The sequence below is a fragment of the Prionailurus bengalensis genome, chromosome A3 (assembly GCF_016509475.1).
Source record: "Prionailurus bengalensis isolate Pbe53 chromosome A3, Fcat_Pben_1.1_paternal_pri, whole genome shotgun sequence".
Taxonomy (NCBI): Eukaryota; Metazoa; Chordata; class Mammalia; order Carnivora; family Felidae; genus Prionailurus; species Prionailurus bengalensis.
In genome coordinates, this window is record NC_057354.1 from 126,403,613 (window position 1) to 126,475,701 (window position 72,089).

Below are 72,089 nucleotides of genomic sequence, written 5' to 3' on the forward strand. Positions count from 1 at the left end.
TGACAAATAGTGTATTAGCCAGCTTGGGCTTCCATAACAAAATACTACAGACTGGATGGCTTGACCAATAGAAATTTATTTTCTCACAGTTCTGCTGGCAGGAAGTCTAAGATCAAAGAAGCAGCGGGCTTAGTTTCTGGTGAGGGCTCCCTCCTTGGTTTGTGGATGATTGCCTTCCCCCTGTGTCCTCACATGACCTTTCCTCTGTGCAGGTGAAGGCTGCCCCTCCCTCTTCTTATAAAATATACCAGTCCTATCAGATTAGGGCCCCACTCTTATTACCTCATCTAATCTTAATGATCTCTTCAAAGGCCCTGTCTCCAGTGACATAAAGTCACATGAATTTGGGGGGACGCAGTCCAGTCCATAATGAAGAGGTAATACAGATGGATGGCAGAGGCACAAGTGAGTGGCAGTGGAAAAGGAGGAAACAGGATGCAGCCTGGAAAAGATATAAAGGAATAAGGGCCTGATGCTTACTTCCATGTTGAAGATAAAGGAGCAACCCACACCAAAGCAAAGTTTTCTGTCTTGGAAAGATCCACCAAAAGGGATATAACTGGCATAAAGGAAATCATCATCCCTTTGAGGACTGTTGTTCTTTGTTTTTCTGTTGGAGAGAATAATCAGGAAAAGAGGGGCAGAAACAGGGCAAGAACTTTTGTTGAAATTAAGGAATCGGCAAGTCGTACAGTTGTGTCTACTAGACAACGAGGAATACCGGCTAAAAAGTGTAAATAAAAAATTCACATTTTAGCCAAAAAAAAAAATGATGATGTGTAAATAGTTAGAGAAAATCTTCATTGAAATTAATGAAAAACTTATGGATTTTTTCTATTTTTTTTAAATGTAATTCTATTTGTTTGATTTCCCAATAAAGAATCAACCTATTTTATGCTGTTCAATCCAGTTACATGTTAAAAAATGATCAAATATAAGTTTATCAAAACTGAAAATATTTCTTTTTTTTTAAATGTTTATTTTTGAGAGAAAGAGAGAGAGAGATAGCAGGAGCAAGCGGGGTGGGGGAGGGGAGAGCGTGCATGCACAAGCAGAGGAGGGGCAGAGAGGGAGACACAGAATCTGAAGCAGGCTTCAGGCTCTTAGCTGTCAACACAAAGCCCAACACAGAGCTCAAACCCACGAACTGTGAGATCATGACCTGAGCCAAAGTTGGATGCTTAACCCACTGAGCTACACAGGTGCCCTGAAACTGAAGATGATTCACACAGCAGTTCTAAAACATGTTTTATAAAATATAAACCTCATGAGGCAATCTATTATAGAGTTTTGTGGTAATAAAAAGATGTACATCTAAGCCTCTACCCAAGAGCCACAATGCTCATTATCGTACAAAAGATTCTGAAATCAACAAGGATAGTCTAGATCAATGGTTCCCAAGTTTGGTTGCATATTAGCATCATCAGGGAGATTTATGAAAACACACATAAACAGGGTTCTTCCTAGGTTAACTGAATCACATCATGGTACTGGGCCTAGATGCTACTAAATTTAAATTATCCTCACATAAATCTGACGCATGGCTACAGTATTGGTCTGGAACAGGTTAGTAAGACATTTCTGTTAATCTGTTCTGTTAATTAATCCCATGCTTTGTCCTTCTGTCATCATAAACAATTAACTAATTCCTATTAGACATTGTTATTAGCCTCATTAGACAAAGGAGGAAAATAAGATTTTAAAAAGTTTAGAAGACAGGGGTAGGGTCTTACATATTTGAAGGAGGGAGAAGATAAGGAATGGTTTCAGGGAGAAAGGGAAAAGGTGTTTGACCTGATTCTTACAGTCAAACCCACCCCTATTATTTACAGAACGAGAACAGTACAGAGTGCCCTCTCTTCATCTTCCAAGGATGTGCCCTCCAGCTGCATGGCCCATGCTCTGAAGGACTGACCTAGGAAGGCTCCCCAAAGAGGTTATGGAAAAATGCTTGGAACATTTTAGATAGAGAATTCTGGAGTCCCAGTTACTTGGACCATGGTGTAGAAAACAGAAAGGGTTAATGTGCGGGCTCAGAAAGGACATGTGCCTTTTGGCCTTATTGATTTTGCACCTTGTAGGGTGAAACATGGCTAAGGAAGGACAAAGTGGGGGCTCCCTAAAGCCCGGGATGTCCAGAAAGTAGTACCTCCTCAAGTCACAATCAGATAGGATTCAACAGACACTGCTAGAGAAGGAAGGAAGAGATAGGGAGAAATTGCCAGAGGAAATTAACCAAATACTAAAAGAGAATGGTCATGGAGTGAATATTCAAACTATATTAGAAGCAGAAGATATCCATTGTTCTTGCTTCCAAGAAGATATTCCCTCTTATTCTCTTCCTATAACCTCTGCCTCCTGAAAACCTTAACTACTAAGGGTTGTATTGTGTCCCCACAACATTTGTATATTGAAGTTCTAACATCTAGCACCTCAGAGAGTGACATATTTGGAAACAGGGTCATTGCAGATGTAATTAGTTAAGATGAGGTCATACTGGAGTAGAGTGAGCCCCTAATCCAACATGACTGGCATTCTTTGGACACAGAGACATATGCACAGAGGGAACACAATGTGAAGATGAAGGCAGAGGTCGGACAGATGCTTTTACAAGCCTAGGAAGGTCAGAGAGTGTCGGCAAACCACCAGAAGCTCCCTCACAGCTCTGAGAAGCAACCAACCCTGCCAACACCTTGATCTCAGGCTTTTAGTCTCCAGAATTGTGAGACAATACATTTCTGCTGGTTAAGCCACTCAGTTTGTGGTATTTTGTTACAGCAGCCCCAGCAGACTAATCTCATGCACCTACATGGATGTCACCTTCTCCTGGAAGCTTTTCTGTTGCAGCCCCTCTTAAATCTCATTCTTATCTTCTCATCTTTGGCCCGTGGGAACATGGTCCTCAGAAAAGTCACCATACTCACTTGTGTTACAGTCATGTACGCACCTGTCTTCTCCCTCTGACGGGCTGGAAGCTCTGGTCCAATCCATCATTTTCTTCCTGCAACTTAACACAGTACTTGGTGCAGGACAGGCACCCAACACATTTGTTGGATAGAACAAAGTAAAGGAAAACCTTATAAAGAGCAAAGCCTATAGGAAAATATTTTTGGTCAGTGATGCATAAAAATCATTTTTCTCGCAGATGAAGAGCTACCTCGAGTCTCAATTATTTGGCACCTACTTTCTGACAAGCATGGGACAGCCCCCAGTGACGCAAAGATCAATCAGATACAGCCCACAGTTAAAAGAATTCACAGGCAAATTAAAGGAGATATTCAAGTAAATATTCATACTGTAATGTGGTAAATAGTAGGTAAGAATGCAGCACAGGGTTCTTTCTATGGGAATTCCAAAGAAGTGTCTACCCCATCTGGGGATCAGGATGAGGGGAATAGGAAAGCAGTGGATGGTCAAGGAGAGTGACAGCTGAGCTGGAACCAGGACTGGGCCTCCCCACTCTTCTGGAGGTGACTGCGAACACACAGGCCTAGATAGTTGATCTTAGTCCTCCCAGAAATGTGTATTTGAACAATTCAGTGTTTCACTGAATAGGAGGTGATTGAGCATGGATTTACAGAGAAGGGATCAGTAGGTGGCACAGTTAGAAAATAGCCACCTCCTGTAGTCAGTGGTTACCCCTACCAGGAAGAGATCTGAAAAGCCAGCAGGAGGGATAGTTACAAGGAGTTTGTGACATACTGGAATGCCAGTCAAGAGAGTGCAAGGTGAAAGACAAGCAGCAGCCACGGAGAACAGTTCACAAGGAACTATCCTAGTTCTTCAGAAAGTGCTCCTCAGAACACATTGCTCTGCAGGCTCCTGACACTCAAGATTGCCTATTCCTCCCTCACACTCGAAATCTTGGAAGCTACTCCATTTAGCAGGCAATCACACTGTGAAGCAACGGCCCCTCCTTTTGCTTCTGTCCCACTGCATCAGTTTGTTAAGGCAGCTACAACAAAGTACCACAGACCAGGGGGCTTAAACACCAGAAATTTATTTTCTCACAGTTCCAAAGGCTGGAAGTCTGAGATCAAGGTGTGGCAGTCTTGGCTCCTTTTGAGGCCTCTATCCTTGGCTTATAGATGGCCTTCTTCTTGTGTCTTCTCATTATCTTCCCTCAATGTCTGTGTCTGTCCAAATCTGTTCTTCTTAGGACACTGGTCATATTGGGTTAAGAGCCCACCTGCAAGACCTCATTTTATATTAATTATCCCTCTAAAGGCCCTACTCCCAAATATAGCCCCTGCCTCACCTTCTGAGATGCTAGAGGGTTAGGAATTCAATGTATGAATGGAAAAGTAGACATGATTCAGCTTATAACACCCACCAAAATAGACAGTTTTGTTCTGTGTTAGACTAAGTTTTCTGTTCATGAGGAATTTCAGAATTCTGAGGGTGGAAATTTCTCTTCCTGAGGTGTTAGCATTCGTTTAGAAAACATAAATACCCTCTCAGATAACTAATGGAGACTGGAAGGACAAGGCCTGAAGAAGGCAGAGATAGAGAGATGATGATAGACAGATAGATGAAGCTTAATAAAGTTTTAGCATCACGCTGCCATTATGAGTCCTGGGAGCCAAAGACTATTCTAGCAGGAGAGAAAAAGTAAGGCCTCCATCAAGAAGCATTTCGAGATAAGCATTTTCAATTTATGGAACTTATTTCCAATAAATTTGGCAAAGAGATTTTTAAAAAAGAAATCCAAATATCCAGTTTTCCAATAATGCATTGTGATTACATTTCATGCTCTAAATAAACATTTACTTTTATATCTAATTTTGTATTCTTTCTCTCAACATGTAGACTCCCCCTCCAAACTAGATCTGCCTCATAGAAGAAGATGAAACAGAAGAAATTCTTTCTCATAGCATGGACACTGAAATGTCCACAAATCTAGACTGGGGCTCCAGGGGTGGGGTGTAAGCTATGTCATCTACTAAGAAGAGGCAGCAGAGGGCTCTGAAGAGAAAGGAGCCTGCAGGAAGACAGGCAAAATGTGTTTTGTCTCTGCAAATCAACAACATTAAGGCAGAGTGGAGAGAACATACACACTGGTGCTGCCGACCCTTCATGGAACTTATCGATCTTTGAAGTATTCAGTCCTGGACTGATATTCATGCTAAAAATGTTCACTGTGGAGATAGGGAAAAAAAAAGAGCTTTCACTGGAAAATAGTTAAAAAAGACTACATATTGGCTCTAAAATTATCTTTAACAAGAACTAAGAGATTCCTTTCCCCAGCAACTGAATGCCCAAGTCACCTAAACCATACCTTTGTAAATCAGGCCAAGGTGACACACAGAGGACCATGTGACTCACGTTTACCAGAGCTGGCATGGCCCATACAAATGAATCATCCCAGCTGCTCATTCACCATGCCACCTGCCAGGCTTAGAGGCTCCACACTGCAAGGCCTTTGCAAAGGAAACCATAGCACCTTACGTTAAGACTGCTGGGACACACAATCTCACTCTCCTCATGTTGTTTTGGGTTCTAAATGCCAGTCCCTCTATGCCTCCATTTTTCCTGGATAATGAGTTTATATTTGGAGTTTCAACTTGTGATAATTCATCACAGCTCTGTCCTCAATTTCAGTTTGGGACTAGTTGAGAGTCAGACATGGCTGTCAGTCAGATGAAGACCAAACCTCGGATGTATTACTTAAAATAACTAGATAGGAGGAGGTGAATTAGATGGATAGTCACAGTGAACTATCTAAAATTTCCTCTAAACTTCAATCTACCCATAAGCAGAGTGGACAACTGTAGGCATGCCCAGTCAGTCAAAGTTGCCCCGGTAATCTAACCACAGCAAAGAGAGGACTTCAGAGATACTCTCTTTGCGCGCAGTCACATCTGAAAGAAATTGAATCTAGGAGAGCTGAACCAAACTGCCTGCTTCCAAACTCACCCGTTAGAGGAGCCACGTCTATCCCTATGGAAAGAAGTGAGTAGAGGCAGGAAAGCAAAAAGCCCAGGAGGGTGCCTCTGGCCAGAACACCAAACACAGGGCGTGGCGGCTTCCACTGTACAGCATGCACAACAAAATGTTTTGATCTTTAAATCAAGTACTTGCACTTTCAAAAACAGATCCAAAGAAAATAATCAGTGATGCAAACAGTTATGTATCAATATCCTCGTTTTAACATTTAACATTGCAGACCTCTCCCCGTCCCCATTCCTGTTGCACAGTCCCAGATAAAACAAGAGCAGCAGGGAATCCAAGTGCCCTCATTTCCCAACTAATCCTAAATGGAAAATACAGGAGCCAGAAACCCTTCCCTCACTCTGAGAGCCACCCATTAAGGGCAGGAAAAAAGCTTAAACAATAAGGAAAAATAATAGTAATATCGCAGAGTGTCTGGGTGGCTCAGTCGGTTAAGCTTCTGACTTTGGCTCGGGTTATGATCTCGTGGTTCATGAGTTCAAGGTTCATGAGTTCATGAGTCAGGCTCTTTGCTCTTTGCTGCTAGTTTGGAGCCTGGAGCCTACTTCAGATTCTGCGTCTTCCTCTCTCTCTCTCTCTCTCTCTCTCTCTCTCTCACTGCCCTTCCCCCACTCATGTGCATGTACACACATGTGCATTCTCTCTCTCCCTCTCTCTCAAAAATAAAAATTAAAAAAAAAGAATAGTATCCATTAAAAGGTTTTCTAAATGTAATAAAATGAAAGATATTCGGGGCGCCTGGGTGGCGCAGTCGGTTAAGCGTCCGACTTCAGCCAGTTAAGCGTCCGACTTCAGCCAGGTCACGATCTCTCGGTCCGTGAGTTCGAGCCCCGAGTCGGGCTCTGGGCTGATGGCTCAGAGCCTGGAGCCTGTTTCCGATTCTGTGTCTCCCTCTCTCTCTGCCCCTCCCCCGTTCATGCTCTGTCTCTCTCTGTCCCAAAAATAAATAAACGTTGAAAAAAAATTTAAAATGAAAGACATTCATGCTGTAATGGTGAAATTTTTAAAAGGCAACAAAATTGTACTGCAACATAATACAAACACACATTTTTTAAGTGTTTCCACAAAAAATATAAAATAGATAAAAACATCACAGGTGTATTTTTCTTATGTTATTACACATTTCTCTAACATTCCACAAAGAGCATAGATTATTAATATAATCAGAGTAAGATTATTTTTTCAACTTGCCCAGTGTATCCAGCCCATGATACTCACCGTGTATATACTACCCTCATAAAATAAAAAAGGAATTAAATATTTATTTTTTCATTTTATTTTTATTTTAGAGAGTGAATGCAAGAGGGGATAAGGGGCAGAGGAAGAGAGAGAGAGAGAGAGAGAGAGAGAGAATCTCAAGCACGCTCCATGCTTAGTGTGGCACCCAATTCAGGGCTCAATCCCAAGACCCTGGGATCATGATCTCAGCCAAAATAAAGTGTCTGACACTCAAATGACTGAACCACCCAGGTGCCCCAAGGAATTTAATTTTTAATTATCACTCTTTGATCATGGGTTAAACAACAAGAAACCTAAATCTCCATTGCACATTATCATATAGACAACAAATAAATATCTACATCTATGTAGACATCCCCGTATTTCTACAATATAAAAGAGAAAACATATATTTTATCCTACTGTTGTAATCTACCTAAAAAGATGAGGATAAATATCTAATATAAATATTGATTCTAACAAAACTAATCAATAATCAAATAAATTATTGTCTGTGATCAAAGGCAGTATCAACATTTAATTATACATGATTAAGGTGCCAGATAAACTACGGTGTGTTCAATCAAACCTGAATTTCAGATAAATAACTTTTTTATTATAAGTATGTTTTCTGCAATATTTGAGAGAGCCCATGCAATATTTGGAACATACTAAGAAATTATTCATTATTTATCTGAAATATCAATTTAATTGGCCACCCTGAATTTCTATTTGCTCAATCTGGCAGTGCTGTTCATGAAGTCATTTCAAAAAGCCACATTCTCTCCCCTAAATATCTATTACTTGAGTTCCAGCAGGGCCCAGAACAATTGAATTAACCACAAAGCAGTCATCAAATGAAAACTAGAGCTTTCTAATTCAGAGGAAACACTCCTAGGAAGGACACTGGAATAGATTTCATGCTTGTAAAACTTGCTGTGTACACACAACAACTGCCTTTGCAGACCTCTCCCCGTCCCCATTCCTGTTGCACAGTCCCAGATAAAACAAGAGCAGCAGGGAATCCAATGCCCTCATTTCCCAACTAATCCTAAATGGAATATATAGGAGCCAGCCATCTTTCCCCCACTCTGAGAGCCACCCAGCTGCACCACTCCATCATGCGACAGCTGCAGGAAAATGACTTGAACTGGCTGTGGTTCCTCCATAAAGCACAGAAGGCAGAGAAGCCAGGATTGCCAGAGCAATACCTGTCACTGGAAGAAGAAAGGAAGAAGTTGTCTGGCTTCCTTCTTATTCTGGAGATGGTTACCATATATTGTGATTGCAGTAAAATAGAGGCTGAAGAAGGACAGGAAGGGCGCTTGGACAATTGGTATTTTATTATCCTATGGTTGTTATTCCATTGTATGAACAATAAAATATGGAGCAAAAGATGCGGTCTTTTAAACCGTCTCTATCTCACATATAGATAAGAATTCAATCTCCAAGAAGACTTGGTAGCCAGGTGGTTCTCTGGGTCCTTTATTAAGTGCTGATTCCAAACCCTGAAAGATATCTACCTATCGTTTGATGCAATACTTCCAGGAAAGTTGTTTTAGAGGAAGAGCAGTAACAAAACTGAATTCTGAGAACCACATCAGCAGGAATAGGAAGGAATCCAGCAGAGGGTCTCCAAAGAAGGCACGTTCCAACTACCTGAGCTTTGAACCAGATGGCCCACCATGCCAAAAAGGACTCGCTCACAAGGGCTGCTGCAGTTTCCTCCCTGGGTGATCTGCCCTCTCCTCAATTCTCTGAGACCTGTCCCATCCCAACAAGGAGGTTTTATAGCCTAGTGGTGAAAGTGAGAGGTAGACAAGTAGATAGCAACGTGGTTAACTCCTGCTGTTCAATGACAACAATGGCCCGAAGACTCAAGCTGATAAATTATACATTTATCACCTTGCAATTACACATTTATTCACCCTGCAACTGTCCTGTTCACATACAATTGTGAGGGTAAATACCAATGTCCAACAGTTTGAAATCTATGTTATTAGCCCAATGTAGATTGGATGCAAACTAAGATATAAAAATCATGCTTTCTGTATTCTAATTTTTGTAACTTAAATATCATTTGCTTCCAAAACTAACTGTGTATATGAATTTCACATTTTGTTGCAAATCGATGTTATGCTCGTGTGTGTGCCTAGCATATTTTCTTTTAGCTCCAACCTCTGCAATACCATATACTTTAGTTATATGTCATTTGCTTTAAGACATTGTGAAAGCCCTGTTTCCATTCCTTTTCACCAAGTCTGGCTTCTCCGTTGAAATTTTATTACCTATCTAGGCTGATTGTCTCCAAATGTCCTTTGGCCAGAAGCTTCCATTCAGCCAGAAGATTGCATTCTTATCTATATGTGATATAGAGAGGGTTTGAATGACCACATCTTTTGCTCCAAGGAAGCAGAGAGCTGAAAGAAATCACTCCTAGTCATTAAGAATAAGTTCTATTCCCATCTTTCCAATCTTTTTTCACTGATACTAGAAAAAGGAGGCATTTTCCCATAAAAGACAACAACCAGCTGGCTTTGAAAATCCTTAAGACAGGGGCGCCTGGGTGGCTCAGTCAGTTAAGCATCCGACTTTGGCTCAGGTCATGATCTCACGGTTTGTGAGTTCAAGCCCTGCATCGGGCTCTGTGCTGACAGCTCAGAGCTTGGAGCCTGTTTCAGATTCTGTGTCTCCCTCTCCCTCTCTCTGCCCCTCCCCCACTCATACTCAGTCTTTCTCTGTCCCTCTCAAAAATAAATAAACATTAAAAAAATTAAAAAAAACAAAGAAAATCCTTAAGACATTGAAAGGTACTGTCTACGTCAACAGAATGCTTCTAATAACCATTTATAAATCAAGCCTGCTCTTGGAAAACCTAAAGGCTCTGGCTCTCCATTGACATAGGCAACCACCAGTTTGCTTCTTCCTCCCTGAATTTATGTGAGTGTGAGGTGGGAAAGAATATTTAATTGATTTTGGTTATTGCTCTGTAATGTGAATGGACAGCATCTAAAGTAAGATGACTCTATCAGGCTGCTTTCCCTTCACAGAAATGAAAGTGGGGTTAATCTACTATATATCTATATCAGGAGCATAAACATCAATGTGTATCATGAAAGGACCTACTCCCTCCTCAGCACGGTGTCGGGGCAGGGAGTGGTCAAGAGGCATAAGGCCTGGTTGAGTCCCTGGGCTTCTACTTGTTAGAAGGACCGAAAGGGACTTTGCATGAGGCCTAGTGTGAGTTAAGTTTCTTCATCTGTAAGACAGGAACGAAACCTTGCCTTCCTCCTAGGCTATTCTAGGATATGAGTAGGAGAGTGTGAGCAAAAATATTCTACAAACTGTAATGACCCCCAATAATAGCAAGTTCACAGTATGTGAGCTCTAGCTACAAAGGAGAGTCAGTCTCTAAGGATTCCCCTCAAATGAGGGCAGAAATGGTGACTTGAAAATAATGCTTTTAATTTAAATCTGTTTTAAACACTGTATATCTCCACCAAACAGATATGTTACTCTGGGGGAAAAAAACAGCATGCTGGTATTTTCAATTTGTTTATTTTATGCCACTCCTACAGAATAACCCAGGCCCTCTCTCCATAAAAGCCTTTCCTGATCAATACTGTGTTTAACCTCAACGTTAAAGAGGTATTTAAATTAGCACATGATTCTCAAGTTCCTTCTCTCAGAGAAGTTCCACGGAGTAACTTTCTAAATATTGCTTTTGTCTGGGCCAAATCAACTTGAGATGCCAGACGTACATTACTACAAAGCTGCATTATAAGACAGTGCCATCATAACAAAATGGTGAAAACCAGAGCAGTTTTTATTAATAACAGCAGAACCTAATTTCATGGGTTTTAATTTACCATTTTTACATTTTGCTATGACATTATCCAGATATAAATTGTTATGATGAGAAGCTATTCACTTGGGACAAAAAAAATTACAACTCTGCTTTTAAAAAAAGACTCTGCATATATCAGTGAAGGACACGCTAATAAAGATTGGTCTGGAACATTTCTCTTTATGACGATTGACTTATCAGCAATAGTTACTGCAGCAGAGTTGGAAATTACATAATTGCCAGAAACTGTAGATATTTGACTTGGCAAGAAACCTGGGTTTATCTGATTTATTTTTGTAAGAATTGGGCCCCATGGATATTTAGAAATGTTTAATGAAAGAACAGTAGAATATAAATGAAACAAGCAAAAATCCTCTTTTCAAAGGCTTCATTTAACTCCATCCTCACTGTTGTGATAACACAAATAAACCAAAGACAAACCTTTAGTGATGGCATTGGGCAAATGAAAACATTATGAGCTACTAACATCTGGACAGTTTCTCCCTCTTCATAATCATGCTCGTCCATTCTCTGCCTACTATTTATCAGTAGGCACTGCAATAACGCAACACTGAGCTTTGGAACACATGCGTGGTCGTGAGCACAACACACGAAGGGCTATATTCATGTGCAGGCATGTTCTGCCCTCTGCACTTGAGAAAGAGGTCACCCATTGTAGAGAGAGAGAGACAGACACACAGAGAGACAGAGGCAAGTTTTTGCGAAGACTGTTCTCCTGCCTTTGGGTCCCCAGTGCCTGGCCAATGTTCATTACAGAGCTAATTCTCATCAAGTGCTTTGTTGTGGAATTGAAGCAAATGAGTCAGATGGACTGACTAGCTGGACATGGTAAGAGGAGACAGAATACAAAGACCCGAGTTTTGGCTCTTTGGTTGCATCATCAACACTGTGTGACTATACACAAGCCCTTTCTTCTTTCTAGGCCTTGGTTTCCTCATCTGTAAAATGAGTTCGTTTTGATTGATTGTATCTGAAATATCTCAAATATCACCTGCTCTATTAACCCCCCAAATTTTTAAGGCCTATTGTCCCACCAGAAATGTCACACTTCCTCCCCTGTAAAACAAACTGTATATTCACCACTATATTTATTCAGTAAGTTCGCTTATTTTGGCAATACCCCCCCCCCCGCCCCCCAGAACGCCATCATCGGTAGCTAAATTTTCTATTAAGTTCCTCTTGATGTTCCCACCTAGCATAGTTCTGATAGCATCCAAGGTGTGGTGAGCAGAGCCACATAGCAAAAAAAGTTCAAGCTTTGGAGTCAGACCAACCAGAGTTTAGATTTTGGTTCCTTCGTTTTCTAAGAAAGTTACTTAGCTCCCATGAAACTTGAACCACCTACAAAGTAAGATTCCTATTTCCTTCATCTCAGAGTTGTTGGAAGGCTGTTAAGACAAATGCTTTAAGCAGTCATTTGGCACCTAGCCAGTTTCTCAACATTACATCGTTGCTTATAATCCACCTGCTACCTTGCAGATTCACTTAAGAAACATAATGTATGCCCCTTCTTTCTCATCCCATAGCTTCACATTCTGAGATCAGGCCCAGAAGTGAATGGGCTAAACAGACCCCAAAGGAAGGGAAAGCTACCCATTTCAGAAGTCAGTCACCTTCATCCCTTTGGAAACATTTATTGAGGACTGTGACGACACAGGACAATACCATGCACTTGAGTACAAAATATAATCAAAGTGTTGCAGGACAGACAACATATAAATGACAAAGTGTCATATAGTATGTTTGATAATAGGGGGGTGTACACGGTGTTATAGGAGGATCAGGGAGCATCCAAATCTAAGATGTTATAGGAGGATCAAGGAACATCCAAATCTAAGAGGTGATGCTAGCTTGGTAGTTTCAAAACTCCCTCATCTCTATTAGTGAAAGAGGAATAGAGTGCTAGGGAAATACCCTCTCCCTTGAGGCGATTTTTTTTAAAGCAGGGGAAAAAATTAATAAAGAATTGACTTCCTCCATAGAAATATAAGTAATGGGATTTTAGTCAAATATTTATTTCACAGATACCTACGTGTATAAAAGGATTATTGTAATTATCTATGCATTAAAACTTATCAAGCTTGTAGTCTTCTCATCACTATAAAAATTTTCAGGCACACAAATAATTCAAATGTCCACAAGATCTTTATATACTAAAAGTCATCAGGGTAGCAAAGTTTCTCACATGAGAAAATTATTCAGATTTAATAATGAATAACCATCATATAAAACAAGTCTCTTCAATGATCCAGTTGCTAACTGACTGGGAAAATGAGCAGAATTCTAATATAATACTTATATTAACATAGTTAAGTGTGGACTCTGTTTTAAAATAGTTTTCTCAATAAAATGACCTAAGTTCTTTTTAGATCTTTTGTATTTTCTCTTTCATTTTGTCTTGAGTAGTAAAATAACAGTTGTAGTATTGAGTTAGTATTATAGTATTGGTGTCAGACCAACCAAAGTTTAGATTTTGGTTCCTTCCTTTTCTCAGAAAGTTACTTAGCTCCCATGATACTTGAACCTACAAAGTAAGATTCCTATTTCAAAATGTGGTCTGGAAGCTATGTGCAGGTAAGAAATTGGGGCAAGAAACACTAAAGGCAGGAAGATAAGGACAAAGGCTCTTAATTTATTTCACAAAACTATATTTTCACAGTGTAATGAGTTAGCAATTATAAAAGTATTTTATGTATACTCTAAAGTTGAGGAATGAATATGCTGGGGGGAAGCCAGAAGGAGGAAGTTATAAATATAGAAAGAAAGATTGGAATGAACACTGTAGATCTGGATTGTGATTGGAGATATTGGTATCAATTCATGGTTTTTAAGATCATAGACAAGTAAATAGTTAAATAGACATGTAAATAAACCCAGGTATGTGCATGTGATGTATGTGTGTTTTAGTTCCATCTGTTGGAAGGGCCTAGCAGCAATGACATATGAGAAGCAACAAACCACTTAATGCCCACATACTCATTTCTTTTTTTTTAAGGTTCATTTACTTATTTTTGAGAGAGGCACAGACAGTGTGATTGGGGAGGGGCAGAAAGAGGGAGAGAGAGGATCTCAAGCAGGCTCTAAACTGTCAGCACAGAGTTCAATGCAGGGCTCGAACTCATGAACCCGTGAGATCACGTCCTGGGCCAAAACCATGAGTTGGATGCTTAACCGACTGAGCCACCCAGGTGGCCCCATACTGGTTTCTATATACTATTGTCCAGTAAAAGGAAATAGACTTCTAGAGAAATACCCGATTCCAGAGATGGAAGAGAAAAAGTACAAGATGAGTCTAGAGAATTCTGTCATTTCTGAAAGTAAGAAAGTACCGAATAATCTTGAGGACGTTTCAGAGATACATAGGAAGCTTGAAAGAGTTCCAAGTGGCCAAATCTGGAACAATATGAATATCTAAAAAATATGGTAACAATTGAATTACACACAATGAATAAAATAAAAATCTATGAGTCCAGGGGCGCCTGGGTGGCGCAGTCGGTTGAGCGTCCGACTTCAGCCAGGTCACGATCTCGCGGTCCGTGAGTTTGAGCCCCGTGTCGGGCTCTGTGCTGACAGCTTGGAGCCTGGAGCCTGTTTCCGATTCTGTGTCTCCCTCTCTCTCTGTCCCTCACCCGTTCATGCTCTGTCTCTCTCTGTCCCAAAAATAAATAAACGTTGAAAAAAAAAATTAAAAAAAAAAAAAATCTATGAGTCCATAATTACAGAAATGAGTAAATGTGTGAGAAGAGAATGTACTTCATTAAAGTAGAATGCCACCTGAGTACAGAAGGAATGGAGCTAGAAAATCATCAATGAAGCTAAAACTAGCGGTGAAAGTTTGAAGGATGGGGTAAGTGCAGAGGCTCTCAATACACCTCTTCACAATTACACATTACATACAAAGGGACAATTAGGAATTTCACTATGGGGAAACCTGAAAGACACAGATTCAACCAAATCTTCCAACTAAAATCACCAATACTTGGACAAACTGACATTGTGGTCCTCTTAATGAGATGCACCGAGAAGGACACAATATTGTTTCAGTGACACTATCCCAAAAATAAGTAATCTGAATCTAATGATAAGGAACTGTCACAAAGACCCAAATTGAGGGGCATTTTAGAGAATATTTTACTAGTAATTTTCAAAAAGGCCCAAGTCAAAACAAACAAACAAAACAAAACAAAAACGAAAGAGAAGGGCTAAAGAATTGTACCCGAGATAGAAGACTGAAGAGAAATAAAAACTAATGTAGTGTGTGGTCCTGGATTAGATCCTGAACAAGAAAAACAATAACTATAAGAAACAGTATATTGTAACAGCTGCCAAATGTGAATAGAGGCCCAGGATTAGATAATAATATTATATCAATGTTAACCTTCCTGATTTTAATAATGGCATTATACTTATGCAAGAGAACACCCTATCTTAGCAAATGCACACTGAAATACTTAGGGGTATAAGGGGCACAATGTCACCAACTCTCAAAGTGTCAAAAAAATTATCTATCTATCCATCCATCCATCCATCCATCCAGGAAGAGGAATAAAGGGAGAGAGAATTAAATGGGATAAAATATAAACAATCAGTGAATCTGAATAAAAGAAATCCAAGAGCTCCTTTTACTATTTATTTGTCTATAAGTTTTAAATTACATTTAAATCAACTATAACATGCATTTATTCAGTGAACATAATTCTTGCTCTCAATCAGTTCACAGTAGAGCAGGGAGAATTTAAACAACTACATGAAACACCTTGTTCTGGCAGAAAGATATACCGGCAAAGAGGTGACTCAGAATAGGAAGTGGCCACCTCTGCTTGGGGAAATCAATGAACCTAGTCCAGAAGTTCCTATCAGAAGTGATGAGGGCTGGAACTAGACAATGACAGAGGAGACAGATTCAAGAGATGTTATGGAAGCTGAATCAATAGAATTCAGTGATCAAATGAATGGCAGGATGGTGAAGCTAGGAGAAGCTTGGCATGACTCTTGCGTCCCTGCTCAGGTAACAGAGATCACTGGGATAAGAAACACAGGATGAAGAAAAGATATTAGAGGGAGAGAATAAATCCAAATTTGAACATGACAAGTTGTAGATATCCACGCATCATCAGGCAGCAATGATAACTTTATTTACTTAGAATAGTCTCTCAAGGTATCAAGTAGACTAATCACTGAGGGCATTTGGCTGAAATTAGAAAACCACAAATGGGTATAATGTCATTCAAGCCTAGGTTTGGTGGAAATAGGATTGGGATCTGATTAAATTTAGAGTCATAGAAAGCACCTCCTCAAACCCTCGCCTGACCTCTGACACAGATAGTCTTTCCAGGGGACACATTGTCTTTATACTTATCTTTTTATTCATCCAGGAAATATTTACTTCAAACACTGTACAAGGCACTGGAGATACAGAGATGATTAATTCATTGGCCTTGCCCCCAAGGTTTTCACGGATTAGTGGAAAAGAAAAATAATTATAAATCAGTGTGCTTAGGGTAGAGGCTGCACAGGATTATGTAGAAGGGACAAGAGTATGACAGTGAACATGCAATCAGGGGTGTGGCTGGTTTTGAAAGATATTAAGGAAATCAAGCTAAAGAATGCTAAGAAGTGCCTGAATGTGATAGGGAAGCGGATACAGGGGTCTAGGATAAATTCAGGATGGATTTTACCTGAGCTACCAGGAAGGTGTTGGTGCCATTCACAGGGATGAGAACACAAGAGTAGAAGGCAAGCTTTTTTTTTTGTTTTAATGGGGAGGAGGAAGAGGCTAGCAGCAGTGACTAACTGGAAAAGAAAGGAGAGGCCATCAATCTCAAAGCCAAACTCCAAAAAAAAACCCCGAAAAATGTCACCAACGCCAATTTCATCCACAAAAATACCGAATGCATGCTGGACTGGACTTGGCACTCCGCGCTGCACTGAGGGACATGCATCGCTGACCCATATTTTGCAACAGTATCGAGGGGGAGCACCTCCAGAAACAAGCTGCTTGCTCCTTAAATAGCAAACACACATATGTTCTCACCACCAGCGGGGCTATTGCCAGGAAATCACACAGACCCCAAATAAAAAACAAGCCAAAGGAAAACAAAGAGACAAGCCTCCTAGTCTCCTGTTCATGGGGCACTGAAGTTCAGGGCAAGGCCCTCTCTAGGTGGTCACGGGGTCCAGATAAAATCCTTCCCAGAGCCTCTGAAATTTGTTTGTGCAGGTGAATCAGAAGGCAGGGGACCTGGGAAGAGGATGGTTACGGCGTGCCTGTTCCGTGCCAGGCACTGTGCTTCGTCCCTCACATTCCTTGTTTCCTGTCTATGAAGTCAGTGTTATTATCATTCCTATTTCACAAATGAGGAAACAGGCTGTGAGGGTAAGTGACTCTCAGAGGCCGCTGGGCAGTGGCCGCGCTAATGTTCAGAGCCAAGCCTGCAGATGCCAAAGCTGTTTCTTTTCTCAGCAATGCATCGCCTGTCTCGAGGAAGTAAGCGTGCTTCCCAGGAGCTTGTCAGGGCCGGAGGTGAGGCGCCTATCGCTGCCATGTCCACACAGAAAACAACCTGGTAACAATGCAGACCCAGTGTGCTGAACGTGTGTACGTGTAGATGTCTCAACACTCCTTTTTTTGTTGTTATTCTTTTTTGGTTTTTGTTTTTAAAGCTACCTAATAAGGGGAGAGCCCCTTAGTCTCCACAGATCCACTCAGATTATGGGTTCTCTGAGCAAGTTGATAAAGTCCTGAAAGTCTCAGGCCAGGAGTTGTTTCCCTGCTTTGTTCTACTCGAGACTTGACTCTGGGAATCAGAAGCATCAGAATGTCATACAGAACCAGACAGCTTAGATGGCCTCTGGGAGCCCCAGGACACGTCCTCCTTAACACACTGGAGTTCCAGGTGCAGAAGCTTCCATGCCATGAACATGGGGAGGGCACACATTTAAGTCCTATTTAGCACTTGGTTCATCTGACCGGCATGCAGCAGGAAACTGGATAATTTTTTTTTTCCCCGCGGATGAGGCATAGCAAGCTGATTAATGATGTGAGGGAGAGTGGGCTAAGGAGGGGAGTTCTACAAAAGTTTCCTTTCGGAGAGCCACAGCCGGCACAGGGAAAGAAAGGTGTGCTTTGTAAGGGGGTGGCAGGCAGTGTTTAGCTAATTAGGGTTTGGTTAATGCTGGTGAGTGTCGAACATTCCCGCTAATGGCTGTTACTAATGGGAGAAATGGGATCATTTGTTAACTTTACTTAGGAAAGTGAGTGTTGAAGGCAGAATGGAGAAAAAAAAAGGTGAACATGGCCCATTTTGGCTAAGCCAAATGAAAAGTGGAAAAAATGCCTCATGAGTTTCTTTAAAAAAGCAAGACCCCAATTTCACACGTGCACCACGCTCCCTTGCCTTTAGAAGACAGTGGTCACCCATTCCTACTTAGTCTGCCGGCTTTTCAGGCCCTTTGTTGACCTTCCAATTGACCTTTCCTCCCAGTGCAACATGCATAACTTCTTAAATGGAAGTTGTCTTGGGAGGCATGTGTTATTAAGAACTTACCATGAACTATGCTCTGTGCTTTGACTTGTATGATTTCATTCAAGTTTGACAACACAATTGTGAGATATGTATATGCATCTAATTCCCATTTTACAGATGAAAAAATCGAAGCTCAAAGCCCTAATCTACACAACTAAGTGGCACTTTTATTTTCCAGGGCCTTATGTTTTATAGAGCATCTTTACCTTTAAGACTCCCCCAGGATAACCTTTAAAACTTATTTTCTAAAGTACAAATGTTTTCCTTTTCTTTTAATTCTTTCCCAATCCATCAGATACATTCCATTCCAGTGTCCCACAGAAAGAGCTCTCTGGCCGTTTGACTTCATGGTAACCCCTGAGTCATGTGGGTAATCAAGATGGACTGACCCAAGAAATATGAACTGCCAAAACAGCATATTCTCCACTAGTGAATTCTGAATGGCTTACTCTCCTCTCTGGATAGTCTTCCCAGAACTTGTTCGTTGCAGCCATGACCTATGCAAGTGGAAGGCTGATATAAAAGTCATCTGGACAGAGCCTAGTCCATATGTACATTGGCCTCTAGTCACTCCTTTGAACAAGGAATTTCCACTTATCAACTTTCGGCAAGAGTACTCTGCATATGCACTATGAACAGGGTCGATATGAGAAGCTGCTCTGTAATCATGCTCTCAGGCTGGTAAAGACATGGTCTCATCCAATAGGGTTTATATTTGGAAATATGAAGACTTGTTCTTTGGACTATTCAATTACCTGCATAGAATTTCAGATCGGCCCGTTGTTAATCCGGGTATAGAAGAATGGGCCATTGGAGAGGCTCCTTCAAAAGGAAGTCGAATTGAGTAGCCACTGAAGCTTTAGAGGCAGGTAGGACTGATAATCTTGATTTTACTAATTATCAATTTTTTGACTTTGGACAGGTTGCTTCACTCTGCTTGGTAGTTGAAATGTAATAAATAATATAAAATGTGTGAACTGTTTAATTCATAAAGATTTCAAATCCTCCCTATGGCAGCAGCATCCCAAAAGAGAAAGAAAAAAAAAAGTAGTCACTGCAAACCTTTGAAGACCTGCTTGGTTTTGGCATTTACACAATGTTACTTCCCAGCATTATATTAGATAAAGCAAGTCACAGGCAGACCTGAATTCAAGGGGTAGGAAACAGACTTCACTTCCTGATGGGAATGGCTACAAAATATTGTGCATGGCTTAGTTGGCCACAGAACCCAGTACTCTGAGTTAAACATACAACATGCATTACTCATGTATTTCTTCCTAAAAAAGAAACCCTCAAACTAGGTGTTATACACCCATTTTATAGACATGAAAAACAGGCTCACAAACATTAAGAATTTATCTGAGATTAACGAAGTAGTTAATAAAGAGCAGGTCTGCTCTTTAAATTCAGTTTTTATTCCAAAACCAACACTGATAACTCAAATATATACTTTAAAGGCCAAGCATGAGCAATGCTTACATTTCTATAGAAAGGAGCTAAGAAAAATATACTACTTTATCCTCACATTTATGTTTTTAGGACTATTCCAAAGAAAACTTCTTTTTTTTTTTTTAATTTTGTCAATGTTTATTTTAGAGAGAGATTGAGAGACAGAGTGTGAGTGGGAGGGGCAGAGAGAGGAGGACACAGAATCTGAAGCAGCCTCCAGGCTCTGAGCTGTCAGCACAGAGCTCGATGCAAGGCTCAAACTCATGAACCATGAGATTATGACTTGAGCTGAAGTTGGATGCTTAATTGACTTAGCCACCCTGGCACCCCAAGAAAACTTAAGTACATAAACTCTCCTTTTAGATGTCAAGATGCTTCCAAGTCTGTTCCATGCCAGCCTCGACAATCTACAGGGAAGGGTCTACTACTCCTCCAAAAATGTCCAAACACATGAATCCAAGGGACTTAGAACAGGCTCAAACAATTCATCACATATTACTTTTCCCAGCCCATATTCTCAAAAAACAGGAAATGTTTTTAAATCAAGTGCCAAGAGCAGCCCTACCTAGTTAGCCCATATTCCCAGAGATAGATAATGGTGATCATCAATTTGCAAGCCTAGGTTTTATTCATCTAACTCCCTGTTTTGAAAGATGGCTAACATCAAGTCAGTTAAATGAATGTTGTAGGCAATATTCTAAGATGACCCCTCCAAAAAAATCCCTCACCCTTGAATAATTTCCTCCCCTGTGAATACAATGGAACATCACTCCCATGATTATGTTATTGTACCTGACAAAAGGGATTTTGTAATTATAATTAAGGTCACTCATCAGTTGACTCTGAGTTCATTGAAAAGGAGATTATCCAGGTAGGGGTAACCTAATTTTGTGACTTCTTTAAAAACAGAGTTTTCTCTGTCTGGCAACAGAAGAGAAAGGCAGAGAGATTTAAAAGGAAAGGAATTTGGGGTGCCTGCATGGCTCAGTCGGTTAAGCATCCAACTATTGATTTTGGCTCAGGTCATGATCTCACCAGGTTTGTGAGATCGAGCCCTGCATAGGGCTCTGCGCTGACAGCAATGAGCCTGTTTGGGATTCTCTTTTTTCCACTCCCTCTGCCCCGCCCCTGCTCATGCACGCTCTCTCTCTCTCTCTCTCTCCCTCTCCCCATCTCTCCTTCTCTCTCTCAAGATAAATAAATAAACATCATCAAACAAACAAACAAACGAAAGAAATTCATCCAAGGCAAGTTCTCCAATAATGAGATGGAGAATGTGGGGCAATTCTGAGAATGGCCCCTAGGAGCTGAAGGTAATCCTTGGCCAAGGATTGGCCAATCCAACAACTTGCACTTCAGTCCTGTAGTCACAAGATACTAGATTTTATAACAACATGAATGGGCTTAGAAGCAGATTTTTTCCCAGAGTTTCCAGATAAGAGCCCAGCCTGGCTGATACCTTGATTCCAGCCTTAGGAGACCTTGAGCAGAGAATCCAAATGGTTGTACAACTCTGTGAATACACTAAAAACAACTGAATTATACACTTTAAATGGATTAATTGTTTGGCATGTTAATTATATCTCAATAAAAGAGGTTTTTTAAGATTTATTTTAAAGATCTTATTTTTCAGAGAAAGAGTGCAAGCGGGGAAGGGGCAGAGAGAGAAGGGGACAGGATATCCAAAGCCAGTTCTGCACTGACAGCAGTGAGCCCGATGCAGGACTTGAACTCATTGGATGCTCAACTGACTGAGACACCCAGGTGCCCATCAATAAAGCTGTTTTCTAAAAAGAAAAGTGAGAAAAGTTTTGTAGGAGAAAGTGAGGTATATAAGCCTAGGGAAGCAGGTGAGGAAGGAGGGCGAGGCTAAGTCATGGAAAGCCTTGCATATCAAGCTAATCTGACTGGAATGTGTTCCTCAAAAAATAATGGTTCCCTACAAAGGGTTTTAAATAAGGGAGTGAAAAGTCCTATTATTGTTTTAGAAAGACATCTCTAGTGGCTCTATAAGGATGAATTTGAGAAGAGAGACATATACTGCAGACTAGGAGGTTGGTAAAGAGACTAACTCACTGAAAAGATAGACTTGGCCTAAGGCAAAAGGACTGGAAGAAGGCCTAATGTTTGAGAAACAATGGAGACAGAAAAAAAGATGTAACTTTTTAAGATAAGGAAGAAGCTCAAGACCACTGGGGTTTCTAGTTTGAGAGTCCAGCTTTGTAAGGATGATGGTGCCTGCCTGGCCTTTTTTAGAGTCTGGGGAACTGGACCCAAGGCAATTGTGGGAGGTGGTGGGTGGGGATGTGCATTAGGTACCTAGAAATTTCTACTTAGATCCTTGGGCTCTGCCCTCTAGCCAAACACAAATGATACAGATTAAGTCTTCTTGTGATTGTGGTCTGGGCAGTGAAATTTTTAAGAGATCCTAAGTCATTCTAACACACAGCCAAGCCTGTGAACCTCTGGCTTGGATCGCTCCTTTCCAGGTGAGGCTGGCAGAAGAGGGCCCACCCGTTGCTTACCAATGCTTACAGCCTAGCCTACAAGACTTGGCCCTACTGAACAGAGATTGTTACAGAAACTGGTCTGGATCACCCGGCAGAAGAACCAAGTGGCACTTGCAGATCTTGGAAGGCAGGAGGTTTATTTTACACTGGTGGGTTCCGAGGAGTTCATTCCCCAGAGGTCTGAGCCCAGAACATCAACAGAGGGGACAATTTGTAGTCTGTTACTTCTGCATTCCTCATTAGTAGAAATTTGGTGCCAGGGGCAAGCAGTTCTTCCGGGAAGAACCCGGAAGGGGAGTCTTCAGGCAGGGACTGGAATTCCCCTATCAGTCCTGTTGGCCATCTTATAACAGATTTTTCCCTATCAAGATAAAGCCCCATCATGAGTAATGGGGTTTCTTGGGCCGATCCAAGAAGCAGTTTCACTGATGGTGGATTTTACCACAACAGATAAAATTTAAGGTAAGAAGACTATTTGAAGTGGTTAAATGTGGGCTAGCTAGAGCTCTACTGTGAGTGGTAAGAATTCCTAATTACTCTTGTTCAGTGATTATCAAAGTGTAGTTCTAGACAAGCAACACCAACTTCATCTGGGTACTCATTACAAATTCAGTTTCTTGGGCTTTAATCCCAACCTAATGATCACAAACCTTGGAAAGGAGGCCCAACAATCAATGTATATTTTTTTAAATAAAGTAAACCTTTACAAATTTTGAAATAATAATAGATTCATAGGAAATTATAAGAAATAATACAGAACCATCCCATTAATGAGAGAGTGTGGGCCAGCTGAGGGTCAAGTTCAGGCTAACAGCACCACTACCCAACCCCCACACCTCAGCCTCCCCCATGCACCCCACCCCTGCCAGGTGGGACCTGTATGATATTCTTTGGACACCCCCACTACCCAAAAACAAAATAAATAAGTCTCCACCAGTTGACAAGAAAAAGGCAACCCCATCAATGGCCTAAAGTCCAGGAACTCCCTACTGTCTTAATGTTAATTGTTTGCTAGAGGGAAAAACAACCTTAGCTTTGACAATAGTTAGGTTTCCAGCAAGTCTTTAGCATGTGAAAGTCTCTTTGGAAACTTCCCTTTTGATTTTACCTACTCCAAGTCCTTGGTATATAACCAGCCATTCCACACAACCCCAGTCCAGCTCTTCCTGCCCACGGGTCGTGTCCCTGTGCTTTAATAAAATCATCCTTTTACACCAAAAACGTCTTCAAGAATTCTTTCTTAGCCATCAGCTCTGAACCCCCCAAGCCCCACCATCACCCCAAAACTTCATCACCATCACCCTTTGCCCAATATATGCCAATGGCAACATCTGGCAAAACTATAGTACAATATCACAGTCAGTATATCGAGACTGATACAATTAAGTTAAAAATATAGAATATTTACACCATCATAAGGATCTCTCATGTTGCCCTTTTTCGTTTAAAAATTTTTTTTTAATTTTTTTTTAACGTTTATTTATTTTTGAGACAGAGAGAGACAGAGCATGAATGGGGGAGGGTCAGAGAGAGGGAGACACAGAATCTGAAATGGGCTCCAGGCTCTGAGCTGTCAGCACAGAGCCCGACGCGGGGCTCGAACTCACGGACCGCGAGATCATGACCTGAGCCGAAGTCGGCCGCTTAACTGACTGAGCCACCCAGGCGCCCCTCGTTTAAAATTTTTTAATGCTTATTTATTTTTGAGAGAGACAGACAGACAGACAGAGAATAAGCAGGGGAAGGGCAGAGAAAGAGGAGATACAGAATCTGAAGCTGGCTCCATAGTCCAAGCTGTCAGTACAGAGCCCCACACAGGGCTTGAACCATAAACCGCGAGATCATCACCTGAGCCAAAATCAGACACTTGAGCCATCCAGGCACCCCTCATGTTGCCCTTTTATAGCCACATTCACTTCCATCTTGGCCTCATGTACTTCTTAAACCTTGGCCACTACTGTCCCCATTTCTATAATTTTGTCATTCAATAATGTTATATAAATAGAATCAAACAAAATATAGCTTTGGGGGACTGGCTTTTTTTACTCAGTATAATTCTCTGGAGAGTCACCTAGTTGTTGTGAGAATCAATGTTTTCTTTGTACTGTTGAAGGCGTTCCATGGTATGGACGTTTGTGTAACCATTCACCTACTACAGTCTTGTTTCAATAAGCCATCCAGGTCATTCTGATGCATGTTTGTTTTTGAGAACCACTGATATCTAGAAAAAGAACTTAAAAAGACAGGGAAAAAATAAGGTGTTTTTGTACTTCTCCTTCCTACTCACTGACCTTGTGGGTCTCCTCTCATCTTCACCACTACTGTTATCACAGCACTCTGTATCCTGCTTATTACTGCTATGCATTTCTTAAGGGAATGATGTATTTATTTAAGAAATATTTATTGTGGTACCTCCTAGTAACTGTTCTAGGCACCAGGAAAACAGCAGTGGACAAGGTATACAGGTCTCTGCTCATGAAAAATTTTCAGGACAGTGAGGCCAAAGGAGACAATAAACAAAGTCAGGTCAAAATAAATGCCATCTGCTTAAATCCCAACCAACCCAATGTGGCCCTCTTGAACACAAGTAACACTCCATCAAGAGCACTTGGATTCTGATGGGCCCATCCAACACATGTCTGAATGTACTAGTCACTATGGAAAGAAAGATTTTGTACTAAGAACTTTATGTTAGCTGAGAAAGAAGATACTCAGGAAAATATTATTCATAATAGCAAAATACTGGAGATACTCCAAATATTCAATAATAGGGAAATACTTATGCAAATTGTAGCAGACCCACTGTAGAGCATATGGAGTCATTAAATTAATGATTACTCAGACCAAGTAATATCATGAAAATAGATGTGTTTAATATTATATAGAAAAAAATCAAGATACTGAACTGTATATACTATATAATTCTAATAATATTTTACAAAGGAAGAAAAATTAAATGTCAGACAAATGGGTGAAAAAATTTTGGAAGAATATAATTATGACTATCTTAGGATACTGAGTTCACAGGCGCCTTTTTTTGAACTCTCTAATTTTCACTAAATTTCATTATCTTTGGACTTATTTATATGCATACGTACAAACAGTTTAAAATATTAATAAATGTTGTTGACATTCTGACATGCTAGTTACTTGTGTATCTTTAGACTCAGAGAAGAAAAGCTATGAGAGCAATAGAGCCACTTTCCACCATATTTATTTCAATATACCTGGATGGACATAGTGGAAAAAAAAGATTCTTTGGAGTCTTCCCAGTGCACTAGTGCCTAGTTGTATTAAGCAATATGCCTCCTACATTACGAAAATCTCCTGGCGAAAGCAGAGTCTCCTGGTGTCCCCAGAAATTTTGCACAATATCACAGCTTCACAAGAAAATAAGAAATAGCAGAAGGATGACCCAGTAGGAGTCACGTCCCACAAATGATTATGCAAAATCCTCTTAGCTCTGTCAAGGGAATGGGTATATTCCTGTCGATAACCATGGCAAGAATCAAAATTCATTAGCCAAAAATAGGAATGGGAAAGGCCTAGTTATACACATTTGTGGTATTCTAAAATGTCTTTTAGAGTCCTTTTATGGAACTCTTTTAAATAAAAAAATTTCATCCACAACTAGAATCAAACTTTCACTATAGAAAATGATTTTGGTTGATCTGGAAAGTGTACATGACAGTGTCATAACTTTGTAGTATCTTGGCTTTATTACCAAGGTTGAACTCATGGGGAAATGAACCCAAGACAAACAAGAGATATGCTGCTGTGATGGTTAATTTTATGTGACAACTGGACTAGGCTAAGGAATGCCCAGATATCAGGTTAAACATGATTTTGGGTGTATATATGAGGATGTTTCTGGAAGAGATTAGCATGTGAATCAGTAGACTAGGCAAAGAAGATCCACCCTCATCAATGTGGGCAAGCATCATCCAACCCATTAAGGCTTCAAAGGGAACAAAAAAGGTGGAGGAAGGGTGAATTCTCTCTCTTCTTGAGCCATAACATCTACCTTTTTCTCCTGCCCTTGGACATCAGAGCTCCTGATACTGAGACCTTCAGACCCTAGAGCTTAAACCAGGGGTCTTTCAAGCTCTCTGGCCTTTGCCCTTGGTTTGGGAGTTCACCATTGGCTACCCTACTTTCCAGGCCTTCAGATTGATACTGACTCATACCACTGGTTTTCCTCATTCTCCAGCTTGCAGATGGCAATCAGAAGAACCTTCACAGTCACATGAATTGGTTCCCACAATAAATGTCTTCCTACATATCTATATATCTCCTATTGGTTCTGTTTCTCTAGAGAATCCTGACTACCACAACTGCCTACATGTATGCGTAGTTTTCAGTGTTCAATAACAAAGTTAATCAGCAGATAATAAAGAAAGACAAATGAGGAAATCTGAAAAAATACGAATAATTCTTTAACATCATCCTCAGCACTCAAAACAAAATGACATATTTAAATCTTGGTACACAAAAAAATTCAAAACACTCATGAAGCTCATAGTCTATCTGAGGCTGTGTGCTACGGGAAAGGAGCAATAATCAAGGAACTTATTGAATGCTGATTTACATGGAAGAGTCATGGAAAGGACAAGAAGCAAAGGCTGATCCTGGCTACAAGAACCAGTCAGAAACCAGACTCTTCAATCCTTCATCTCTGCAAAATCTTCCTCCTGTGTGTTATAGAAAGCAAGTCTCGGGGCGCCTGGGTGGCGCAGTCGGTTAAGCGTCCGACTTCAGCCAGGTCACGATCTCGCGGTCCGTGAGTTAGAGCCCTGCGTCAGGCTCTGGGCTGATGGCTCGGAGCCTGGAGCCTGTTTCCGTTTCTGTGTCTCCCTCTCTCTCTGCCCCTCGCCCGTTCATGCTCTGTCTCTCTCTGTCCCAAAAATAAATAAACGTTGAAAAAAAAAATTAAAAAAAAAAAAAAAGAAAAGAAAGCAAGTCTCAGAGCGCTCCAGCTTTTGCTCCTGCTACTTTAACAACTGCTCCCTTCCAGCCTGCCCTCCTTGCTCTGTCTCACCAGTGGGGCTAGAGAGTCTAGGATACGGGAAGAACCACCAAACTGATATTTGATTGATTATACATGTATATGAACAATAGGTATTTTTAAACTTCTGTTCCTACAACCAGATTGCATTGGAGATGAGAGAGTTTCTGTTTGAACTCTCTAGTATAGCAATAGCATAATTATGAGTAACACAGTAAGAGCTAACATTTATTAATCACTTATAAATGCCAAGAACTGTCTTAAGTACTTCACACTATTTCAACTATCACAATTACTATCATTGTGTGCATTTTGATGTTGATACCATCATTTTCTCCATTTTACAAATAAGGAAGTTGAGATTTAGGAAGATTAAACCACTTGTTCAGAATCTCAGAGAGATACTGGGTGGGGGTGAGGTACAGGGTGACAGTGGGGAAAGAATTCAAACCGAGGGCCTCTAAACTTGAGCCAATGTGTTTTACTATCTAGAAGACTCCTTGGAGAGCTTTGATTAAAGCTTTCAAAAACTTCCTCTGATATTCAAATTAAATTATTAACTCCATTTAAGAGAGGAGGAAATCTGCCTTAGTCCTTGCTGGTTTGACCAACTCAGGCTGGTGTGTGAGTCTCTTTCCTAGAGCCTGGGTGAAGATAAAACCAGAACCATTAAATGCATTACATTAGCAGACCCTGTAAACCAGAGCTGGGGGCTGGATTGTATATTTTCTGTGTGCACACAAGAGGGACAAATATGCGCTTAAAGTTTCGAGGATGGGGCAAATAGCAAAACGACAGTGCAGGTATCATTCTCCTACAGTCTGGTCCAAGGGAAGGTGCTTTGACTTTGTAAAATGGAAATGACCTTGCCATTGTGAAAGAAACACCCAACATGAAACTAAAAACAGGTCTAAACTCCATTGTTCTCCATGAGAACAAAACCTCAGCTGTCAAAAATCATCTCCAGATTGCACAAAGTTCTCCAAAATCTTTTGGGGTAAACAATAATAAATGATCGGGGCCGCAAATGAGTTTGCCATTCAATTTTGCAGTACCAGAAAATGTACATCCACAGTGGGTTTTACCTGATCAGTAATATAGTAATGTTTAAAAAGAAGGAAGGAGTAATATTGATATTGCTACGTATAAAACATTTTAACATTGTTTAGACATCACTTCCTAAAAACTCTAAGAATGGTTATGAGTAGATGTACTCAAATTTGAAGAAATACTATTGCTTTTTTTATAGTCATATATAGAGAGTCAGTTTGTTACTATGGAATCACATATGATGTCATAAATTTGACATTCTAAGTGCAAACCTAGGCAGAGCAACAGAAACAACAGGAAATGGAGCTGGGGAGAGGAAAACCTGCGTAACAACAAAAGAAATTCCAGTTAAAAGAAATGAGTCAAACATCTCTGAAGCAGAAAAAGAAGGTGAGTGAGTTGAATGTCCTAGAATCTTGCCAAAGAGCTAAGGAAATGTAGATATCAACAAATGTAGATAGCATTACCTCTGGGAATGTTCGGCAACAATTAAATCATTTCAGATAATGACTGCATGTGGAGAAAAGGGAAGGAAAATAAAGGAAATGAAGAATGGAGAAGAATGAGATTAGAGCATACAGTAGCAATCAATTGAATTATTTAGCCTTTATTGGGCTGAGGCCCTATGTCAGTGGCAAGAGGTGGAAACACTGTTGCTATCTGTGAAGAATGCACAGCCTAGTAGGAAAGAGAATATATAAACAAAATACAATTCAGTGCTCAGTGAAAATATGTATAAAAGACACAGGCAACATAAAAGAATGTTTAACTCTGGGAACTTCTCCCAGGTCATGCTGAGCTGGGTTTTGAAGAACATTAAAGAGAAGAGGAGGTTACAAGGAAATAGGGTGATATGGAGGCAAATGCAAGTCATTTAGCACAAGCAAACACAGAGATAAAAGTGTACGGTGGAGGGCGAGTTGGAGGCGGACAGGATGCACCATGAGGCTCCTGGTCTGTAAAACCAAGCAAATGAAGGGTGTACCTGGAAATGAAGCATAATTAGATTTATGTTTGATAAAGGTCACTTTAAATTGATGGGGTAGATCTAGAAGTTGGGAGGATTTAAAGTTATGAAACCTGACCAAAAGTCTATAATTCTGAGAATGCAGTCCTATCCCGATCTGAGATCTGGAACCAGGCAATGATACTAGGGATAGAGACGAAGGATTGGGTTTAAAATATCTTTTGACGGGATTTTAGGGTGGTGGTGTGGAGAATGGCTAGGAGGATTTTAAGATCAGTTCTAGGACCACACAGCTCTGCCATTCTCTGCAGTCACAGTCTCCATCATTCAACTAACACAGATGCACAAAGAGCTTTATGCCTAGACTGCGCCTGAGCACCGTGGTCTAAGCTAGAAGATGAGCTCTTAAAACAGAAATAATGCTAATCTTGATTGCATTACAGCTGCCGAATTAGTATGAAACAATACAAACACACACAATGGTATGTTCCGCAATTGAAAATGGAAATATTTGACTAGCTGTCCATGACATGAATTATCTGCCTGTGCTCTCCTACACAGACTTCCCTACAAGTTTGTTAATTAAGAAATGTCCATCCTTTCACTGTAGCTGGTATGAGTAATTAGAAAATATGTACTGAAGACAGGTCGGTCATTAGATCTGCATGGGATTAAGAACCTTGATTTTAAAAATTAAGCTAACATTGGTGAGGCTTAGATGCACAGAAGATTGGAGTTCTGGTTTGTTAAGAAAACAAACAAGAGAAGTTTTAATTCTACGTGGCAAAAGGAAAAGTTCCTCATGCAGCAATCTTCAGAGGAATGGAGAGAAAAAAAATTATTCTGTGTGAGCAATTTCACATTAAATTTAAGTCTGGCTGGGCCCTAGAAAATTCTGCCATAGCATTTCCCTTGTTATCATTTTTTAAATGATAAATACCTCGTGCCTCAATATATAAGCCAACAAATTTCTAAATTAAAAAATTGTTTATATAGTTCTCTGATAGGTGTTATTTTTACCCATGCCTGTTATAACAGAGAGAAAATGTCTAAAATTTATATATACTTTTAAATTGGGAAAGAGACAAATTCTAATTTTTATTTATCCTCCCATTCCTAAACCCAAGGTTTCTAATGCCCCTAGGATTAAAAAATTAATAAATACACTTTGTTTTCATATTAAGAATGATACTGGATCGAAGAACTCAAAAGACAGCATAGACACAGAGAAAAGAAAGGATTCTGAGAAATCAGGAGTTCGTCTGAGCACGCAGGTGAGCTGACCTCTTTAGATATGACGAGTGAATTATAGAGTAGAAAGCATAACAGAAAATGTAAGGCAGCAGGGGAGTTCTGGGAGAGAAGACTGAGCTGCCGAGATTTCTACTAAGGGAAACCTAATGTTCTCATGAGAGATTAAGGACAGACTAGGAGAAGCTGGTCCCTGCCTTCCCCACCAGTACACATCCCCATGTTCATATAGAATATATGGTGTAGAAACCACAGCCATATTCTCTGCTCAGCCTATGGGAGGAGACTGGTCATTGTTCAAATCAGGGAGGGAAGGGGAGTCTGGCCATCGCATTGACCATTTTCTGCACAATCTTTCAGATGAGGCGTGCAGTCAATCCGAATCACTTGCTGAGATGTTGCCCCATGCGAGGTCACTCGTCGTGTAGACGCTGCCTTTGTGCAGCGGAGGGAACAGTACTTCTTGGCCCCTGCCGCACAATACGTGTTTATATTCACATGTGCCTCTTGTGGGAGCAGGGCCGGCAGATCACCATGATCAGGGTGAGCAGAGATCAAACAACTGATTTTGGAGGGGAGCCACAGGCAGTCTGGGTGAGGGGCAGGATATGGGGAATAAAAACTCTTCCGCTTGCCTCTCCATGGTGTCCTCCATTCTTACTCCTCCCAAAGGAAATGCCAGAGTGCTCTATTCCCTCTTCGGTAGCTGCTTTGGAGCCATGCTGCAGCCCCATTTAGGAGGCACCTGCCCTCATCTTTGTAGTAGGGTCAAAAATGGTGAATCACATCTTCTTAGTTTCAGCTAACAGGCTTACCCTTAAGGGAACAAGTGGGGAAAAGTGAGGAAAAATGGTCAACTCTACTATGTTCCATATAAGAGGAGTCACAGGTGAAAAAAATAGGAGACATCAGATTTCTTAGTTTTGGATTCTCCTCCAGGTGGATCCCCACTATTTGTCCCTCACAGAGTTTAGGATTGGGCCAGAGCTAGAATAGTACATAAGGGTCAAGGTTGAATTAATCATATAGGCCAGGGACCTTCTCACTGGACTCTGCTATATTTAGCTTGACATGGCTGTTCTGTAGGTACATGCATGGCAGGAGTGGGTGATGGGGCATCATACTCCTGGGTCTCTTCTCTCCTCCAAAGGAATCACAAGAATCACCATTGCTGAAGACTGATTCTCGGGGGTACGTTGTGCGAAGTCAGTGGTCACGAACTTCACGGAGCCCATCCACCAGAGCTCCATCAGTAGACGAAACCAGAAGCAAGAGTGCCAGTCTTAAGGTAGAGATGGAGATGAAATGAAGGGAACATGATATAATAATGATAATGGCGATGATGATGATGATGATGATGATGATGAAGATGAAGATGATGATGACGATAATTTTTTATTGATGCTTTCTATGTGCCAGGCCCTATTCTATTCATTTTACATGTTTTAGCTAATTCAGTCATCATTAAAAAAAACAAACAAACAAACAAACAAACCTATAAGCCCTATTTTATGGTGGAGAAAATTGAAACACAGAGTAACTTGCCTAAGATCTCACATTAATAACACTAATAGAGCTAGATTAAAACCCAGGGTTACCAGGTCTATAAACTGTACACTTAATGATTATGCTCTTTGACTTCTCCTTCCATCTTTCCTTCCTTCAATAACTGAGTACCGAAGCCTTAGAAGATGGGGTGGAAAAATCAACAAAGGAAATAAGTTGTTGAAAAGTGTTAGATTGGGTGGTGCTTTGGGCCCTTATGGAAGCCTTGTCCCATGAGAAGAAAACATTAGTTTTGAGATTGAGTTTTTGAGTACAGAGAGAGTGACACAGACCTAGATGGAGAATATGTATCCCTACAATCCATCTATTCCTGTTTGAAAAGTGGCTCAATAATCTAACCAAGAATGTCTTTTGAAACACGTGAAACAATCATCAAAATTGAAATAAGATATAAGTGCTTAATAACTTACTGCACAGGTATACTTCCTTTCTAATTAGATGATTCTCTCCAAATGAGCTCCACTGGCACAAAGTTCTGAAGGCAACAGGGAGACCCTTGGTTCTCTAGACTACCAACCCTCCCAGCAATTGCTGCATTAATCACAGGGCAAATAGAGAGAGAGATGCCTCCAGATGTTTTGTAGAGTCTGCTGGTGGGAGCATCTGGTCTAGTCGCTCATAGTTAACTGGAGGTCACAGATGAAGGCAGTGGTGAGCAAGGTCCCTTACTCAAGCCCTCCATCCTACCTGGAGGTCTCTGAATGAGCAGTTAAAATGAAAGCAAGGCATAGAACTTTGGAACTATGTGCCAGCTGCCTAAGGGCAAGAAGACCTGTAATATCTACTCCAAACTAAAACAAAACAAAAACAAACAAAAAAAAACAGTGTGAGGTGCTGATGGGATGGGGGGGGGGGGCGAGGAAGGAGGGGAAAATACAAGCAGTCTGTCTCTGTGTCTGTTTAACAGAAATACCTAATAACTGGGTTCTTGAAACATGTGAGCCCCTCCAAGCCCTACTTAAAGGAGCTGGGATGACCGGGATCCAACTGAGGGCTAAAAATGTAACAAAGGGAAGGGCAAGGGTCCTTTACTCCTGCTAGGCAGAGATAGGGGGAAAGGCGAGCATCTAATTCAGACTTCCACTTTCTCGCTCCAGCTCCCCGCTAGCTCCACAACCTCCCGGACTTCATCCACCTCCCCCAGCCAGCAAGACTCCCAAAAAGAGCTGTCGGCGCAGCCCTCGCCGCCCACGCCACCCATGCCTCTCGACTCGAGCCCTCCCACTCCCCCGGAGTCCTATTCCCAGTCCCGGCGCAGCAGCAAGATGCAGGAGAATCCAGAAGCCTGGGCTCATGGCATCGCTCGGGACTCCATGCAGCTACGGGAATACCCTCCTCGCACGCCCCCCACTGAATGGAAGTCCTATGCCCAGCGCAAGACGACCTACTCCACCCAGCTGGACCGCGACTGCCTGTCAGAACTGCCCCGGCAGCAGCAGCTGGAGGAAGAGGAGGAAGAGGATGAGGCCTATTGGGCATCCGTGAGAACTCTGTATGAGAAGACCCCTAGCTGCTCTCGCCCCCGACCGGTGAGCGTGGCCCACCGACCTGGAACCCGGGACTCCCCCTCTCTGCAACCCTACAGCCTGAATCTCCCCCAACCTTCCTCCTCTCCAATGTGTAGGGAAGTCCTGCCCAGCCTCCTGCTTCTCCTCCCCCTAAACCCCCACCCCTGTAGGTTCAGGAGTTGGAGGGTGGGGCGGGTGTTGGATTGTGGAATCTCAGCCCTTTGCTGTCTCCAGCATCTCAGTGCTCCAAGCGGACGCCTAGGTGTTTTCTTTCCACCTTTCCACCTTGCCCTGGCATGAGCCCCTTTGCTGATCCCTTCCTTCTGTGTGACTGTCCTCGCATTGGCACCTCTTTTATGCAGCCCAAACCCAAGCATGCCATCACCATCGCTGTGTCATCCCGGGCACTTTTCAACATGGTGGACGGCAGGAAAATCTTCGAGGAAGAGGGTCTAGAAAAGTACATGGAATATCAGCTCACCAATGAGAATGTCATCCTGACCCCAGGGCCTGCATTCCGCTTTGTCAAGGTACTCTCCAAAGCTGTGCTCCTCCTGTCAGAACCCTGGATGGAGACGGAAGGACCCAGGCAGGTCCTTGGGAACTCATCAAGGTTTCTTTATAATTACTGTTCTACCTTTGTAATTCTTGCCCTTTTCAAGTTGACCTCAGGTCAACTTATGCTTTCACAGAGGCTCCTAGACTGGTGAGAAAGGGTCTCCAGTTCTAGATTTGGGATGCTGAGATGGCCCTCAGCCGAGTTCTAATGATGACATGTGTAAGAGACACCTTTGTTCCCTTCCTAGAAGGAGTGGTAACTGGAAACGATAATGAGTTACAATCCCAGCATTAGAAACAAAATGAAATTCACTTTAGCTGCCCCAAACATAATATTGAGATGATCTTGGTTGGTGCTTAGAGGCATGATTTTAATAGAGAAAGTAAAGTTGTCTGAACTCACACTGAAACGTATAGCACTTGTGATCCCCTATATAACTTATAAAATTTTACACCATAACATTATAACCAGACAGAAATAAATGACATCTCCACAAGTTGTGAGTAGAAGGTATTTGTGGGGCGTGGTAGATGCATCGGAGGAAACCACTAACCTATTTTAAAGACTCATGTTTGAAAAATAGACAAAGTGCTTTGGTAGCACATATCCTAAAATTCGAACAATACAGAACCCATTAACATGGCTCTTGTGCAAGGGTAACCTGCAAATTCATGAAGCATTCTATATTTTCACAATAAAAAATAATCACCAGATGATCCAGAAAAGCAGATTTTATGAATCCAAAAAAAAAAAAAAAGACAAAGCATAAAAGGGTTAACCTGATCCTTCCCTCTACCTACCCCACAGAGATAATTCTAAGAAGTCAAATGTAACAGTCTTCAACAAACTTTCCCTATCTACTCAGCAAACATTAACTGATGTCCTGTGTAGCAGAGGCTGGAAATACAGGAATGAATGACATAACCCTGCCTTAACGGAGCCATAATCTCTCAGTGAAGAGTCTTCAGAGTTTGAATTTGACACTGATGCTATCCTTTCTCTCCAGACTCCAGACTCCAATGCCCACCTTGCCTGGCCCTCTTTACATGCATTCATGTTTGTAACCTGCAGGCACTGCAGCATGTCAATGCTAGACTCCGTGAGCTGTATCCTAATGAACAGGACTTATTTGATATTGTACTGATGACTAATAACCATGCCCAAGTGGGAGTGCGGCTTATAAACAGCGTCAATCACTATGGTAAGTAAAATAAACAACATGTGGAAGAACAGCTAGCTGCTCTGGAAGGGAGAAGCCATGTCATTTTGCTAACTGTGGCCTAACCAACGCAACGTCTTTGATACTGACACCCCCTTCTGCGTGAGGAATGTTTATTTGCCTATGTCAGAAAAAGAGAGGCCATGTTCATTTTTAACTTCAGCAGAGTTGGGCCCAAAGCTCCGGACTTAACTTGTCAAGTGTGAATTTCAAAGACTTAATCCCAGCTCCTGCGATATATTTCTCTGTTTTATGTTTTTCACTTCTGAACTTGACTTCAAGGAGCCATCAACCCAGAGGCTTTCTCTGGGTGATCACACTTCTTGTTCACCACACATCCATGTCTAAGGTTTACAGGTTTTCCCCTTTCCTTTTGACTCTTAACAATTTGATTCTCTTTGACTGCTTTCCCTGCACATCAGATCCATGCCAGCAAAAATGTCTTTGTTCCTTTACATGGAAAATTGGATTGACTCTAGTCTTCTCATAGCATTTCCATCAATGTGTTGGATACTTTAAGAGAAAAATCCTCATTTTCCTGTTATGGAATTACCTGACTTGTTATCTGAGGACCTTTAGCCTATCTTTAAGTGACATATCCAGTCTTATGGGTATGTGAAGTCAGAGTAAGGTTGAACTTTGGTATATTCAAGGTTTAAAGTGGGTTTAAAGTGGGCATACTTATAAATAATCAAGATGTATTTTACAAATTATGAGTTTTACATTATCCTAATTATAAGGCTGATGTCTGAGACGTACTTTAAAAAATGTTTGCCTTTCAAAAAAGGAGCTTTCATAGTGTTATGACATGAAAAGAGAACGTATATAAAAGGTTTGGTATAGATGAGCAGCATAATCACTCAGTTATGGCAGCTATTAACTTTACAGCAATCTTATTTGATTTAGTAGGTGATTTAGGTCTCTTGACCCTTGCCAAACTGGGTCCATCATGGCTAGTAGCATAAGGAATCATGGTTATTGACCTAACAGTTCTGCTAATGAACTGACTGAGCTCCATCTCTTCACACAGCCTTACTCATGAAATAACAACCTTTCACCTGGAAGCATCATTTCTCTTCTCTGAGTATTGAATGCAATCTGTGTCTCCTTCTGCTACGTATGGCCTGTTAGATTACAATTATCTGTTTTACGTGTCTGGCTGCTCAGGGAACTATGATTTACTTGCGAATTGGGATGGTGTTTTAATCATTTCTGAAGTCCCCCATGCCACCAAATAATTTCTGACCTTTAAATTAATATTATTTAAGGGATTGTAGAGTATACTTCGGTGCCACTTATGCCCAATGTTGGCTTAAGTGAAAAACAAGAGTATTTTGTTCATACAGTAGCAAACACTTCCACCTCAACTGTCAATGGACTCTATCTACTCTGTTGGTCCATACAGATGAAACACAACGACTAGACTCAAAATTCTGCTTTGTATCACATGCAGGTACCCATTCATCATGTACCTAAAAATACTTTGAATGGGTATGTACTATCTCATATGCATAATGTTATACTTTATTCAGCTATTCTCATATCATTAAACGGTGTTCTGCTTTTATAAATAATCCTGAGCTGAGACCTTTCCACATAAATCTTTATCAGAGCCTCAGATTATTCCCTTAGAATAAACTATGAAAAGGTCAAAAGCTATAAACTAATAAAAGCTCTTGAGACATATTGTCAGGTTACTTTCTAGATAACTTATAGCAGTTTATACCCTCATCTAAAGTGAATATGGGTACCTGTTTTACAAAACTTTCACCAACATCTAGCGTTTGCTTTTCAATTGTTGTTGATTTGAAAGACATTTAGTGGTATTTTAATATTTAGTCTGCTAAATAATTACATTTAAAATTCCAAGTGAAGAAGGAGACACTTTCAGACCTTTTGTTGTTGTTTTTAGAAAACAGTTTAAATCCTGGCACTGCTTGTCATTACTATTGTACTGTTACTGAAGAAATACAGAAATGGTACTTAAAACAGAGCCACACATTAACTATCTCTTTCAACAAGTGAAGAGCCTGTGGTTGAAGGAAAAGAACTATGCTCTAGTCTAGACAAGAGTCCTCATGAACCAATGGGCTTAGACAAGTCTTTATGTCTTGGTTTCCTTTTGTGTCACAATGAGAATAATGCCTGTCATACAGTTGTTGTGAGGGTAAATTGGCATGGTCTACGTAGACATACTTAACGAATTATCATGTACCAAACCCATCCACTATTATATAAAATAGCTTTTTAAATGTAATATAGCAGTTTTTCAATATTAGTGCTATGAATTTTAAAACTTCAATAGACACTCAATTATTCCTATGATAACTTTGATTTACATTTATAGTAGGTAGATTGTCTTTAGTCTCTGACATAACAAAGTCTTTCTTGCCCAATAATAGGCTTACTAATTGACCGCTTCTGTCTGACTGGTGGAAAAAGCCCCATTGGCTATTTGAAGGCATATCTTACCAACTTATATCTTTCGGCAGATTCTGAAAAAGTACAAGAAGCCATACAAGAAGGTATTCATTTGGTTTTATCGAAGGTTTGCGCTAGTGTTGACTTTCATTGGGCTTCATATATGATTATGTGGCTTGTTAAATTTTCTGGTAAGCCGTTTCCAACGAGTGGCAGCCCCTAAGGCTGTCTTTTAGAGCTCTGACCTTCTAGAGGTGGACATCCTCAGTGATTGTCTTACAACTGCTTTTACACTTTCCCATCCCTTATAGAAATGGAGGCAGTGTGTAAACAATAGTTGGGGGATGCGTGGTTATAAAGAGCAGTTGAGTCATCAGGTAATAGCTTGAAAAAAAATACTGCAAAGATTTTTTTCTTTTTTTAATCATTAAAATGGTAGAAGAAACTGACGCTTCTGGGAAGACTATTAATAAATCTCCATGGTCTGCCAGGGATCGCCTCTGCAACTATGTTTGATGGAGCCAAAGACATGGCTTACTGTGACACACAGCTCCGCGTGGCCTTTGATGGGGATGCCGTCCTCTTCTCAGATGAATCTGAACATATTACCAAGGAGCACGGGCTGGACAAGTTCTTTCAACATGAAGCACTATTTGAGAATAAGCCTCTTGCTCAGGTAGGTTCAGTGATTTCTAATTAATTTTGATCTACTTATTTTCCAACATATAAATGTTTTGAATTATTTTAGGCAGGCTATTCCTCACTTCGTATCCTTCACACTTTGCTCCCTTTCTTTCATGAACTCCTCATTTTGAAACATCTGCTGCCGAGTTGGGTACTTTTTGTTTTTGGTTTGTTTTGTTTTTAGTTTTGTTTTGTTTTAGCGTTCTTTTATCTATCCTGTTTTGGAAATGTTTCTATGATCTTCTCATGATAATGAGTTCACCTCCAAATTACAAGTAATAGAGGTAATATGGCTTACCAGTAGACCATTTCTACATAGTAAGTTCTCAGAATAGTAAAGTGATTTCCAATAGGTTCAGTAAACATTTATGGACCTCTTTGACCATAGACCTCAAACTCAATAAAGGCATTATTTGAGAAAATCTGCACAAGTGTGAGCTCAGATTGAATCAAACAATGAGCCTCAAGTAAGTGCAAGCTATGAACACTGAGTCAAAATGAAACTGAATATTTAAGTTTTTTGAATCAACCCATGAACTGAAATGTTAAAGTCACAGTCTGAAATAAACAAAACTTACAACTCCTGAACCAAAGGAAATCTGAAACATCAAGCTATTCTCTAAACTGAATCTAAACTGATGGACCATTTAGTTTTAATCTAAGAATTTTACCAAAGAATTTAATTATTTAATTGGTCTTTTTTTCAGCTTTTCTTGAACTTAAAATAAACAAATATTGTTATTTTTATTATACTTGTAAAAGTATAAATAGACTAACAGAAAGCTGAAAAGTTTCACTAATTTGCCTTGTGATAGCAAGCGATATTTAAACTGTGTGTGTGTGTGTGTGTGTGTGTGTGTGTGTGTACGTGTGCACACATGTGCACAAAACTTCATGGTCCCTGCCTTAACAGCTTCTTTGGAAAACTTGATCTTATGTTATGAAGTTGTTCATTGTTAAGAAATTGAGAGGAAAATCCTTTGTTACATTTTAGTAACTCTGCTGAAATTCAGAGTCCATTGTATAGTAGTCTATTACTGAAATTTGGAAATTTCCAAAAAAAGAACACTTAAAATATTCAAAATCATAATTATTTCAAGATAATCTTAAAATACCATTTTCTCATCTCAGGTAAATCAAATTTATTTTAAATTTTGCATTAATCACTTCCCTTTTCCGTGTTAAAGAACTTGTTCTTCCCATTAAACATTGAAATTGTGAAGCCCAATGCTAGTTATTGCTGGAATACCCAACAAATTTCAACTGAAGATACTTGTTTTCATTATGCAGTCCTTCTGGAAGTGGATAAAGATGCTATTTTACCTACTTACTTACTTATTTTTGATGTTTATTTTTGAGAAATAGAGCACAAGCAGGGGAGGGGCAGGGAGAGAGGGAGACACATAATCGGAAACAGGCTCCAGGCTCTGAGCTGTTAGCACAGAGCCTGATGCGGAGCTGGAACCCACAAATCTTGAGATCATACCGAAGTTCGACACTTAACCAACTGAGCCACCCAAGCACCCCATAAAGATGCTATTTTTTACATAGTAAACGTAGCTTTTCTATAAATATCAGGTATTGCCAATGTGTTCCACTGATGAGAAAGAAGTACAACTGAGGTACAATTCCTACCCAAGCCTTTCAAGTATGTTGGTCATGGGACTTGCAGCTTGGTCATGACAATGTCCCACTTGTCTCAAATAGAGGAGAGCTGAGAGTCCCCAGAAAATGAAACACCTAGAGAAGATTAACTTGGCCACTCTCTGGTGGCTTATAAGCTTCCAGTGTGGCACTATAACAATGAACAGACATTTCCTGATTTGATCCCTACTTAGTCTCACCATTCTCAAACAGTGGTCTCCAACTCTGTGTGTATGTATGTGTCTGTGTCTCTGTGTGTTTTAATCATAACATTTGATGTATAATTTATATACAGTAAAATTCTTAATTTTTATTGGATGCTTCTGAGTTTTGACAAATGTATACCGTTGTGAAACCATGACCAAATTCAAAATACTCAATATACTCACAAAATTCCCTCATACCTCTGTGTAGTCATCCTACCCTGCTATCTACAGGATCTGCAACTACTAATATAATTTCTGTCCCTATAGTTTTGCCATTTCCAGATGTCACATAAATGGAACCACACAGTATACAATCTTTTGAATCTGACTTCTTTCATTTAGCATAATGCATTTGAAATACATCCATGCCATTCCATGTATCAGTAGCGTCTGTTCCTTTTTATTGCTGAGTCATATTCTCTTCTATGGATGTACCACATTTTCTTTATCCATTTACCTGTTGGAGGAGATTTAGACTGTTTCCATTTTTTGGCATTTATAAATAAAGCCACTTTAAGCATTTGCATACAGCATTCTGTGCAAACATAAGATTGCATTTCTCTTGGGTACACATCTATGAGTAGGATTTCTAGGTCACATGTTAAGTATATGTTTAATTTTATAAGATACTGTGAAACTATTTTCCTAAGTGACCATACACTTTGCATTCCCAATAGCACTATATACGAGATTTTGTTGCAGTACATACTTACCAGTATTTTGTACTGGTAATTGTTTTTTTTTGTTTGCTTCTTTTAAGTTGTTCCGGATCTCACTGTAGTTTTAATTTGCATTTCTCTAACAATAAATCATATTGAACATATGCCATCATATATGCTCTTTAGCAAAAATATCTGCTCAAATCTCTTGCTCATTTGTATTGGGTTTATTATTTAAGTTTGAGAGTTCTTAACATATTCGAGATACAAATCCTCTATTAGATATGTTTTGCAAATATTTTCGCTCAGTCTCAAGACAAACATGTCTTTCTATTCTCTTTATACCATTCATTGTCTTTCAATGATCAAAATTTTACAATTTTGATGAAGTTTAAATTATCAGTTAGTTCTTTTATGAATCATGCTTTTAATGTCATATGTAAAAACTGTTTGCCAAAGTCACATAAATTCCCTATGTTTTTGCACATAATTTTATAATTTTAGGGTTTTTTCTTTTAGGATTATGACCTACTTCTAATCAACTTTTGTATTTGTGCAAAGTATTGGTTAAGTTCACTTTTACTGCCTATGGATATCCTAATTGTTCCAGCACTATTTGTGAAAAAGACTGGCTTTTTGTTCCTTTAATGTAGGTGTCCATGCTTTTACCAATATCACACTGTCTTGATAAGTGCAGTTTTATAGTAAGTCTTGAGATCAGGTAGTGTGAATTCTTCAAATTTGTTATTTTTTAAAATTCTTTTGGATATTCTGAATTTTTTTTTTGCATTCTTATATAGATTTAACAACTAGGTTGTCCATTCCTGAAAAAAAAAATTCTGCTGGAATTTTTATTATGATTATGTTGAATTTATAGCTTAAACTTGGGGGAGGCAGGGGGATGTCCTAATATCAAGTCTTTCAGTCCATGGGTATAGTACATCTCTCCATTCATTTAGGTCATCTTTGATTTCTTTCAGTGTTTCAAATGTTTTTGTATATAGATATTGTACATACTTTGTTAGATTTATACCTAAGTATTTCATAATTTTGGTGCTATTGGGATTGGTACTTTAAAATTTTGATTTCCAATCTGTTATCACAGATTTTGCATATTGACTTCGTATGTTGCAACTTTGTTAAATTCACTAGTTAGTATAGTAAAATTTTCATAGATGACTTGAGATTTTCTACATAGACAATATTGACTGAATAAAAACACTTTTATTTCTATGTTTCCATTTTGTATGTCTTTTAATTATCTTTCTTGCCTTATTACCCTTGCTTGTGAATTCAGTGGAATGTTCAATAAGAGTGATAAGAGGGGACATCCTTGCCTTATCCCTGATCTTAGGAACAGATCATTCAGTCTTTGACTCCTAAGTATATTATCTATTGTTTTCTTCAAGATGCCCTTTGCCAAGTAAGGGAATTACTTTCTAGTCCTATTTTTTGAGAGTTTTTATGAGAAATGCATGTTGAATTTTGTCAAATTTCTTTCCTGCATGTATTGAAAAAAGCATGTGGCTTTTCTAGTGTATTGATAGCTAAATTACAATGATGTATTTAAAAATGTTGAGGCAGCTTTGCACTGCTGGTATAAATTCAACTTGGTCGGGGCGCCTGGGTGGCGCAGTCGGTTAAGCGTCCGACTTCAGCCAGGTCACGATCTCGCAGTCCGTGAGTTCGAGCCCCGTGTCGGGCTCTGGGCTGATGGCTCAGAGCCTGGAGCCTGCTTCCCATTCTGTGTCTCCCTCTCTCTCTGCCCCTTCCCCGTTCATGCTCTGTCTCTCTCTGTCCCCAAAAAAAAAAAAAAAAAGTTGAAAAAAAATTCAACTTGGTCATGTTGTAGTACCCTTTTTATATCTTGCTAAATTCAATTTGTAAAAATATAATTTAGGATTTTTTTTTACCTTTATGCTCCTGAAGGATATATAACTCTATAGTGTTCCTTTCTGGTAATATCTTACAGAATAATGCTAACTTCACAGAATCCTGTGGGAAATATTTTCTTCCTGTCAAATTTTTGGAAGACTTTGTGTATAGTTCGTATTATTTCTTCTTCAACTATTAGGTAGACTTTCACAGAGAAATCATCTGGGCTTGGACTTTTCTGTGTAGGAAGGCTTTAACTAAAAATTCAATTATTTTTAATAAACTATTACTCAGATTTTCTCTTTTTGTCCTACTTTCCATCAGTTTATGAGTTTGTATCTTTAAAGTAATTTGCCTGTTTCATTGAAGTCACTGAATTCATCAGCATAAAGTTTTCATATGTTCTTATTTTGCTTTTACTATCTTTAGGATTGTAGTGATATATACCTTTTCATTCCTGATATTAGTAATATTTGTCTTCTCTGTGGTTCTCCCCTGTTCTTAGTCTAGCTAGACAACAATTTTATTTATCTTCTCAATAGCCAGCTCTAAGTTTCTAAAGATGGAAGTTGAGGACACTGATTTAAGACTTCTAAAATAAGCATTTAATACATGAAAATTTCTTCTAAATGATGCTGTGATGGCATCCCACAAATGTCGATAAGTTGTAATTTTCATTCAATTCTAAGTATTTTTTAATTTTCCTCTGACTTCCTCTTTGACTTATGGGTCATTTAGAAGTTGGTTATCTTGGGGCACCTGGGTGGCGCAGTTGGTTAAGCGTCCAACTTCAGCCAGGTCACGATCTCGCGGTCCGGGAGTTCGAGCCCTGCGTCGGGCTCTGGGCTGATGGCTCGGAGCCTGGAGCCTGTTTCCGATTCTGTGTCTCCCTCTCTCTCTGCCCCTCCCCTGTTCATGCTCTGTCTCTCTCTGTCCCAAAAAATAAATAAACGTTGAAAAAAAATTTAAAAAATTATTAAAAAGTTGGTTATCTGTCAAGTATTTAGAATTTTACTAGATATCTCATTCTTATCGATTCCACATAGAATTTTGTTGTAATCAAAGAATACATTTTATATGATTTCAATTCTTTAAATTTATTGAGGAGTGTTTTATGCCCAGAATATGGTCTATCTTGGTTAATGTTTCATGTGTACTTGAGAAGAATGTTGATTCTGTATTGTTGAGTAGTCAAACATGTCAATTAGATTAAATTGACAGTGTATTAGGTAATATTGCCCAAGTTTTCCATATTGTCAGTAGGTTTCTACCTACTTCTTGTATCCATTATTGAGGAGGCAGGGATGAAGCCTTCAAGTATGTTTGGGGATTAACCTATTTCTCCTTTCAATTATATGTGTTTGCTTCATGTATTTTTAATCTCTTCTGCTTACTGCCTAAATATTTAGGATTGTTATGTCTTCTTGGTGAAATAATCCCTTTTCATTATGTAATGTCTCTCTGTCTCATAGTCATATAACCACTCCAGCTTTTTTATTTGTTTTGGTTTGGGTTTTTTCACTGGTGTTTGCATGGCATATCTTTTCTATAATTTTTACTTTTAACCGATTTATGTTTTTACATTTATTTTTTTATTTTTTTAAATTTTTTTAAAGTTTTTTTTTTTAACGTTTATTTATTTTTGAGACAGAGAGAGAGACAGAGCATGAACGGGGGAGGGGCAGAGAGAGAGGGAGACATAGAATCAGAAGCAGGCTCCAGGCTCTGAGCCATCAGCCCAGAGCCTGACGCGGGGCTCGAACTCACGGACCGCGAGATCGTGACCCGGGCTGAAGTCGGACGCTTAACCGACTGAGCCACCCAGGCGCCCCTACATTTATTTTTTTAATGTTTACTTGTTTTTGAGAGAAAGAGAGACAGAGCGTGAATGGGGCAGGGGCAGAGAGAGGGAGACATAGAATCCGAAGCACGCTCCAGGCTCTGAGGTGTCAACACAGAGCCCAATGCAGGGCTCAAACTCACAAACCACAAGATCATGACCTGAGCTGAAGTCAGACACTCAACTGACTGAGCCACCCAGGCATCCCTATGTTTTTACATTTAAATTGTCTCTAGAAAGGATGATACGGACACCCGTTCTGAATATGGTGACATAAACTGGTCCCTATTTATTCCCTTTGGAAACTACTCAAAAGCAGTAGGAGAACTGTATTCCTCTATGTTTCAAAGCCAAACTAGTTGTTAGTAGGGTGGATCCTGCCAACAGTCACCATACCCCCTTTGCTGCTGTTGCCAATTTTAGAAATAGTTAATAGTTTTAGAACACCTTTAGAAAATGAATTTTACATGTTTTTTTTCCTGATATTTGCAGCCTTAGAGAAACAGTGATCTAAATAATGTTTAGATCTAAATAGACAAAAGATCATCTGTTAAGTCATGTTTATAAATAAACAGTTTGTTTCCAGGACAGCAGGGAAGGGATCTTTTGAATTGAAAACAAGTCAGTCTTACAATACTATCCTTGTCCTTCCCCCATAAACTCTCTAATTGTTCCCAGAAAAACCAGTCTGCTTCAGTGATGAGTAATAAAAACAGAAGCAGCACAGAACATACACAAAGATACTGAGACAAAGGCAAAAAAGGGCAAAATCTAATAACAGATGTAGATCTCTCACTAGAAATAGTGGCCAAAGCATAGGTAAAAATTGTGACTAAACATTTACTATGACTTTTAAAAACATAATAAAGCAGGGTCAGGGTCATAAAGTGGAAATGCAAGAATCAAGGGAGAGATAATAAAATGTTAAATGGTAGAACTCTGGAAATGAGTAAAATTGAAAAATAGGATTTTACAGAGAAAAAAATGACAGAAATGTATCATAGGTAAAGAAAATCCAACATATGCATAAGTGGAATCCCTGAAGAAAACACTTAAATTATGTTTTGAAGGGAGGAGGAGCGGATTGTGTGTGGTAAATACAAAGATGCAAAATTATATCAAAATATAAATCAATAAAATATCTGAAACTGTCAGATTTATTAAAAGATTAGGGGCACCTGTGTGGCTCAGTCAGTTAAGTGTCCAACTTTGATTCAGGTCATGGTCTCACAGTCATGAGTTCGAGCCCCGCATCAGGCTCTGTGCTGACAGCTCAGAGCCTCGAGCCTGCTTGGATTCTGTGTCTCCCTCTGTCTCTCTCTGCCCTTCCCCAGTTCATTCTCTCCCTCCCTTCCTCTCCCTCTCTTCTTCTCTCTCTCTCTCTCTCTCTTTCTCTCTGTCTCTCAAAAAAAAAGTACATAAAAACATTTAAAAAGTAAACTATTAAAAGAATAAAGATTAAAAGTGACATTATGTAATTGGGAACTAGAACAAAATTATCATCACCAAGACATTCCCTAGTAAAATATTTTGACATCAAAGATGAAAAAGTAATTCTTTGGGCAGTCTGCACATATGAGTGGGGGAAAAAAATCAAGCTGTCTTCAGTTTTCTCCACAGCAGCACTCAATAGCAAAAGACAGTGGTGCACTACTTATAAAATCACTTGGAGAGAAAATATATATCACAGATTCTATATCTAGCCAAAAGTTTATTCAAGTAAAGAAAATAGATCAACAGTTGAAAACATACTATATTCTCAGAGATTGTTATTTCCATAAGATTTTCTTGGGAAAATTAGTCTAGAAGACACATATTGGCCCACATGTAGATGAATAAAAACACGGAGGCACAAATGGATGCAGAATATATTTAACCATAGAGCCAAAACTAAAACAATTGTAGGGATTAGGGTGACAGAAAAGAAAGTACACATTATATGTCCTAACGATGTAGAAATTATATCACTAATGAAAACAAGAAAAATGCGGAGGAAAAAAATCCAAGGAAGAATAAGTATGTTGATATCTTCAGTTACAATAATGATCAAAGGATAAGATGTAAAACTGATAAATAGAAATATAGGAATCTTTAATAATGAAAATGAGGAAGAGGGAACAAGTAAAATTGGATGCTTGCAAAGAAACAGAAGATGAAAGAGAGGTAAAAAAAGGACTGTAATTTCATTATTTCTCATTATAAAAAAACACTAGGTCTGATATTTAAAAAATAAAGGACTAAAAGTACTATACAAAGTTAAAGTTACAAAGGTAACCAATATAAGGAAATACTACAAACCTTCCTAAATGTTAGAAGAAACACACATACACACATTCACAAAGAAAAAAGATACTCCATAAACAAGGAAAATACAATAAAAATCCTAAGACAGAACCATTATCGCATATATTAGTAATGCCAATAAATATAAATGGCCTAAAACTCAACTTTGTTTTAAAAAATTAAGAATTCCATATTGGATCATATAGCAGAATCCAATTCTTGCTCTATTCCAGAGAAACAGCTAGAACTAAGTGTTCAGAAAGATGAAGATAAAAGTAAGTGTGAAGATATACAAAGGTAATTGTAAATTTAAGACAAGGTTAGATTCAAGCCAAGAAGTCACTTAACTAGCATATATTATAATATAGCATAAATTATAATAATAAAATGTGCAATTCACAAAAAGCAAACCAAAATAGTGCTTCAGTGATTAACCAGACTTTATTTAGAGTTTCCCATTTTGCCATGGATAATTTATGTCTGCTGCCCCGGTTTAACTTGTATAGAAACTTCTTTCACTCTTAAAACATCTATGTTTAGATGATAAATTATATGGTTATCCTATATTTATTCCAGCAATGCAAGGATAGTTCCACAAAAGGAAACATATTCACATAAACACAAGGAGTTTCAGGACTTTGCCATCGGCCTTAGAATACTGACAGTCTAATGCAGTATTATATCCTTTTATAAGCTCTTATAAGCCTCTGCTTTTTCAGCATTCACTTCCTTTAGCTCACTGGATCACAGCTATGACATATGTTCCTTTTACAGGGTCCCTTAAAAGGCTTTCTGGAAGATTTAGGCAGACTGCAAAAGAAGTTTTATGCCAAGGACGAACGGTTACTTTGCCCTATCAGGACCTACCTGGTTACAGCCAGGAGTGCAGCCAGTTCAGGCGCCCGAGTGCTGAAAACCCTTCGCCGCTGGGGTCTAGAGATAGACGAAGCTCTTTTCCTTGCTGGAGCCCCCAAAGGTCCCATCTTGGTAAAGATAAGGCCCCACATTTTCTTTGATGACCACATGTTCCACATTGAAGGGGCACAGAAATTCGGCACCATCACAGCTCATGTACCTTATGGCATTAATCAAAAAATGAATAATTAGGGATGGGGAGGAGAAATAAAGCAGTGAGTCTGGTATTACAGAAGCCACTTTTGTGGATCTCTAGGGTAATTAGATAGGTATTTCAGATGATTGGACCTCAGAACTTAGTTCATTTGGAAAGGTTTCCTCTTGATATTTTGAAAATATTTTGAACCTTCAAGTTACCTTCAAGCTACTTCTCTTTGAGCTATCAATGCTGTTGAATACCACTGCACTTACCTTTATGTGTAAGTCATATTGATGACTCTTTAGGATAAGTTTAGAACCTGAATGCTTGAATACTTAATGGGCTATCTCAGGTGTCTAGTTATTTTTACAAAGCATTGCTCATTTTTGGATGTTGGTTGATTGAATTGTTACCCACCATCATTGTAGAATATTGGTCTTCAAAGAAGGAAAGAGTAGGGTTAGATACACTCTTGAAAATTGGAGCTTTTTATTCTGTTGCCTCTGTGACCAGGCTTTTAATCAATGCAAAATGAAAAGGTCACTCCACCTGCAATTTTGACTCCTGCACCAAGTTTGACACTGCTCATTGAGAAATAAATCAGCAGGTTATTCATAGAGGGCACTTTCCATCTAAGATGAGCTCCAAACAGAAGGTCTGGAGAACCTGAAGAACCTGGGGAAGGTTCTTTGAAGCTTACCCAAGGGTGCATTACCTCTGGACTACAAGGCTTCATATTTGAAGTCTCTGGCTCTGGGCCTGGCAGGTAGGTCCAATGTTTACATAAAACAAAAACAAAAACAAAAAAAAACAAAAAAACTTTGGCTACCACTTCAAAATGTGACATGAAGTGTAATATCCTAGCCTTTCGTTGTTATTATTATTTTGTTATTTTTCTTTTGATTTCAAGAAACATCTATTGGTTATTAACCATAATCTACTGCATAATAGGCACAGTGAGCTGGTTATTTTCACGTTACCTCATTTTCTCATCAAACCAAATGTTTGTAACAGAACATTATTATTACCCTCATTTTTACCAATGGAGGACTTAAGACTCGCAAAGAAAAAGTAGCTTGTCCAATAACGTGCAGCTAATAAATGGTAGGACTGAGATTCCTTCAAAAGCTACATTCTGTTTTCTCTGTGAATATACAGCCTTCCACTTCAAGTTGTTATTAATTCCATGGCCATAGGACCCATCCTGAACAGATAGTCATTCCATTACGTTCTATGCTTCAGTTACATAGCAGTTACATAACAGGTCTGAGGATTTGCCGCCTCCTCTCCTCTTCATGCCCTCTCCTGCTTCTTCTACCCCCACTTCTATCTCTACTGCACCCATGTATACATATTCTGCCCCGGCTCTAGGTAAAGAAGACTGCTGCTGACATATAGCTTTTGCTCTCTTTCTTAATTTGATATAAGCTAGTCCAAAATATACCAGTCATGACACTTGCTGAGTACCTACTGTTTTCTATGCATTCTCCAGTGTGAAGACCACAAGAGAAACTCAGACATAATCCTGTCCTTTGGGAAATTTAAAACCTTGAACAATCCCTTAGAGTAAGTCAAGCATGCAAACTGATATAGTCAACCCCAAAAAGCTGTTTGTCCTCAGTGCCAAGAGAGGGTCGCACATGGAAGTTGAGGAAGAGATCTGTGTGGGCTGGATGTGGTCAGACTATAGAGAGAACCGAGGTGAGCTTTTAAGGATGAAAAAGACATGGATAGGTAGAAAAAGAAAGAGGAAAAAGATGTGCTCTGGGATCAGTGAGCTTGAGAGGCAACTTCAAATTACCAAAAGGAAGAAATAAAGGCCCACCCCTGGTGACTTCTTCTCTGGTGCCTTGTGGAATCCTCAGGGACAGTGCTCCTTCCCACCTGCAAGCTCTACCTTCAGCACTCACACGAAACCTTCTTCCGGCATTCTAACCCTCTTCTATGTGCGTGTTCAATGCATGTTATATCCTTCCCAAATGTACAGGAGTGGAGGAGAGTTTATCAAAATAATCTAGGGAGTTAATTTCAAACTGTACAAGTTGTGTGACTCCTCTCTTACCCTAAAGATTCTAGAATGGGGGCTTTGGCAGGGGAGGTCTCTGTACAAGACAATAAGCACATTGAGGGAAGAAATGGTGTCCTATTTCTCTGTGACTCTCCCAGGGCAGGGGCCTGGCACACACTGGATGGGTGAGTAGATGAACGAATGACGACTTGAGAAAAGTCGGGTCTAAAGCTATGAAGTTTGCAGCTTGAAGATGGGTCCCTGTGGCAATAAGACCTCGCATCTTTGTGTCATTTTTACAGTGTACAAAGCACGTTCCCTTCCATTATCACGTTGAATAGCCTCCTGGAGGGAGGCGTGGAGGCACTAGTGAATGGGCTTTTCCCACTGTATCTCTGCCAGTATGAAATAAGACCATTGGAGGATGCCTTTTGCTATAGAGACCAATGACAATGGTTTTCAGTTCTCAAACTGTGGTCCACAAATCAGCAGCTTCAGAATCACCTGGGAACTTGTTAGAATTGCAAAGTCTCAGGTCCCATCTGGAACTTATTGAATTCTAAACTCGTACTGGCACCCTACAATTTCGGGGGGGGGATTGTTTTTTATGAGTCCTCCAGGAGATTCTGATACAACGCTAAACCAACCAGAACCACTGATCCATTCCATTTCCGAGTGGTTCCTGTTGCTGAGTTCTTCGCCTCATCATAATAAAAAAGAGCCCTTCCTCAGACTCCAGGTGGGCAGGGACAATTCTCCTGAGGGTGAAAGTAAACTTCACTGAGGGTAACAAGTCCCAGGGCCCTTTAACGGAAAATATACTAAGCAAGCTCCGATGTATGGGGTTTGTAAATTAAAAATATTCATTAGGCATTCCCATGGGGTCGACCCCGCTACTCTGGGGCCTGTGCTCACCCTCCACGCTCAGGCTGGAGACCTCTCCACGGAGTCACCACGACCCAGGGAGCTCTCCTCCCGCAACCAATCAGATGCCCTCGGAAGGAAAACTACAAGTCCCAGTATGCCCCACGCCGTCCCGTCAGGCGGCGAAAGGCCGCGCCCCAGAATTCTTCGCGTGCAGGTGGCAGCCTTAGTCCCTGGCGCGCGCGACCACTCCGGAAGTCCCGCGCAGGGTCCGGTGGGCCCTCGGCCCCCGCGGCTATGGCCCTGGTGGCTACAGTAGCGGCACTCCTGGCTGCACTGGGTGGGGCTCTGTGGCTGGCGGCCCGGCGCTTCGTGGGGCCCAGTGTCCAGCACGGAGGAGGGGACTCCGGCCTCATGCACGGGAAGACTGTGCTGATCACAGGGGCGAACAGTGGCCTGGGCCGCGCCACGGCCGCCGAGCTGCTGCGCCTAGGGGCGCGGGTGATCATGGGCTGCCGTGACCGCGCGCGCGCCGAAGAGGCAGCGGGTCAGCTCCGCCGCGAGCTCCGCCAGGCTGGGGGCCCCGGGCCGGGCTCCGACGCCGGGGAGGCCGGCGAGCTCGTCGTCAGGGAGTTGGACCTCGCCTCGCTGCGTTCGGTGCGCGCCTTCTGTCAGGAGATGCTCCAGGTGTGGGGCTCCGGGAGCCAGCTGGAGATCGGGGACGGGCGCAGGCCTCGGCGAGCGGGCGGGGCGTGGGCTGAACGGCGGGTGGCCGCCCAGAGTCCGGGGGGTGTGACCTTGGGAAAGACCAAACCTAAGAGTCCCAACAGTCCAGTGGTTTTGAGAAGGCTAGGGAGTGCAGGCTGGGAAAATTGGTAGGACAGGCGTCTGCCTTCCAAAGATGCTGGGGAAATAATGGCCCCAAGAGGAAAATAAGCCAGTTTCTGCACATTTCCTTTCGTTACGTGAGGACCAGCCCTGGAGGAGATCCGCGAGGTCACGGACTGTTTTTTCTGTGTCCCGAGTGAATCTGCACCAAGCCATCTTTCAGAGAACCTTAGAGCCAGGGACCTTGAAACAATGTTCCCCCCCTACTGGGGTAGGAAGTTTAGTTCTCTGTCACCAGTGGACTCATTAGCACCACATCCTTAAGCAGTATCTGGCCTGATTTCTAAATATACTGGAGCTCAGAATCCCAGTGGCCAAGTGCTCTAAACGGGGACAAATAAATATAATACTTAGTATTTATTGAAGGTTTCCTATGTGCCAGGAGGTGTTCCAAGCATTCTTACAATGGCTTTCCTGTGTGCCAGGAGGTGTTCCAAGCACTTATGATGAAATTAAAGTGCCCTTGGCTATTACTGTCATCGAAGCCTCACAGCAACCCTGGTAGACATTTTTATCCTCATTTTACAACGTTAGGCAATGAAGGCATAGATAGGCCAAGTAATTTGCCCAGGATCTGTCTCCAAAGCCCTCGCTGTTAGCTTCTATACTCCTGCTGCCTGCCAGTGAGGTGTAGGATTTCTTCGGTTAGCTGATAAATATTCCACTGCAGGGGATGTCCTCTGTTGAAATTGAGATAGAAGAGTTTCCTGCAGGGATAACTTGCAAAAGGCCATATAGAAAAGTGAAATTTAAAATTAGCTGGCATGGGAAAGGTGCCTGTATGAAATGGAGCCTCTTGAGTCTACAGCAGAGGTTCCCAAACTAATTATTTTTTTTCATAATGCTGGTGAGCCAAAGGAAAGATCTATCAGTTTATTAAGTAATTAGGTCCAAACAACCCAGTATTTACATCCTAACAACTTAGTAGCTGTTTGAAAAAATAATACACATAATTCAAAGAAAAAAATTTTTATTTCATTGTTCAATAACCATAACTAGTGATGGGAAATGTGCACCTGTTGTTCACTGCACCAACTTCTCAGTCTTTGGGATCAGACTGGAAATGTCCATCTTTTTTTGTTCTACATTGATTTTTAACAATTGTACTTGCATTTTGGTAAAAACTCAGCTTTGCAGAGATGAGACACCATTGAAAGGAATTTAGCAGAATTTAATGTTTAAGCTGTGAACCCCCTGCAGCTAGTAGTTTGAGATGTTGTGCAGATTATCACTTTGTTTCCCTGGAAAATATAAAATTATCCATAGCACCCTGTGGAGTCCCTTATGAGGCTGTAGGGCGCTTTGATGCATTGTTTGGGAACTATTGCAGATCTTTTTTGTCTGTTTGTCTTAATAACTAGTGTTTCATTATCAGCTAAAACAGTTAACAATACTGATGTATAAAAGATGTTGAAGCATAAAAAGTGGGTCTTCGTGTTCATTAAAATGTGGATGGGTCTGGGAATGCTTCTCATTTCTGATACTTACAGCATTTAACCACTTTGGCCATTTGAGACAGAACTAATTAAAAGTTAAAGAGATAAACTTTATTAAGTCTCTTCCTGGCTCTGAAGTTCAGTGACAATAACCATATATATATATATATATATATATATATATATATATATATATATTTTTTTTAGTGGAAGTGTAAATTTCCCACAGGTTGGTATTCATGGTATTTATATCATTTATCTCCTCGAATTAAAAAAAAAAAAATAGTGAATGATAAAGTCTTAAAATAATACAAGCCCAGCAAAGAATGATGGCTCAGAAATGATTAATACGGGAAACTCTTCCAAAGGATTAGTGAAAAAAGAACACTCCTTTCTTTCCCCCACGGGTGAACTTTTGCCTTCTTTTTGAAGTTGACTGTTGGAAAAGCCAAAGGTGCGTAGACAGACAGAATGATAAATAGTTGATCCTCTGACATGTAGGCTGTGATAACAGTTGTGAAATTTAACACATTTTTCTTTTTACTTGCACTTGGCAAAAGGGCCAGTGAAATTTGAAATTTGACCTCAAATTAATTTAATCGTAGGCCATCACTCTGTCTTTACACCTGGAACATGTTGTGCATTTTTTTCTCTGCCCATCAGAAGAGACAGAGAGGAGCCAGGAAAGGGCTGGGGAAAACCAACTTAATATGAATTAAAAAATGAAAAGACTTCCTTTTGAGGACAGTCTAAATTTTAGCATTTTACTCTGGAGAGATGCAGGAGGGTACAAAGTGCAGAATTCTGACTATATAGATCTTCCAAGCTGCGGGCCTCTTGTAGCTTGAAAGAGGTAGATTTCATACAGGGAAAAAAAGAACTGTATTCTAGAATCCTAATAGATGTTAAAGGTGTTTGTTGGGGCTAACTCCTCTCTAAATGTCCTTTGCTGTCATTGTGAGACTTAGTATTATGTTTCATTGCATTGTTTTTTTTTCCCCATTGTGTAGTTTCTGATATTTTGATATTACCTACTTGTTTTTTTCTTAATATTTCTTTGGTTTATTCTTGATATCCTCTCCAGTCTTATTTTGCATCCTTGACCCTCTCTATTGTCCCAATTTTGAGGAAACCACTTGAAGTTGCTCTATCCCCATGGTACTGTTTGCCCTTAGAAAACTACAGAATGGAGAAATCCTAATTTGGCCCTGGCATTGTTAATAGCAGCTCTGGGAATAAAGGATGCTGACCTGCCTTCTGCTATACTTCCACTTTCTAGCACACATCGATTCTCTAGCTATGGTTTGAAACTCCCAATTAGAAAAGCAAGCTAGCTTACTAATTAAAAATAGGGGCATTAAAAAATAGGGCATTGCTGTCAGAAGATTTCCTCTTCCAATTTTTGTTTGCCACTTAGGAGCCCTGTCTTCACAAATCACCTAACCCGGGTGCTTCAGTTTGCTCTTGAAGTTGTTGAGGGTAGATGAGATAACATGTGAGAAGCACAAGCCCCCCATTAAGCATGCAACCCACCCTCAACTGTTGAAAACCCTTGAAGGCATTGTATAGAATTTTAGTACTTTGCAAGAATTTGTTTTTAATTTCATTTGAGGCCTGTGTTCATAATTACCTCATTCTCTTTTTGACATTTAAAGGAAGAGCCTAGACTGGATGTCTTAATCAACAATGCAGGGATCTTCCAGTGCCCTTATATGAAGACCGAAGATGGTTTTGAGATGCAGTTTGGAGTGAACCATCTGGGGCACTTCCTACTCACCAATCTTCTCCTTGGACTCCTCAAAAGTTCAGCTCCCAGCAGGATTGTGGTAGTCTCTTCCAAACTTTATAAATATGGAGACATCAACTTTGAAGACTTGAACAGTGAACAAAGCTATAATAAAAGCTTTTGTTACAGTCGGAGCAAACTGGCTAACATTCTTTTTACCAGAGAACTAGCCCGCCGCTTAGAAGGCACAAACGTTACTGTCAACGTATTACACCCTGGTATTGTGCGGACGAATCTTGGCAGGCACATACACATTCCACTGTTGGTCAAACCACTTTTCAATTTGGTGTCGTGGGCTTTTTTTAAAACCCCAGTAGAAGGTGCCCAGACTTCAGTTTATTTAGCCTCTTCACCTGAGGTGGAAGGCGTGTCGGGAAAGTACTTTGGGGACTGTAAAGAGGAAGCGCTATTGCCCAAAGCTATGGATGAGTCTGTTGCAAGAAAACTCTGGGATATCAGTGAAGTAATGGTTGGCATATTAAAATAGGAACAAGGAGTGAAAGAGCTATTTATAAAACTGGATGCCTTACATCTGTAATCAGAAATGGTGTGGCTTGAGTACTTGCTACTTGAAAACACAGCTTTGGTTTTACAGTAACTGCTGAGAGGTACATAAGGATATTTTGAAGGTACTAAAAAAGTTATTTTCTAGAGAACATAAAATTTCAGAAAAGTTTTAAATATAAGCATAATGAGTGGTGTAATGAGCAATAGTATAATGAATATATAATGAACAATTTTATAAATTATGATTGAGCAAGCATGGATTATAAATATTAAAGAATCCAGTGACTTAAACACCTTGAGAAGTTTTTTCAAATATCTTTCTGAGTTTCATGGCCAAAGTGTTAAATATTTATATTGCAGTGCTGGTTTTTGTGTGAAAATAATATGCCTATTGTGTGCACGATTCTCACTTGGAATAAATTCAGTGATGCAAATTCTTAATTGTGCATATTTTTTTTTTACAAGTTTCACTAAATTGTGTCCTTTATCATCTTATTAGCCTCCACTGATCTTGGTATGCCCAGTGTCTTCCCTTCCCACACATCTTGCATGCTGCATTAAGAAGTAATATTTCGGGGCGCCTGGGTGGCTCAGTCGGTTAAGCGGCTGACTTCGGCTCAGGTCATGATCTCGCAGTCTGTGAGTTCGAGCCCCGCGTCGGGCTCTGTGCTGACAACTCAGAGCCTGGAGTCTGTTTCAGATTCTGTGTCTCCCTCTCTCTGACCCTCCCCAGTTCATGCTCGGTCTCTCTCTGTGTCAAAAATAAATAAACGTTAAAAAAAAAATTAAAAAAGAAGTAATACTTCAAAAACCCTAATCTGTGTCACAGTGTCATATCCCTGCTTAAAAATATGTGGTGGTTTCCAATTGCCCATAACAGTGGGTTTCCAGCCTTTTTTTGTTAAGCTGCAGAATTCTTTCTTCAAAAGAAGTCTTAAGGGGCACTTGGGTGGTTCAGTTGGTTTAGCATCCAACTCTTGATTTCAGCTCAGGTCATGATCCCAGGGTCATGGGATCGAGCCCGTGTCAGGCTCCGAGCACGGAGCCTGCTTGTGATTCTCTTCCTGTGCCCCTCAACCCCCAACCCTCTTTCTTCTCTCTCTAAAAAAACAAACAAATAATACAAAACAAAAAAGTCTTAAGTAGAGAAACTTAATGGATAAAACAAGTAATTACAATACTTGTTAGTATTGTCTTCCCCCAAATATGTTCCTTTTGCTAATTCCTGAAAGGACTTAGCAGAATATGGTAGTTTATAAACTACTTCTATTTAAAGTTTAAACTCTTTAATATACATTTGAGACTATCCAGGAACTGGCCACAGGCTTAACTTGTCCTCTTAGTGTTGCCCAATAGAACTTTCTGCAATGATGGAAATAATTGTGTCTGTGCTGTCCTGTGAGGTACACTCTAGATACGTGTGGTTTTTGAGTACTTGAAATATAACTGAGACCTGCATTTCTAATCTTATTTAACATTAATTTAGATTTAAATAGGCACAGGTGCCTAGTGACTAATGTCTCAGACAGGAATCTCTCTTCATTCCATTGTATAACCCAGTCATCAGTATAAATCAGTCATATGTTCACCTGCTTCTTGGCCTTTCCTTATATCGTTCCTTCAATCCCTGTAGGCAGAACCAGTCCTTTTTCTACTTTGTTTTCATTGACTTTGGAGATTTACTAATTATTTGCTCAAAAATCCAGTTAGATAATTAGAATAAGAATTCTTCAAGGAATTTTTTTTTTATTTTGTTATATTCTTATTAGTGTTCCTTCCTCAAGAATCAAGTGTAGTACTTGACACACAGTAAACATTGAATAATGATGTTTGAATGAGTAATAAGTAATGGGTCAGTGGTGTGCCTAAGAATAAGTCTGAATAGGGCTATTGTAGGTATCTGTACTGTAACATCAGAAATAATAATTAGCATTTCTTTGTCTTAACCATCTCTTATTGGAAAAGGAATTGGGACAGAAAATGATGGACTGTACAATACTGAATTTAAGGACCATTTTGCTCAGGAGTAATCCTCGGTTGGTTATTATTTTTAAGACTATTTATATTATCTGGTTACCAGTATCAATTCTTTTCGAGAATGGCAGGACCTTGGCAGATTACACAGAAGATCTGTTTTCCGTTAGAGCACTGGGTTGTGCATCTGAGGAACACAGTGTTTGTATCATCACAGGTGTGCCTCTGCAGGTGTAGTGGGTATAGCTGCATCATGTTCTTTGAAATGTATTTTTAAAAAATACTCCACAAAGAGACTTGCTGAACTTAGAAATATGGCAGGAAATACACCAGAATGCAACTTGGAGAAATGGAAGCTAATAAATCTGTCCTACACCTCGACTTCATTAAAAAGAGCGCCTTTTTTACTTTTTTTTTCTTCCAGTTAATACCATCTTTTCTGGCTTCATTTTGATACCTGATGCTTTTCAGGGGAGTTGGGCCTTTTGTAAGAGTTGAGCCTTTCAGAGTTCTTGTTTGCGGCACCATAATAAAATAGGATATATTAATTTATCATGATGGAAAACTAGAAACTCATCTGGAAACACCAAGTATTTAGGTAAAATGAGCTGCCATTTGGAAGATGTCCTTCCCACCCCGTGTTGTATGGAATCGAGGGCTAATAGCTATAGTATGACTAGTTAGATTTTGAAGATTATTATTAAACTCTTCTGTTCTGCTGACTTCTAACCATTTCACTGGGCAAAGAAATGAGCAAAATGCAATTCTGTTCCGCTGATACTTATTCTCACCCTTAGCAAAATATTGTTAGAAGTGTGCAGTGTGCCAGATGATGCAATAATTGGGTTAGAAACCCATTTTCATGTTGGTTTCTGGCTTCATCTTTTGAAATGTTGCCTTCTACATCAAGCAACTTGTTCTGAAAAGAAGTGAACCTGCTAGCTTTTCTGCCTCGATTCTACTCAGAGTAACTATTTTGTATAGGCGGTTCCCAGTAGCATTTAAATGGGAAAGGGATCTCATGGCATAAAGACACCACCACATCAGATTCGATTAACAGCTCAACTATCCAGTTCTCCCTGAGACACTGGCTAGACACTTAACCTCCTTGAGCTTCTGTTTTCTTGGCTCTATCATTCAGATAATCCTTTAAAGGACTGTGCAGTGAATATATTAGAGTACGTAAATAAAGCATTTAGCAAAGTGCCTGGCACATAATAGGCACTCATCCATTTCCCCTTCCCAAATGCACCTGATCATTATTATTAATGGTAATAGTAATTAATAATAGTAATGTTTATATGAGTTCGTATGATGGAAGCAAAACTAAACCAAGGGTCAGCAAACTTTTTACAAAAGGCCAGACTGTAAATATTTAAAGTCACTAGGCCATATACAATCTGTGGTACATGTTCTTTTTCTTTTATGATCCTTTAAAAAATGTAAAAACCATTCTTAGCTCATGCAGGCCAGACCATTATATTTATGCAACAGCCCAATGGACTAACTAACTCTTCTTCTCTTTCAGACACTGTGCATGACAGCGGTTCTTGAGGGTGCTGTAACACCAGTTTCTTTGTGTGGCTCCTGTTGTTTCTTCATATCATTTCTAACCTTGTATGACTATTTGTTTGGAGCCCAGGAAGTCTAGAGAGTGTATTTTTTAAAACCTCTCTCCAGCTATCGATTCTGGTGTGAGGAATCATAGTTATCCGCCTTCAACTCTCTCCCCTCACAAACCTGCTGAGCCTGGCCAGAGATCTGAGGGAACCTCTATTTGAATATTTAATTGATTCCAAATGTCCTAAGGAACACTGAAGAGAGAACATGTTACTAATCACCCTTCAGGAGCTTGGCCCCTACAGACAGCTTCAGATGTTTCACAAAGCTTATCTGGAGAATAGGGAGTTAAATTAGTTACAGGTTAACATGGAGGGAGTAGTTTATTCCTAAAGGCAAGTTAGGTGGAGTGCTCCATTTTGCACCACCAGTAAGGAAGAGTTTTTGCTAAATTAGATATATCACCAAAGTACAGAGAAGCACCTTTAACCGACCATTGACTTACTGTAATTACTCCACTCTTGTAAAACATACTGACTGATACCCATACGGTGCAAATGCTCTAGGCTGGCAGGGCACCTCTGGCTCAGAATTCTGCTCCCACCTGTTCTATCATATATTTAGGAAGAGTGAGTTGTAGAGCATTCATGTATTCACTTAACAGATATTTATTGAATGCCTATTATGTGCCAGGCATTATTCTAGGCTTTGGGGAGGCAGGGGGCAACAAAGAAAACACAACCAAATCTGTGTGTGTGGGTTAGTTGTGCACTATTATTAATCATAATAGAAGTTATTCATCATAATACAAACCAATGAAATATGAGCACAAAGAGAAAGAACTTCTATGAAAGGTAAGCTGAGTGCTTTCTTACAATTAAATGAGGGCAGATCGCTAGAAACTTGCTGTTGAATAAAGTTTCAAAACACCTGTCAAATACTAAAAATATATTTATAAAAATCTAAAAGGTGTCTATATTTAGTGCTTTGCAGGTGACTTTCAACTTTGACTCCATTTTATTTTATTTTTTTTAAATTTTTATTTATTTTTGAGACAGAGAGAGACAGAGCATGAACAGGGGAGGGTCAGAGAGAGAGGGAGACACAGAATCGGAAGCAGGCTCCAGGCTCCGAGCAGTCAGCACAGAACCCGACGCGGGGCTCGAACCCACGGACCGTGAGATCATGACCTGAGCCGAAGTCGGACGCTCAACCTACTGAGCCACCCAGGCGCCCCTTGACTCCATTTTAAAGACACAAAAACTGGAAATCATAGACTATACTGTGTAAGTGACTATAATGCAATAAGATGGGATTCCAAGTGAACTCATACTCAGAAAAACAACAAATAAGGGCCCTTTGCCTTGTATCAGAAGATAGGCAAATAAATGAATATGCTGTATGTTTCAAGTTGAAATAATAAATCCTGGGTGCATATGATTCATCTTTATGATTTCCTTCTTTAATCAACTTGTTCATGTAACCAACCAATTCCAAAGAGGAGGGCTAGTACTGTATGAAATAGAGCTATCACTGACACCAGAAAGTTTCAATTTGGAGGAATTGGCAATAAATGTGTTCTGCATAGTGAGTCATATTTTCCCTAAGACTTCTAATCTAAATTGAAATATATATATTTTAGTACCCCAATAGACTTAATTGATTATTGGGTTTATTTGGTCCTGAGTGTTTTTGCATCCTAAGATTTATTTTCATCATTAACCCTGTTTGTTTCTCTTCTTCATTTAAAGCCCCTACTAATTGTGTTAAGTAGGTAAGTTCCTTAATATTTAATAGTTATTTTTTCAGTATGTCCTTCGGTCTTTAGAAGTTGCCATGTTACATATGATGTATGACAGCCTGGTCTGTTCCAAGTCTCAAGTTTTAAAATCTATTCAAAAAACAACAAAAAAGAAGTTGCTAACTTCCTTTATAAATTCTGACTTAAAAAATACTCTTTTTTTTTGGAGGGAGTATACCCTATAGTCTACATAGTAATCCAGTGATTAGCAGAATGGTTTTAAATCCTAATAGCACCTTTCCTGCTACTATGAGAGCAGTAAGATGAATGAGTAAATAGAAGTTTAAGTTGTAAATCTATTCAAGAGATTTTTGTACTGACCGACATACAATGTTAACATTTTAGGAATATCTTGAAGTTGTACACATGGTTTGAGGAAATGCTGAGCACAGAGAAATACATAATCATTAGTTTGTGAAAAAAGCAAAGCAAGTTTCTGCCACCAACCCATGAAAGCACAGGAAATGGCTTCATGTAGTAGGTGTTGGAGTCTGAGCATTCTGTTGACAGAAGCGGGTCCTACCCAGGGGTTTTGTGTTAATGTAATCAAACACTTCAGAGCTGCAGCCTAGCAAGCTCAAGTCCACCCACCTCAGAGTTTATCTTTAGCTCATCTGGAAGAGTTTATTTTAAACATTGAACATTGTTTGCTGCTGTTGAAATGAAAGTGAGAGAGTTACAAGCTTTCTTCCACTGCCATCTGGCAGATTTACTGATGGATCGGGTTCTTTAATCCATGTAGCCCTGTGTGTGGGAGCTATTGTCTTTGTGTTGATCATGCAGCTGGCTTGGCTGAACTTTAAAAAGCTCACACAAAGCTATCGAGAGCCATCCTATAGATAAATGAAGTTGGGGGTGTTGCAAAAGCCAATGGAGTCTTTTGCAGGAGGGTGGAGAAGGCTCGAATGTAGATTTTTCATTCTTCTCCGAACACACCATAGCTCTCTTTGTGACCTGTAAAAGAGGAGAAGAACCGTATTGGAATATTTTAAAAGAAATCATCGTAGCCACAAAGAAGTAACTATAGCTAAATTGGAAAAGTATGCAGCAGGGTAGAAAGGAAAGGAATAGCAGGTTAGAGGGTCCCCACCTCCTTAAAATAAATGCGAGATGGAAGACATTAAATAAATGTGCTCTTATTTTCAGTGGGGATTTTTTTTTTCACTATGTGTGATATGGGGACATTCAAAGGCACCAACCACATACTTAGCCATAGCCTTTTGGGGTGTGGGACAATGTAGGATCTAAGTCAGTACCTTACACCGAGTATAATTTATGACTAACTCCAGTGTGTAATTCTTATCTTACCCAGTAATGCATATACAAGCATTAAGAGATTTCATGTGAACAATGGGCTATGCGCAGGATAGGATGCCTTCAATATAACTTGCATTCAGTTTATAGAAAAACAAGAAGACAAATAGAACCAGAACTATCTTGGATATGTTAAATTGCCATTCAGTTTTCTTTCCTTTTAGTAAAACAACTGCACTGTGCACATTCCAGACAAAAACCAGTTTCCAACAAAAGATGCCTCTACAGTGAGATTTTGAATGAGTGATTAAAAGGAGGCCTTCTTCCTACTGTTTTTGGCTATTTTCTGGTAGTTGTGGAAACAGAGTTGCTTCTTTTTATTCAGTCTTGTTTTTGTTGTTTTGTTTTGTTTTGATAACAAGAGGCAATTGAGGTAGATCCTGTAGTTCTGTGTCCACTCACTTCTCAGTGGGTATTGAGCAGGGTCTACAGCAGTAGCAGCATCCTGATTCTGGTTTCCTGATCCCAGAATCAAAGCTGTGTCTTGTAAATAAGTATTTCTGCCAACATCCCCCAGGCTCCCACCCTCCTGACCATGCATGACAGAAGTAGTAGCTTCCTCTTACAGGTCAGTTCTGTAGTATTTCTGGATTCATTCCTGTTACTATAACCTAACCCAGTGTTTCAGCCCTCCCCATTATTTTGTAGGCACCTACTTCCCTACTTTACTCAATCCCCTTTTCCTTAAAATATCTGGGAGGATTGTTTTCTGCTGAAAGAAAGAAAGAAAGAAAGAAAGAAAGAAAGAAAGAAAAAAGCAGATTAACAGGATTACTGACCAGGGACAAGAAGCATAAATTTCAAATAAAAACCACCTTGCAAATGAGCAAGCAATGGCATAATAGAAGACACAAAGAAATGGAGGGTTACAGCTGGAAAGGGAGGGGGCTGATGAAGGAGAGGCAGCCAACATGGCATTTCTTTGGTAAAATCACAGAAGTACAATGCTTGGGCCCTCACTCAGCAGCCTCACATATTTGAACTTGTCAAGATGTCAGTAGACAATGAGAAACTACCAAAGGAACTGGAAACCTCTTTCCTTTGGGTGACACACAGTGAGGAAATCCATTTGGGGAACAAAATTATAACCAGAAATTTGATTAGATACAATCAAATTTGATTAGATATTAGGTGAATTTGATTAGATATTAGGTGAATTCATAAGCAGATTTATGCTCTAGATGGCCATGGCTCTTGAAGGGGGCTTTGAAACGATGTGTTCTCTTGTTGACTACTCCACCTTCTGGGTGACATTTTCTTTTTGCTTTTTTTAAATCTGTGCTTATCACCTAAATATGGCTAGTCTGCCTCAGGAAACATTTCACTTCTATGATACATCACAGAGAAGTAAAAGGGGCCAAGTGAATTAGCCACACTCAAAGACACAGGTAGGGGTAGAGGAATATATTATTCATGGTCGGAAAGGCTGACATATGAGAGAGTATCCGCGAATCTTTCCTAATATGAGATTTCTGGGGAACAGTTTAATTTATCACAGCTGTTTTCCATTTAGGAAAAATGTAATAAATACTAGGCTTCCTTCAGCAGGCAATTTGATTAAGATTGTAGAATGACATGTGATGGATAATCCTGCATAAGTGTTTTGGGCAGTGTGAATGGATTAGAAGGACGTTCATAACTGAAACGCTGGCTACCCTAGGAATATTTATTTCTAGTTATCTGCTGCAAATCAAACCAGAGAAGTAGACGTAAGGGGGATGCGGAGGCTACATGTTGAGTGTCTAAGAACCAGACTATAGTGCATGGAAGGCAAGGACATGTTTGAATATTTTCTTCTTCCTGCTAACATCTGGCATGGGGATATAACATATCAATTACTCACAAGATATTAGACTGATTATTTAATTAGTTATTTAATTACCAAAAACTAAGGTGTCTACCACCATATTGCTGGTCAGGGTAGATGGAGCTGATTTAACTGGCCTGGCAGATGGTCTCTTCCGACATCCTGGAAAATAAGCTCAACCTTCACAGGGAGTAAAGGGTTCTTTGGGCTTGTGACAGTGATGCTGGATTGTCTTATACACTCTTACTCAAAACACGGAATGATGCATATGAAAGAGCCTTGAGTAAGTGTGTCATCATTTTTGACAGTTATAGTCAATAATAATTAGGAATTTGTAGGAGGGGAAACTAGACTGTCAACAAAGAAGGCTCACAGGCTGAAAAAAATGAATCTTGCCACAGATTCCCCTGGAAACATCTATATAGTTCATTCAAACTATTGACTAGTGCCTTCCAGTAAGCAGTCTGCCTTCAGTTGATGAGAGAGGATTTGCCAAAGCCAACACAATTAATTCTGCCACAAGCAGCATGTATTTGCTCTGGTTCATAATTAATTTTCAAATAAGTATATATGCATGAAAAGAAATAAAGAGGGCTTATGTTCTTTTTAAAAATAATGCCACCATTCTTGCAAATCCCTAAGACCACGGATGATCAATTCAATTAGGACAATTGAGATGTGATTAAACTCACCAGAGAGAGTTCTTTCTAGAATAATTATTATTTATGAGAGATATTTCACATATATTATCTCTAATTCTTGTAGCAACACTGCAAGATATTCTTATTCCTAATTTGCAGATAAGGGAAGAGAGTTTCAGAAAGCCTAAGTGACTTGCCTAGAAAGTGATGGGCCCAGGATTTGAACCAAAATTTTTCAGGTTTTAGAGACTTTGGCTCCTTCCTACCAGTGTGCACTTCTTTTAGTGAACTAAAATAATGTACATATAAAAAGTTAAAATTTTCTCTAAAACCAACACAATAGTAGATATTTCATTTTCATATTTATGATCATTATTATTCCCAATCTATCCCTTTAATATATTCATTTTCTAGAGTAGATAATATTTTAAGTAAGGTTATTTCTGCCTGATAGGTCAAGAATGTGTTATTTTTTTTTTTCATTGACTACTATATTTAGTTTCTCTGTCAACACAAGTTAATTGAAAAGGTTTCTGCATAATATCCTGAAGTGTAAATTATTTATCGGGGCAGTTAAAAAACCCAGTGCCCCATCCAGAATGTTGGTTCCCTGCCAAAGGGATATATATCATCTTTCATGGCTTTGCAGAAATTGCACAAACAATGAAATGTCTGAGTTAAATCATAATACAATGATCAAAAGAATTGTATTACTGTACTTTATAGTAAATGCATCCATTTCTTTTGAAATAAAGCAGTTTTAACTCTCCAACATCTGCTGAAAATTCAGAGATTATACATATCCTATTAGCAAAAACCCTCTAAAGATTCCAAATACTTAGAATAGTTTTTCCACTTTGCAATTGATAACACTCTTGACATATCAATATTATTTCATGTAAAATTTTCTGAATGAAGTGAGAGATGACAAGAAAAATACTTTTTGTGTTTCGTTTTCCAAAAAAAAAAAATTATTTGAGGGAATTTTGGCTGCTGAAAATGACAGGTTACTTAGACCAATACTTTAATTTAAAGACAACTGACAATTCTGGATAAAAATAGAAAAAATACGCGGACAATGTGGTGAGAAATTTTTGATCAAAATCAGGCAAACATGATGTAAGAATCCTAAAAGTTAAGAGAGAAGGCAAAATTACTCTTGCCCAGAGGACCTTTGTCTCCCTAGCAGAAACAATGATGAATGTGAAATTTTGTTTTGACTGCCCAGAGCCTGAAGGAGGATAGAAGTGAAAGCCTGCACAAAATCTGGGATTTGGTACACACTCACACAAATTCACACGAAGCTGGGATTCTGAACCATTCCACGCTCGTGGTAAGTATGAAAAAGAATTAACATTGAATTATACTCCCAATTGTCCCGTGGAACAAGGGAGTTGTCTTAACATTGAACAGAAGAAGGAACATATAAAAGAAGAGAAAACCCCTCCCTGGAAGGAAGACTAAGCCCTGGCCGCCAGGGAGAAGTGCCCATTGACTTCACCAGAGCAACCCAAAAAAACTCAAACCATCAATTTGGCCGAAAGTCCTTTGGGGGACTGGTAGTACCCTAGAGGACCAGCAGAAAAAAACCCAAATCCTCTTCCAAGGAAGGGACCTTCATAAAAGGGCTTGAGCAATCTCCATAAATATTTTTTTTCAAAGTCAACAAGTAGCTAAGGTACAAGCATAGGAACCATGAGTAAGAATCAGCAGCACTGATCCGAGGATTTCAGATACAGAATTCCCAGACATAGATGATATAACAAGTAAGTTGAATTCTCAGACATAGATGATCTAACAAGTATGTTTACTATGCTTAAAAAAATAAAAATTGGGGCGCCTGGGTGGCGCAGTCGGTTAAGCGTCCGACTTCAGCCAGGTCACGATCTCGCGGTCCGTGGGTTCGAGCCCCGCGTCGGGCTCTGGGCTGATGGCTCAGAGCCTGGAGCCTGTTTCCGATTCTGTGTCTCCCTCTCTCTCTGCCCCTCCCCCGTTCATGCTCTGTCTCTCTCTGTCTCAAAAATAAATAAACGTTAAAATTAAAAAAAAAAAATAAAAAAATAAATAAATAAATAAAAATAAAAATAAAAATAAAAATTAGTTGAAAATTTCATCAGAGAAAAACTACAAAAGTGACACCTTTTAGAACTATATAACATTTCTAGAAATGAATTTATTTATAGAATTTATAGCAAATTACAACAAATATAATTTATAACAACATTGTAACAAATGAAAAGTGAGAGGGTAGATTTGGCTGCTGATTGAACACAACAGAAGAGAGAAATAATAAGCTAAAGAGACAGATGAGAAGAAATAATGCAGAATGTTTCAAAGAGTGACATAAGGATGGAAGTTTTAGGGGAGAGATCAAGAAATTTGTAGACAGAACATTATATATGTATAATGTTTATTTTTGTGAAAGAGAGAGACAAAGTGTGAGCTGAGGAGGGGCAGAGAGAGAGGGAGACACAGAATCAGAAGTAGGCTCCAGGCTCTGAGATGTCAGGACAGAGCCCTATCCGAGGCTCGAACTCATGCTGTGAGATCATGACCTGAACCGAAGTCCGATGCTTAAACTGACTGAGCCACCCCAGAATATAATATATTTTTATTGTAGTTATAGAAAGAAAAAAAGGGAGAAATGGGACAGAGGCAATATTTGAAGAGATAATGAGAGAGAATTTTCCAGAACTGATAAAAAACAATAATCCACAACTTCAACAAACCTAATTTTAAAAGGAATGTTAAAAAGGCACACACTGAAAACTTACATACACACAACAAGCTGCACGCAGATATTTATAGCCTTACTTGTAAGTGCCAAAACTTTGAAGCAGCCAAGATATACTTCAGCAGGTAAATGGTTAAGTAAACTGTGGTACATCCAAACATTGGAAGGTTATTCAGGACTAAAAAGAAATGAGATATCAAGACAAGCAAAGACATGGAGGAAACTTCGATGAATATTGTTTAGTGAGAGAAATCAATCTGGAAAGGTTGCATACAAAATACATACACGTGTGGAAGACAGTAATAGACTGAATGACAATAACTGCCAACCTAGAATTCCATACTCAAAGTATATATCCAGAATGGAAGTAAAATAAAAACGTTAACAAACATAAACAGTCCAAAATGGAGAGAACCAGCCACAGCTGAACCCCATCAAAGGACATTCTAAACAATTCACTTCAAGCATAAGGAAAGTAATTCCAGATGGAAGTCCTGAGGAGATAAGACCAAAGAAAATATTAAGTAAAACTGATAATTATATTAGAAAATAAGAATCATATGAACACTTATTATATAAAAATAATGTATATAAAATAATAACGTGAAAGAATAGACTTAATACACCAGATAAGATGTAGATTGAAATCATGAAGTGGTAAGTTGAGTTAAAGTGTTCTAATGGTTTTCCATTTTCCAGGAGAAAGATTAAAAAGTCAAGATTGGTACCCAAATTTGTTAAGTAAAGGATGAATGGTGTATTATAGAGTAATCACCAAAATAATTTTTAAAAGGTATAATCTCCAAACTAATACAGCAGGAAAAAAAATAAAAATAATCTTTCTAGGGGCACCTTGCTGCCTCAGTCAAAGGAGCATATGACTCTTGATCGTGAGTTTGAGCCCCACCTTGGACGTAGAGATTACTTAAATAAATAAAAAGTTTTAAAAAATATTTCTAAAAGAATATAAAAACTAAGAAAAAGAGTAGGTAATATGAGACAAACATAGGACACAACATAATATGGTAGACTTACACCAAATGTATAGTTATAATAAATGTAAGTGATTAAATACTCCTATAACAAAGACAAAGATTTTTGGACTTTTTTTTTTTATGTTTATTTTTGAGAGTGAGAGAGACAGAGCATGAGGGGGGGAGGGGCAGGGAGAGAGGGAGACATGGAGTCTGAAGCAGGCTCCAGGCTCTGAGCTGTCAGCACAGGGCCCGATGTGGGGCTCGAACTCACAGACTGCCAGATCATGACCTGAGAAGTCGGCAGCTTAACTGAGCCACCCACGCACCCTGGTTTTTAAAAACCCAATTGTAGGGGCACCTGGGCGGCTCAGTCAGTTAAGTGTCCGACTTCAGCTCGGGTCATGATCTCTCAGTTCCATCTCCCTGCATCGAGCTCTGTGCTGACAGCTCAGAGCCTGGAGCCTGCTTCAGATTCTGTGTCTCCCTCATTCTCTGCCTCTTCCCTGCTTGTGCTCTGTCTCTCAAAAATGAATAAATGTTTAAAAAATTTTTAAACCCAATTGTACATTGTTTCAAGAGATACACCTTACATGTAAGTATGAAGATATTAAAAGCAAAAGAAAGGAAAAGGCTGCATCAGGACAAGTCACCAAATGAAAACGGACATTATTAGGACAAAGTAAAACTTAAGCCAAAAAACATTAGTGTAGATAAAGAAGGTCACTTCCTAACAGTAACACTTTTAGTCCACCAGGAAGATATGATAGGTTTGTTTTTTGTTTTTTGGTTTTTTTGTTTTTTTCAAATGTGCCATGAACCTGTGTGAAAATTAAAAATTATAGAGCCTCAAAACATATAAAGCAAAAAGCAAAAAAGCAGATCTACTGTCTGTCATAGTATCTTTTTTTTTAACGCTTATTTATTTTTGAGACAGAGAGAGACAGGGCATGAACAGGGGAGGGTCAGAGAGAGAGGGAGACACAGAATCCGAAGCAGGCTCCAGGCTCGGAGCTGTCAGCACAGAGCCCATCGCGGAGCTCGAACTCACGAATCTTGAGATCATGACCTGAGCCGAAGTCGGACACTTAACCGACTGAGCCATCCAGGCGCCCCAGTATCTTTTTTTTAAAACACACATTTCTCAGTAGTTGATACCCAAAGCTGACCAGATGTCAATGAGCCTGTAGCAGATCTGAGCCATAATTTGATTAACAAAGCTAATTTAATAGAGAACATTGCACTCAACAGCTGAAGAATCCATGAACTTTCGAGCTTGTACAGAAGAATTTCAAAGTGATTTCATTTTATTTACTTTTTAAATGTTTATCTACTTATTTTTGAGACAGGGAGAGAGAGTGCGGGGGAGGGGCAGAGAAAGAGGGAGTTAGAGAATCCCAAGCAGGCTTTGCCCTGTCAGCTCAGAGCCCAATGCTGGGCCTGAACTCACAAACCATGGGATCATGACCTGAGCTGAAGTCAGGAGTCAGATGCTTAACTGATGGAGCCATTCAGGAGCCCCTCAAAGTGATTTTATATTGGACTATAAACCAAGTTTCAACTATCTCTTGAATTTGAGATCATATAGAATGTATTTCTTAATCACAATGCAGTTAAGATAAACATCAGGAATAATAATCAGAAATTCTCTTATGTTTCAAGAGACTCTTAAAAACTGAGAACAAACTGAGGGTTGATGGGGGAGTGGGAGGGAGGGGAGGGTGGGTGATGGGTATTGAGGAGGGCACCTTTTGGGATGAGCACTGGGTGTTGTATGGAAACCAATTTGACAATAAATTTCATATATTGAAAAAAAAAGAAATTCTCTTATGTTTCAAAATTGAAACATAAACTTTTAAAATATCAATGGGTCGGTGCGGCTGGGTGGCTCAGTCGGTTAAGCGTCCGACTTCAGCTCAGGTCACGATCTCCCGGTCCGTGAGTTCGAGCCCCGCATTGGGCTCTGGGCTGATGGCTCAGAGCCTGGAGCCTGCTTCAGATTCTGTGTCTCCCTCTCTCTCTGCCCCTCCCCCATTCATGCTCTGTCTCAAAAATAAATAAAGGTTAAAAAAAATTTAAATAAATAAATAAATACATAAAAAATAAAATTTCAATGGGTCAAATCAGAAAGCAAAACAGAGATGTTTAAATATTTTAAAAGATATGATAATTAAATAATAGCCTTGAATGAATATATTAGAAGTAGAAAATCATTGGGAATCAATCAGGCATGCATTCATATCTAGAGGTTAAAGTACAGCAAATATTAGCTCGAGAAAAGTGAAAAATTTTCAAGATAAGAGCAGATACTAATGAAATAGAAAATCAACTTACAATTGAGAAAATCAACAATGTTGATTCTTTGAAAAGATTTATAAAATGGGCCTACCTTTTGTAGAGAAGGCACAAATAAACAGACAATGTCACTCACTGCCCTTCAAGCCCTCAATGGCAGAATCTTCTTTAAGATCTTACCTACTTTCACTAATGATCTCTGTGAGGCTCTTCCAATTTCTGCCTGCTGTCTAGTCTGAAAACCGTGTTGCCTTTATATTGACTGATTGATTGATTTAATATTATTCCACTTCTAGGTATCAAATTTGTTCTGCTTCCCCACTGCTGTGAAACAAAACACTCTAGAACGCAGTTACCTAAAATAATAGCAACCATGTATTTTGCTCATGAGTTGGCAGTTTGTGACCAGGCTCTGCATTGGGGGCTCATCACTTTTCCTCTTCACATTAGCTGGGACCTGAGCTGGTTTGAGGTATGCAATATGTGTAGGTGCAGAGGGCCTCGTATTCATAAGAGGGCCCACAGTCTCTTCAACTTTTTAATAATTTTATCTTTGAATCTGTGTTTTGTAAATAAAATCTGATGGGACAATGGAACATGCAGTAAAGGCTTGGAGCCTAAGGTTACATGTAGTTTAGCCCTCTGACACCTTCTAGCATCCCAGAGAGGATTCCTAGCTGCCTGACTCCCACCTTTATCAGGCACCTGCCTCAACCATCCCTATTCTTGCATGGTGCTGAGAAAACTTTGAGAGTTGGCACTCACTTGGCATGTATCCCTGTCCCAAAGGGTGCACAATATGAAACAGCAAACAACAACTGAAAAACCTATGGTAGGTCAACCAAGAGGTCATTAATAAAAGAAAAAAACTTTTCTCCTACTTTAAGAACAAAGGTGTCTGAATTTTCAGTTGCACTGAGCCCCACACATTACGTAGCCAGCCCCAAGTGGGCAACTGGCCTGAAATGGAAGATCCAGTTCCAAGATGGTTCATTCACATGGCTGGATAGTTGGTGCTGGCTGTCAGCTTGTTGCTCGGATAGGACGGTTGGATGGGGGGCATGGTTTCTGTCTTTGTGGACCTCTCTGAGTGATGGCTTGGACTTCTTATAGCATGGCATCTGGATTTCAAGTGGCAGCTGCTGTGTCCTAAGACTTGGGCCTGGAAATCTGCATAGCATAGCAT

At 39.7% G+C, this 72,089-nt stretch overlaps 2 protein-coding genes and 1 non-coding gene across 6 annotated transcripts; all 3 read left to right on the top strand.

Annotated features, from left to right (window-relative positions):
• Positions 1–22,876: 22,876 nt before the first annotated feature.
• On the top strand, positions 22,877–49,445 carry NT5C1B (5'-nucleotidase, cytosolic IB). Of its 3 annotated transcripts, XM_043604480.1 has the most exons (12): positions 22,878–22,985; positions 28,844–28,968; positions 30,730–30,819; positions 31,157–31,339; positions 31,947–32,084; positions 33,460–33,891; positions 34,233–34,400; positions 35,501–35,630; positions 38,051–38,173; positions 38,561–38,745; positions 47,494–47,535; positions 48,035–48,148. In XM_043604480.1, the coding sequence occupies exons 2-11, from the start codon at positions 28,936–28,938 to the stop codon at positions 47,503–47,505; spliced, it is 1,494 nt and encodes a 497-aa protein (XP_043460415.1). In that variant the 5' UTR covers positions 22,878–22,985; positions 28,844–28,935; the 3' UTR covers positions 47,506–47,535; positions 48,035–48,148. The 3 variants fall into 3 exon arrangements, with proteins under 3 accessions (XP_043460413.1, XP_043460415.1, XP_043460414.1); XM_043604478.1 differs by lacking the exon at positions 47,494–47,535 and having other exon boundaries at positions 22,877–22,985; positions 48,035–49,445; XM_043604479.1 differs by lacking the exons at positions 31,157–31,339; positions 47,494–47,535 and having other exon boundaries at positions 22,880–22,985; positions 48,035–49,445.
• LOC122467386 lies at positions 35,018–35,120 on the top strand. Its single transcript, XR_006292924.1, has one exon. It is a non-coding gene; the product is annotated as a U6 spliceosomal RNA (small nuclear RNA).
• A 1,945-nt stretch (positions 49,446–51,390) lies between the features above and the next one.
• On the top strand, positions 51,391–56,244 carry RDH14 (retinol dehydrogenase 14). 2 transcript variants are annotated; one of them, XM_043604481.1, is made up of 2 exons: positions 51,391–51,873; positions 55,166–56,244. In XM_043604481.1, the coding sequence occupies exons 1-2, from the start codon at positions 51,484–51,486 to the stop codon at positions 55,781–55,783; spliced, it is 1,008 nt and encodes a 335-aa protein (XP_043460416.1). In that variant the 5' UTR covers positions 51,391–51,483; the 3' UTR covers positions 55,784–56,244. The 2 variants fall into 2 exon arrangements, with proteins under 2 accessions (XP_043460416.1, XP_043460417.1); XM_043604482.1 differs by having other exon boundaries at positions 51,400–51,843.
• Positions 56,245–72,089: the final 15,845 nt, after the last annotated feature.

Coding starts and splice junctions, on each gene's coding strand:
- NT5C1B (XM_043604478.1), top strand. CDS start 28,936: ATGAGTCAAACATCTCTGAAGCAGAAAAAGAAG. Junction 28,969..30,729: donor CTCTGAAGCAGAAAAAGAAG/GTGAGTGAGTTG, acceptor TTTCATATTAAG/AATGATACTGGATCGAAGAA. Junction 30,820..31,156: donor GAGTTCGTCTGAGCACGCAG/GTGAGCTGACCT, acceptor ACAATCTTTCAG/ATGAGGCGTGCAGTCAATCC.
- RDH14 (XM_043604481.1), top strand. CDS start 51,484: ATGGCCCTGGTGGCTACAGTAGCGGCACTCCTGGCTGCACTGGGTGGG. Junction 51,874..55,165: donor TCTGTCAGGAGATGCTCCAG/GTGTGGGGCTCC, acceptor TGACATTTAAAG/GAAGAGCCTAGACTGGATGT.